At 39.5% G+C, this 72,089-nt stretch overlaps 1 protein-coding gene across 1 annotated transcript; it reads right to left on the bottom strand.

Annotated features, from left to right (window-relative positions):
• Positions 1–11,785: 11,785 nt before the first annotated feature.
• On the bottom strand, positions 11,786–37,483 carry Uprt (uracil phosphoribosyltransferase homolog). The gene is made up of 7 exons (XM_051141575.1): positions 36,976–37,483; positions 24,668–24,710; positions 20,565–20,634; positions 19,456–19,518; positions 16,985–17,146; positions 16,216–16,314; positions 11,786–12,032 (listed from the first exon to the last, which is right to left on the bottom strand). Exons 1-7 carry the CDS (start codon positions 37,386–37,388, stop codon positions 11,926–11,928), a joined length of 957 nt encoding a protein of 318 aa, XP_050997532.1. The 5' UTR covers positions 37,389–37,483; the 3' UTR covers positions 11,786–11,925.
• Between the last annotated feature and the right edge of the window lie 34,606 nt (positions 37,484–72,089).

The raw sequence follows: 72,089 nt of genomic DNA, 5'->3' as shown, positions 1-72,089 counted from the left end.
TAGGGCTGAGGCTGCAGCTCTGCGCTAAATCTCTGGCCGACTATGTGGCAAGGTCCTGGGTTCAATCCCTAGCCATCCATTGTGATAAAGAAGATACACAGAATCCGTGGCTATGGGACAATGTTGTAGAAGTTCCTCACATCTCAGAAAATCGGAAAAGAAGAAAGCAGCTGCAACTAGGAGCTAGTATATACATAATCTTGAAAGGCCTACCCCTAGCCTTTTACCACTAGCTAGACTCCACTTCCTAAAGTGTTGCTGTTCAAAGGAGCACCACCCCTGGAGAACAAGTGCTCAAAACACAAGCATGAAAAATCATGGATATATGACAGGAAGTAGAAGTGGAACTGTCTAACAGGAGGGTGGGGGGGGGCAAATGGAGGGTGAGCAACATGGGTGGGGATATATTCTCAACACATAGTATTTACTAGAATGAAAACTTTAAGAATAAATTTATTTTTTAAATTGACCTTATAAAGGACATTTCAGATTCAAACCATAACAGCTATGACGAAGCCCTACAAACCAGTGTGGTTTTCTTTTTTTTTCTTTTCTTTTTTTTTTTTTTAAGTCCTTCCATATTAAGTTTTTATTATTAGTTTCCATGAAGGCCAGTAATTTTCCATTTTCTTCTTAGGAAGAATCTCTAATGCACTCTCTCTCCCACACAAGCACTTTCACATGTACACCCATGTACATTTGTATTATTAGAGCTCCACATATGCACGCACTTACTCATAGGTGCACGCAAACATGCATGTCCCTCTGCCAAGGTGACACTATGACTTGTTGCTTGTTGGTGGCAGTCAGAGGTCTGTTCTGTAATTTCTGTAGTAAGCCTAAGGTTTCTAGATTCTTAGAGAAAATGTCTAGTTTATTTCCTAAAGTGGTTTTCTTCTTAAAATACAGGTAATGGAATAGGGCTATAGCTCAGTAGATGACTAGCCTTCCATATCATGAGGCCCTAAGCTTGATACCGCATACCACCAATGATTTTTTTTTCAGTTTACATCTACTACAAAGGTTATCATTTGGGAATAAACTTCCAGGAATTAATCCCTGTCTGGTCATCACACTAACTATGCAATATACAACTGAGAGACTGACTACTTTGATCACTTAGAAAGATTGTTAGCTATGATGAATGTAGTCACGGCATGTGATGCCAAAGTGTTCTGTGCATAAATACAAATTACTCTTGTTTCTGCAGATGTAAAGCTATTAAAACAGAGATGAGGACTAAAGAGCTGGCTCAGTGAATAAGAGCATGGACTGCTCTTGAAGGGAGCACAATTTCAGTTCCCAGCACAAACATGGGACAGCTCACTTCTGCCTCTTGCCAGCACCAGAGGATTTGAAGCCTTCTTCTGAACTCCATGGGCACACACACTCATGTGCACATATGCACACAAAACCACACACATATACGTAATTAAAATATGATGGCACTCAGAGGAAGGATAGCAGGCTACCAAGAAGAGACTTGATGCCCTATGAGCATATTCAGGGGGAGGAAGTCCCCCTCAGGAACAGTCATAGGGGAGGGGAATAAGGGGAAAATGGGAGAGAGGAAAGAATGGGAGGATACAAGGGATGGGATAACCATTGAGATGTAACAAGAATAAATTAACAAAAAATTTTTAAAAATGGATTAAAATACTAAATGGTGAAAAAATATGATAAATCCTTAAAAAGACAGAGAATGTGTTGGTGCTGAGACTAAGCAAAAGGTATTATTGCTGGGCTCAAATTCCCACACAGAATGGCTACCTTGAGTCAAGGAAGGTTAGGTGAAGTATTTTATGGCTTATGCAGAAGCCATACACTTTATTTTGACTGGATGTAAGGTTTACTACCGAATGTGATTTGTGTGGTACAGGAGATCACTGTGGAAGCTCTCAGGAATGCAGGGCTCTCCACCTGTAGAGGGGACCACGATTTGGGATATATTTGTCCCCACAGCCATCAGGAATGAGCTGCTTCTTAGCGACCATGTCTTCAAGTTCATCTGCATTAAACTTAGTGAAGCCCCACCCATTTCTTTGAGATGTGGATCTTCTGGCGGCCATGGGACTTGAACTCAGCTCTATGCAGAGCCTCAATCACATGCTCTTTATTCTGCAGCTTGGTGAGGATGGACATGATGACCTTGCCAATGTGAACCCTAGCCGCTGTGCCCTGGGGCTTCCCAAAGGCACCTCGCATACTAGTCTGGAGTCTGTCAGCCCCAGCAAAGGACATTTTGATTTGTATGACATGGAAAGCCATCCTTACCACAACTCTTTTTCTCTTTTTTTTAATTAAATATTTTTTTAATATATACATTTACATTATTACACATACACCCAATAAACTACATACAGCAGGAAGAACCATGAAACAATCAGGAATTATATAAGTGTTACCTTCTTAGTCTTTTGGCTATTTGTATTTGATAGCCTTGAAGAAAACATCTTTCCTATCTTGGTGCATCTAAAATTCTGAATGTAAATCAATCTCCATCACATCTTGTTATTACCAACTTAAAACATCTACCTAGACCTAAGAATGTCTTAACCCCTAAACAACTAAGCTTCATTATAAAACTAAGCTCCCTGGTCTTCAACTCCATCAGAGACTTGAGAAGGCATAAACTTGATTACCCGAGTATGATGGGAGTGCACGTTAGTAACTTTCCAAATAAGAAGGCGACAGAGACAGTTTGCTACCTGAATAGTCACCCAACACTCTCTATAATATTGAAGCGTCATCTTTAGCCTTCTGGCTCAACATATCTGACAGACATATTTGTGAGATAGGAACTATTGAAGACTTGCTTACCCTATCTTGGTAGAGTTTGGCCGTTGACTTTGCCTGCATCCAAGCTTGCCTTTTTAAGGCAGAATTCTGTCTGTAGTAGAAATGAGGACATTTTGCCCAGTGGCTCGTTTGCTACATTTGAAGCCATCTCCATAAGGAGGTTCTTTGATGCTCGTCATCTTCTTTGAGGTAGGCTGGGTGTTGCCAGGAGTTAACCTGTCTTATTGTCAGTGAATCTTTAAAACAATAAAAAACATTTTTAAATGCCATACTCTATATGTCTCTGAGGTTTTTGAAGACCTTATGCAACTATTTTACTTTATCTTTCTATACAATCATATCTATCTGTTGCACCTAAGATGTATATTCTTGTGATAAAATAGTCATTGATGTGACCATGACTTGATCAACTAATTTTTTTGGTTTTTCAAGACAAGATTTCTATGTGTAGGCCTGGCTGTCCTGGACTTTCTCTGTAGACCAGGCTGATCTCAAACTCATAGTGATTTGCCTGCGCCTGCCTCCCTGAATGCTGGGATTACAGGTGTATGCCACCATGCCCAGCTCCTTGCCACACTAAGTGGGAATTCATCAAGTATGCCTTCTTCTGTCCCAAGTCCAAGATGTAGATTTTGGCATTAGTGATGGCTTGGCAGAAGTGAAACTCTAAGTATTACTTGTTCTTACAATACCAGTAACACCAGGCTGGGTAGCAGTGGTCCATTATGACAAGAGAATCTTGGGTGATGTGTCAAAGAAAAGAGAGATTAAGTCATTTCTAAGCATAACTAACATCCACATAATCTTAGTAGGAAGACTTGACATCTTTTGGTACAAAACATGTTTTCAAATTGGGCCTAGGCAGTTACAATGGCAACATGCCATTTAACATTGATCCCCAGGACAAAAGAGATATGTGAAAAATAGGTTCTATTTTAGGCATCAAAAGACCAACAGCCAGGCTTGGTAGCTCATGCCAGTGAGCCTAGTACATGGAAGGCTCAGGTGGAAGGATGTTGAGTTTGAAGTCAGCCTAGGCTGGATAGTGAGTGCAAGGACAGTCTGGGCTCAAAGTAAGATCTTGTCTCAAAAAAAAAAAAAAAAAGAAAGAAAGAAAGAAAAAGAAAAAAAGAAAAGAAAGAAGACAACTTAGTTATTTTTCATCTATTTAAATTTATTTAAATGATCCACAAAAACAACATTTGTATGTATTAATGGGATACCATATGATATTTCAGTACATGTACACATTGTGTAATATTTGAATGTTTATCTCTTTCCTCATTATCACTTCTTCATAGTAAAAACTTAACAAAATATTTTCTTCTAAGGTTTATGTATAGGACATTAATGGTAATTACCGACACACTACTATGTAATAGTACAGCAGAACTTTCTTCTAAGTACCTATTACTTAGTAACCCTTGTTCAACCTTTTCCCATTCAGCCATCCTTCCCCAGCTTTTGATCACAAGTGCTCTACTCTCAACTTGTATGAGATCAGTTGTCACTAGATTCCACACAAGCAGAAATCATACAGCATATGTTTAGCTGTGGCTGGCTTGTTTCACTTACTTAACATAATCTCCAGTTCCATCCACTTTTGTTACATATGATAGGATTTCATTCCTTTACATGGCTGAATAGTATGCCACTGTATAAATGTACCATATTTTCTCTATACACTTATCATGTAATGTACATTTTGGCTGTTTCTATTTCTTAATTATTGATAATACTGCTTCAGTGAAAGTAGAAGTGCAGTCGTCTCTTCTACATGGTAATTTGACCCTCTCTGCTTACATACTCAGTAGTGTGACTGCTAAAGCAAAAGGAATTTTCTTTTAATGAATGGCATTCAGAAGAAAATTGCAAGTTAAGTAGATTAGACCAGTAGAAGGGTCACTTTTCCAGAAGACAGGAAAAGGAAAGGAATCAGCCTGGAAAGATAGTAAGGCTTTAGCAACCTGGGACAGACAGATTCCTTGAGTAAATCTGGACAGTGTTAGGAATCTCAGTTGAGTGAAGGCTTGTATCATGAACAAATAGGGTCCTTAAAACAGTTAGAGCCTGACTCATATATGAATCAATAGCCCTTAGGGATAGGCAATGACACATCAACACTTGTGGAATTCCTACAAACCTCTCAACTTACACATTCTCTGAAGGTAAAAACATTACATGATTGTGCACTGCCTGTCCTCACCCCAAGAACAGGGCAAAGGAAGTTGCACCTGATTTCACAGTAGACGTAGAAAGAATTCTAAACACTGCCCTTAGATTTGCCATAGGAAATCAGTCCTGTCAGGAGTGGTAGCTCACACCTTTATACCCAGCACTTGGGAGGCAGAGGCAAGTAGATCTCCATGAGTTTAAGGCCAGCTTGGTTTGCATAATGAACACAAGGCTAGCCAGGACTATATAGAGAAATGATATCACATAAAGAAAAAGTAATAATAATAAGGAAAAAAGCAGACCTTGCCACCTGACATGTATGGAAACAGTCTCAATAAGTGTGTGGATTGACAGAAGGGACTAGCTTGGTTGTTACAATCGTATCATTACAATTATGTGCTCCCTCAATCCACACTGAAGTGCTGACTCCCAATACCTCAGAATGTGACTATACTGGAGTGAGGGCTTTTAAGGAAATGAGTTCATTAAAACAAGGCCATTAAATGGGCCCTAATACAACCTGACTATGGTCATAGGAACAGAAAATCTGAACATTCAAAGGTACACCAAGGATGTACTTACAAGGGGAAGACCATGAGAAGCCTCTGAAAAATACAAACATATCAACACTTTGATCTTGGACCTATGACCTCCAGAATTATTTCTGTTGTTAAAACCACATGGTCTAAGTGGTGGTGCATGCCTTTAATCTCAGCACCAGGGAGGCAGGGGACAGGCAGATAGATATCTGTGAGTTTGAGGCCAGCCTGGTCAACAAAGGTCTTTTCTAGTTGGCTTATGATATCACCAGTAGTGATTATGAGCCCAAGTTTGCCTCTTAATAATATTAGCATTGTATTTTTAACTCTTGGATGACTTTCATGTTTTAGACCAAGCACAGATTTTCTACATACTGTTTTATGGGCTTGTTTTAACTTTAAGAGTTTATGTCTCTGTAACGATTCTGGTTTTAGAGGTCCTGTGGTCCATTTTGCTTTTTGTCAGAGTAGCATGATGGCCTTCAGCAAAGGGCACTACAGGGAAGGCCTCAGCATCACTGTCACTTTTGCCCGCTGTTTTGGCACTAACCCAGGCAATTCTTGGTATAAATGAAGCATAATTCCCCTTGGCAGAGACATAGATGAGTGTCCCGTCCAGTCCCGGGCTTGGCTCACAAGTGCCTGTACCCAAATCCCTTACACACCCTGGATACATTTCAGGTGTGGATTTTATGTCAAATGTCAGTGAGAGTATGGAAAGAAAATACTATCTGAATCAAACAAACAAACAAAAAACAGACAAATCAAACCAAACCAACCAAACAACAATAATTAAAAAACAAACAAAAAAAACCAAACAAACAAACAAAAAAAACGCTGTGGGCTTGGTGTGTGCTGTGTGCTGAGAGCACCCTAGGTCTCCGAGCTCTACTCCATGCTCCCTGCCTCCTAGCAGGCAGGGCCCTGAGAAACTCGCCTTTGAACAGAAGGTGGGAGAATGGCTGACTACTCAGAGTGGTGTGTGGAGAAGCCTGTAGCTACTAGTGCTCACAGTGACCCCAAGACAAAAGGAAGGAGAGTACAAGGAGGAAGAGTGGCTGAGTCTCAATAACTGCAATATGAGAAGAAAATGAAGCAGGTTCCTGTATCAGCCAAAGGAGACAAACCACTTGAGGGAAGGAAGGCCAGTGCAGTGCCTAGGAGCAAAGAAGACAACCAAGTGTTGGGGACGGGAGACCTGCAGTTCACCATGCTGGAAGGGCACAGCACAGCTCCACCCAACCTAGACCTTTCAGCCATCCGCTACAAAACCATATTTGAGAAAGCTGCCCAGCTAGACAGGACAACGGCAAAGAAAGCAGAGCCCACATCCTTTACCACCCATGAGAAAAAGAGAGCACTTTGCAAAAAGAAATGGATGGAGAAAAACCTGGCTCTGCTGGAGGAAAAGTCTTGATACCTGCAATATGAGAAGAAAACGAAGAAGGTTCCTGTATCAGCCAAAGGAGAAAAGCCACCTGAGGAAAGGAAGGCCAGAGCAGTATGTTCCTGTGACTTCAAGCTCTCTGGTCCAGAGCCCTACTTCGGGCTGGCGGGAAAGCTGTGGACAGCCTCGAGATTTACACACAAGGTAAGGTATCACAGTGTTAACAGAGAAGTTCTGAAGACACGCTTGTGCAGGGCTAGCCAGCCAGCTCAGAGGGTAAAGGCGCTGGCTGCCATACCTGACGACATGAATTCATCCCTGGACCCCCCCACACATGGGTGTCCTCAGATCTCCACACACACACATAGAATTAATAAATGCATACATAAATGGATGTAAAAAAAAAAAAAAAAAGCCAGGGCTGTTACACAGAGAAACTCTGTCTCGAAAAAGCCAAAAAACAAAAGCCCACCTAATCTGGTATTTTGTTACAACAGCTCAAATAAACTAATATACTGACTTGGAACCTTAACATAAACAAATCCTGCTCGATTGTGGTATCACCTTTCCCTAAGAATATCTGGCACATGGTCAAGAGCCAATTATTTGGGGGAAAGTATAATGGTTATCTTAGTGAAATATGGAATAAAACAACTATGCTGTTTCTGTGTGATACAGTGGAAGGCGAGCATTGCTAGGGAAATTCAAGTACATTAAACAGGTCACAGAATGCACTGATGATTATATGTACTGAGCATTTTAATTTAAGCTTCTTCGGGATGTGATATCAATGACAAATGACTGATATGAGGAGCTAGATGTAGTTAAGAAATTAATATGATAAGCAGTTTTATATAAACTTATAAATTTTTAATAATGGTAGACAAAGGGAAAATAATGAGACTGATATAAAAATATCGAGGTGTATATAATGGTTTTATAAGGTGGATTAATTGCTTCAAGTCTATATTTTGCATGGAATCCTCCAAATGTTGGACATACTCATGCTATTATTTCTACAATTTATTTGCCATGTCACTGGTTTATTAAATGTAAATGCTCAAAAAGTACAACACTCTTCCTTTAAGGGAGACCGGGCTGGCCAAATGTGGTGGTTCATGCCTTTAGTGCGAGGACTATGAGTTCAAGGACAGACTGGTCTACACAGTAAGTTTCAGGACAGCTAGAGCTACATAATAGAGAGACCCTATCTCAGAAAAAGAGAGGGGAAAGAACTGGGCCAAAGTCCTGGAGGATGGACTTAGTGGAAAGAGTCACAGACATCACCAAGACATAAAATAGAATCATAAATAATACTCAATCCAAAAGAAGGTAGAAATGAGGAAAAAAGTAATAAAGAACAAATAGAAGGCAAACAGCAAGAAGGTAGGTAGATATAAAAACCAATCATGTTGTTAATTACATGACATGAAAATTATCTAAACATCGCAGCAAAAAAACAGACACCGTTGAACTGTTTTTTTTTTTTAAAGCAAGACACAATCCTAAAGTTGCCTATAAGAAATTCACATTAAAATGTAAACATGTTAAAGGTAAAACTAGTCAAAAGAGATCTATGGCTGGTGTTATCAACAACTAAACCAGATTTCAGCACAAAGACTATTAACAGGTTCAAAATGGAGCATTCCAGAGTGGCCAAGGATCATGGCATCAAGACACTACAACAAACCCAGCAGTCTATGCACCTATCAAGAGTGCTTCAAATACACGAAATCAAACCTTCATAAAATTGAAAGAAGAAACAAATATAATGCTTTACTCTGAGCTTTCAACACCTGTCTGCTAATAATCAATAGATAAGTGGAAAGAAAAATCAGTTAAGAAGTAGAAGGCTGAAACAGCTTTATCAACCAACTTAACTTGAAATCCATAGCAAACAATACAGGACATGCATACATTCCAAGTAAGCATGTTGGTAGGAAGTAGACTTACCAAACGGCAATAGTTATAGACCGGAACCTATGTCAAAAACCTCATAAATTAAAAGGATTCAAACCATAGCAAGTATATTCTCTGACCATAATGGAATTAAATTAGGAAACAATGTCAAAGAGAAATATTGAAAATGGTATCAATATTAGTTGATGATTTTAAATGACCCTAGGTAGAAGAAATAAAAAAGGTGAGAAAATATTTTTACCTGAATTAAAATAAAAATGTACCAAAAATCAGCTAAATCTTTAGAGGAGGTTTTACATCATTAAATGCCTATATTATAAAAAGAAGCAATGTTGGGAATCAAGACACTGAATCAAAAACTACAGGGGTGGGGTTGAGCAGTCTGTAACCCTGTGGGTAATTCTGATGTATGTCATACTTTGAGAATCACTGCTATGTGCTATTTACATGTCATTTGCTCTAGCCTTTATTCTTCAATGAAGAACCTACACAATTTATCCAGCTCTGAAGTTCATGTCACTAAAGTCAATCTTACTTTCAGTAGTCTGTTAAGCCGATGTTGACTTTAGAAAATAGAGTCCTGCAAGTGATTAGCCCTACAAGTAAGAACTTGTTTGCTAAAACATTCCAAAATTCAGAAACGAGAGTCATATGTGCAGGAGTGTAGGGTACAAATATCAGTGGGGAATATGCCCTTATTGAATAATTCCTACTGTTTATACTAGGCTTCCCATGTGGGAATTAAATGTAGTTAACATTTAATCTTGTTCCTTCCTGAAAAGCAACAGACATTTGAATCTAAATAGTTAATGATATAAAAAGAATTTGGGGCATGCTGGTTGAAAGCCTTTCATCCCAGTACTCAAGGGAGGCAGTGAGATTGGGAGTTCAAGGTCAGAATTGACTACACAGCAAGTTCAAAGCCAGTCTAGGATACAGAAGACCATGTTTCAACATTTTAAAAAATTATTTGCTTGCAATATAGTTTTATACCTAGTATGAAATTATCTCATATTCTGGAAAGTCACTTCAAACAAAATACTGAAGCCCAAACAAGCACCCATTCAATTCCGTTGTAGCAATTCTTAGGTTGGCAGGTAAAAGTTTTTTTGAGACAAGATCTGGCTCACTTACTTCAGCTAGCCTCAAACTTGAAATTCCTATCACACTCAGATTAATGAACATTATCTTTCCAACTGATTTAATGCAATAATAATGTCAACAGACCTGGTCTATCTGAATTTGCTACTCATATCATTCCTAGGACACCCAACTAACACAATGTAAATATGAATTTCAGCACACCTGTAATCCCAGTATTCAAGAGGCAGGAGGTGTGAGTTCCAGGCCAGCCTGGTCCACACAGGGAATCCCAGGGCAAGTCTTTCTTTTGAGTAAGACCCTCTAACAACACAGCAAAAAAAAAAAAAATAGAATTTCAGTAAGAACTTGAAGGCAACATTCTGCCATAGAAGAACTGATAGATGACTTTTAATGTTATTATATTGATAGCCTTCAAAAATAAAGTAGTTGGGCATGGTGGCACACACCTTTAATCCCAGCTCTTGGGAGGCAGAGGTTGGTGGATCTCTAAGTGTGAGGCTAGCCTGGACTAGCATGTTCTAGGATATACAGGCCTACACAAATTAAAAGTACAGTAAGACTTGGTAGACTACAATCATCGGGTAAAACTCATTCCATGTACTCCATCCTTTCTAAGCACTGTGGGGGGTGCTTCATTTTTGAAGTTGGTACCACGTGTGAAGAAATGACCAAACCAACCAAACCAACCAAACCAACTAACCCCCAATATCTCTTGTTGCTACACCTACTTCCACTGTTAAAAAGACATTCCCAACACATTTCCTCCAGAATTTCTCAAACCAATTAGTAAAAAAAGAATAAGCCGTCACGTATCTTTTCAGTGTTAGTTATTTCTAAGAATTTCCCTTCTGCTCTTGCTTATGCTTTGGAACAGAGCTCCGCAGTAGCTGCCTGTGGGGCCGTGAGAGTGCAAGTAATCAAGCAATCATCTGGCCACCACAGTCAGCAGCTGTATAATGGGATCAGGATTTTATAAACACAGTTCAAAAGTACAAAGATTGAGTCTAAGATTGTTTCCCTCCCTTTCAAAAGCTTAAATATGAGCACATACAAACCTTAGGTATTTTTCCAGAACATACGTTTTCTCTACATTAATACAGGTATAGTTGTAAGACATGCAAAATAAGTAAGTTCCAAACCAAAGGCAACTAGTTGTAGCAACTACATTAAAAAGAACTGTGTTGATTTACTTATTGGCCATGAAATGCAGCAGAGCCTCCACTGTCCCTGACCCCATAGAAGAAGCCGCACTAATTCCTTTGTAGAGAGCTTAGTTCACTCCTTATGTCAGCATCAGGCCTCTGTGCTTCGGTCTCTGTAGATTCATGTTACAGATTCGGTTACTGAAAAGGCCCTGCAGTTCTTCCCCTGTATGCCACTTTGGCAGGCACCTTCTCTCAATTCCCAGTTGGGGAAATGAGCCATAACGAAACACATCAGCTTAGGTGAAGACTTAAGTAGACATCCTGGGTCTGTCAATTAAGCAAGGACATAAATGGCGATATAAAATTCCAGGATATACTCCTGTTCTCTCTTCTACAAGGTACCTGCATATATAGTATGAGGAAGTACAGAGTATGGAGGGCGACCACAGCCACATACGGGAAACCACTCTAAAGCTAAAAGCCCAGTAAAGAAAATGGAAACTGGAGGGTGCCAAAGAACTAACTGTCCTTTGGGTTTTCTCCGCAGCTGCAAGCAACCTCCAAACCAAGAGGGTCACGAGTTTGACAGTTTCCACGCACTGAGCGACAGTTCTGTGACTTCCATTAGTATACGATTACAATTTTCATCTTTTCTAAGCACTATGGGTGCACATGTGAAGAAATGACCAAATCAAACAAATAAACTTCCAATACTTCCTGGTGCTACATCTACTTCCAATGTTAAAAGGCATTCCTAACACATTTTCTCCAGTATTTGTCCAATCAGTAAAAACAAATATAAAATGCATTTACAACCATAATATTATGTAAGGTATTTCATTTTTCCTTTAATGACTCAGTCTGTTCCAAAATACTTCTGTCCAAAATGCGTAGGCGCAACAGGATGAACTTCAGTAGTTAAAATTGTGATCTCTGGAAATTCTTGAATGATTGATTTGGCACCTTCAAGAAAGTCAAAAATAATTGTTATTATTGCAATATTTTTGGTAACAACCATAGTTAGAATCTGCAAATTTTATAATCACTGTCTCCAGACCTAATACTGACACAAAACAGGCAACAACTACCTTTAGATGCTGAGTTAGGTAACATTTAATCCCTTTATATAATATCTGGTATCTGAAAATCTTGGCTAATAGTTCAGACCATGTTCCTTCCCACTCAATAATATGGTCTTAAAAATCACATTATTCAGTTACACCAGTTTTGGCTAGAATCAAGTAATATAGCACTTCCTAAAAGGAAAATCACATGAAATAAAAGTTTTCCAGCTGCAATAACATGAAACAATCAGGAAGGCATCTTTGGTGTATCAAAGAATGCTAGCTGTTTAGTGATAAGGATTCTAGCTTTAGATGAAGGGGCCAATCAGGGAATTTGGGCTGGCTGGGACCCCAAACAAAAAAAACACCTTGAAAACAGCTATACAATGTGGAGTTTTCACTTTTAATGCCAAACAATGGTATACTGTCCTAATTGATACAATTACAAGAGAGATTATTTTTCTTTTGCCAAAAGTGGATAATTACTGGATTAACAATGTTTTCAATGTCACCAGTGCTACACACAATGAACAATCAAGCAAATCACCACTTGTCCCCACTAGTATTTAAATATAGGTACATCTAGGCTACAAAAGAACAAATTAATTCAATAGGCCACAGTTACTAAACAGCAGCCTACTGAGAATAGCCTTTCTCACACGCACCCTGGGGCTTCTCCAGGATGGCCTGGGATAGTTGGAAATGAGGGAACAGCCCAACTAGAGAAGCCATCTATTTCTCTTTCAACTAGGAAACAAATATCAATTCATTGAGGACTGCTTAGAAAATGTTAAAAAAAAAAAAGGCTTAAAAATGAATGCCATGGCTGAGAAACACTTAAAGAAATGCTCAACCTCCTTAGTCATCAAGGAAATGCAAATCAAAACAACTCTGAGATTCCATCTTACACCCATCAGAATGGCTAAGATCAAAAACTCAAGCGACACCACATGCTGGCGAGGATGTGGGGAGAGAGGAACACTCCTTCATTGCTGGTGGAAATGCAAACTAGTACAGCCACTTTGGAAATCTATCTGGTGCTATCTCAGAAAAATGGGAATAGGGCTATCTCAAGACCCAGCTATTCCACTCCTTGGAATATACCCAGAAGATGCTCCAGCACACAACAAGAAAATTTGCTCAACCATGTTCATAGCAGCCTTATTCATAATAGCCAGAACATGGAAACAGTCTAAGTGTCCCTCAGTAGAAGAGTGGATAAAGAAACTGTGGTACATATACACTATGGAATACTACTCAGCTATTAAAAACAAGGAATTCCCGAAATTTGTGGATAAATGGATTGAGCTAGAAATGATCATAATGAGTGAGTTAACCCAGAAGCAGAAAGAATCAAATGGTATATACTCACTTATATCTGCATACTAGCCCAAGGGGCATGTCCCATGAAAGCCTTCACTTACCAGGAAACTGGGACAGAGGGGAGGGCATCCTATTGGGACTCTAAATGAGAGACGCATGGGAGAATAGCAAAATAAAAGGATCCAGAGGGTCCTAGAAATCTACAAGTAGAACAATATGATAGGCAGATTTGGGCCCAGGGGTCCCGCTCAAACTAAGGCACCAGCCAAGGACAATACAGGAGGTAAACTTTAAACCCCTTCCCAGATCTAGCCAATGGTCAGAACATTCTCCACAGTTGAGTGGAGAGTGTGATATGACTTTCTCACGTACTCTGGTGCCTCACATTTGACCATGTCCCCTGGAGGGGGAGACCTGGTGGCACTCAGAGGAAGGACAGCTGGTAGCCACGAAGAGACTTGATACCCTATGAGAATATACAGGGGGAGGTAATCACCCTCAGGAACAGTCATAGGGGAGGGGAATAATGGGAAAATGGGGGGGGGGAGGAATGGGAGGATACAAGGGATGGGATAAACATTGAGATGTAACAAGAATAAATTAATAAAAAAAAAGAAAAAAAATGAATGCCATTTAGAATTATACCCTAAAATAACCATTATTACTACTGTGTGTGCACTTTGAAAGCAAAAGTCAAATAGCATTGTGTGTCTTCCTGGCCACTCCTGTGGAGGTCGAATTAATTCAGTTTTAGGATAAAGCCAAGTCTGCTTTTGGTAGTTAATGTTATAACTTATCTAGCTCATCTCTAAACATAGTAATGGCATTTCATAATGTTTTTTGTATTTGTATTAATTCTCTGAGAATTTCCTACAATCTATTTTGATCCATTATTCCTCTCTGCTCTCCATCCACCCAACTTCATGTGTGTTTGTGTTGTCTCTATTCCTCCCCCAACCCTCAAACCATCAAGCCCAGTCCCTTTCACCCAACTCTGTCACCCAACACCTCTTGTGTGTTGACTTACCAGAGGTCAAACCATTCAAAACAACTGACTCCTCTTTTTCCAGCAACTATCAAATGCCAGTAGCTCTTCAGCTAGTGGTAAGACACTGTCCATCTGCCCTTCCTCCATGCTGGTATTTTATCTGGCCTGAGCGTGCAAATCTCTTATGTAGATTGTGACAACCTTTATGTGTTCATATGTGGAACTGTTGTCTCTGGAAAATGCTGTTTCCTTGAAATCATCCACTATCTCTGGCTCTTAAGATCTTCCCACTTCCTCCACAAAGGTCCTTGAGACTTTAGAGAAGGGATGCATTTCACAGTATGAGATTCTTATTTATGCTGCTTTTTCACACTTGCCATCTATATTTTTATAACACTAAGTATTTCTCAAAAACAATATTTGCAAGGTATGTAATATATCCTCTGAATGGATATTACTTATATATCCATTTTCTTATCAGTAATCTATATAATTCCTTTGTTGTTGGTTTTGAGCCAGAATCTATCTGTAGAGTTAAGTTCTCTGTGTAGGGCAGGCTGGCCTTGAACTTGCAGTGATCCTCTTATCTCTGCCTCCCAAGTGCTGGAATTACAAGCATGTGCTTGTTATCATTCCAAACAACCATTATGTCTTATACTTGAATTATCTTTTATACTAAATAACTCTATAATGAAGACTCTAGAAACTAAATTCTCGCATGTCTCTATAATTATTTTCTTACCATGTATTCCTAATTGTCCTAGATTGTTTCCTAAGGAAGCCAAAGTCTTAATTTAGGTAATGTTTTGCAGGAAGTAAAGAATATATGACTTCCTCATATGTCCTTAAAGCAGATGTTTAACTTAAAAAAAATATGATCTTCACTTCTCATTCCAAAGATTACTTTAATAATAACATAAGTCCTTTGCTATTTGACAGCTGTTCTCAGTCTCAGGTGGGAAACCAATCAGCCATTTAGGGGTCCTAACCAAACTGGCCAATTAAGAAAACAACTGCAGTTTTTTTTCAATGAAGTAATTCATATTTCCCATTTGAATTTAAACATCAGAATGAGTAGATAGGTAAATCACTAGTTAAGAGTACTGGCTGCTCTACCAAAGGACCTGGGTTCAAATTCCAACAACCACAGGGCAGCTCACAGCCATCTGTAATTCCAGTTCCAGGGAATCCAACATCTTTTTTGGCCTCTGAGGGCATTAGGCATGTACATGGTACATAGACATATACATGTAGGTAAAACACCATACATATAAAATAAAACAACGAAATAAAAAGTAAACATCAGAATAGTGTAAAACAAGCCAGGCATGTTGATATATGCCTGTGGTCTCAGTTGCTTTGGAAGATGAGATCACCTGAGTCTAGGAGTTCAAGACCAGAGTGCTACACCTTCTCTCAAAAAAATGATTATTAGTATCATCACTAAGCTTAGAGATGACAGACACAAGTCATATATACCAAAACTAGATTTAAATTTAACATGGACATACAGCTATACTTTTCCTTGGTATGAGAAGCTAGAGAGATACACACCTACTCATCTCATGACTATCTGGAGCTCAAGTTATAATTGCAGTTTAAACTCGCCATGGGATGCCATTAATCTCAGCACTTAAGAGGCAGAGGCAGGCGGATCTCTCTGAGTTCAAGGCCAGCCTGGTCTACAAAGTGAGTCCAGGACAGCCAAGGCTACACAGAGAGACCCTGTCTTGAAAAACCAAACCAAAACAAAACAAAAAAATCAGCTCACCATGGGGAGTAGAGAAGAGACTGAGTAGAATAATAACACTGGGTTGAACTCCATGTTCTATAAGAACCTTTACAGCTTCAATTACAGTGTTTCCAGTGCCTAAAACAAAAAAGGCAGCCACACCCATTAACAATGTTAGCAACTCTACTGAAGTGTTCTTGAATTCGGAGCAATACAGTAATCTTAACATAAGACAGGACTAATAAAAGCTTCATTTGAAAGTGTTTGTTCTTTGTCAGTGTTATTCTTAATGAGCAGGTTATCAACTGTACAACCAGCTCTAAACTCATTTATTGCTTGAGACACCAAATTTCACACCACCACCACCACCACCACCACTGCTGCTGTTGCCCACCTCCCTGGGGGACCATGATATGAAAAAGTACAGGGATAAGAACAGAATATCAGGAAAAAATTTCCTGTAGAGAGGATAAACCCTTGAGAAACTCTCTGCCATGCTCATTAAGGTAGAAACAGAACGTGGCTAATATATTTTGTGTTCTATATATTCTGCCTCATTAGGTCCTCGGCTTCAGTGTGTTCATTTCAAGACAGATGTTCTGTGGTGCTAACAAAGTTTGACTAATGTATATTCCCCTATTATACAATAAAAATTTCCCAGTGAACTGCCCAGGGCAACTCTAAATCCAACAGAGAAAACACATTTAGAAATGTTTTTTTGCCTTTTATATAAGAGTGTGTAGGAGGCAGGCACCAACTTGAATTTAAACTGTAACAAAAAATTACAAACGCAACTCAAGCCACTCACTGAGAATTGGATACATCAGAAGGACTTTTCTGCGGTAAATGTCTGGGGGGAACTTGGCATAATAAACTTTGGCCCTTTGTGTCTCCTCATCACTCTGAATCAGGATCTTCCCAATCCGTATGGACCGACAGCAGTCTCTTAGACCTTGTTCCATTGCCTCACCTTGAAGAAGGAAATGAAAAGAAATCAGGGACAACAGGGTTGGGGCAGATAGAGTGCAAATCCAAGATCAGGCCAAGGCAGAGGTTTTCATGGTTCCTATTACAAAAAGAACACTATCGAGACAGAAGCATTCCTCTTTCTCTTCTACTCTGTTCATATTTTATTCTTAGTAGGAACTCAATGAAAGCCGATGAATGGCTGGCCAATGAAAGCACAATACGCTAGGCTTATTGTTTGCTTATCGGCTATTGAGCTGTCATGCTTCTATGATTATGGAAATAAAGGCTTGACTGGGTTATTCCTTGAGCTTCTTCAGCATCGGAGATACGTTTCCTTTTATTATTATTATTATTTTTTAAAGAAGATCTTAAGCCACCTAAATTTGTCACTTTTGTCTGGGAAAAATACAACAGATTCACGAAAGAGTGGGGGCTGCTGGCCAAAAGCGTTCCCTTTAGATAAATGTGGCACCAGGATTCATCACTTAATTGGACAATAACTTCACTTACAAAAGTTTGGCTGCAAATAGTGAAAGAGTAGTATATGTTCTCTGTTTTCTATGAGCCAACCTGATCCCCCATCCCATTGGTTTCTAACTACAAGCTACATTTTTGTACGTGACCATGTCTGTGAGGTATGTAGACATGTTTGGACGTGTATGCGCACACATATGTATGCAGGTGCATGTGCTGTGGGCATGCCTGTGGAAGCTCAAGGTTGACTTCAAAAGTCTTCTTCAATCACTCCGTCTTTTTATTTGAGCCAAGATCCCCCAGGTTGAGCCCAGGGCTTTCTTCTGTGACTAATCTGGCTAGCCACTTTGCTCCAGAGATCCCCTGCCTGTGCCTTTTGAATACTGGAACTAGGCAGGCTGCCACACTTACTTCAACTGCATGCCTTACACTTGTGTGGCAGGTGATTTAATCACTGAGACATCTCCCCAGCCCTCAAACACAGGCCTATTTCTGAGTCTGAATTCCTTTGAAGAAGGATTTTCCAAAAGTAAATCGTGCTCATTCAGTCTTCAATATTTTACATTACTTTGAAAATCTATCAATACTGGTATTACTTAAATTAACTTTTCAGTTAAGTTTAAGAGGAAACTTTAGAGCATTAGTGTAAGCATGCAGCCAGTTTCTTCTAAAAAGTTATACCAAAAAAACAACACGTGGCTTTTAAGAATAAAAACTAAGTCAATGCTGTGGATAGAGTTTTATGGTAATAGTGTGTATATGACATACCCATGTTGTATACAAGATTCTGGATTCAAAATAAACCAGAGTACCAAAACCCAAAACATCAAAAGAAAAAAGCAAAGAAACCAACAAACAACACCCTCCTCACATTAGCCTTTATCTCTCTGAATCATCCAGTAGACAGCAGAGGTGCAAGGACCAAGCTGGTGCTCTCGATGAAGGAGCTAAGAAACCACACCCATGTGTTCAACAACACTATCCTGAGAATGCTGTCATTCCTTATGAACTATCTTCCTATCAAATCAGAGCTGAAAGTTCCTTTTGTAATTGAGGTGTTCAATTGTTCAGAAACACCACTAGAGCTAGAGAAAAAGGAATGTTTATCTGTTTTCAGAATCCATTGGTTTCCAATGCAAACTAGTGGGCTTCTAGCTCTCATACAAACGAACAAAAAAATCAGTTTGCTGAGGAGGAAACAGTCCTGTGTAACAGGTACATGGTCTTATCACAGGCATGCCACTTTGCTGCACAAAGGTTGGTATTTAGGATAATCAGCTGGACTCAAAGCAGAAATACAAAATGTATAAAACCAGCCAGTGGAACTATCTAGAGCTAATGACAGATGCTTTTGCCTACATAGTCACATATTCATAGACTATCAAATTTTAAATATTAAATAAGTCTTCAGTCCAGCTTTTGACAGTTTCCTGCAACATAGATTAAAACCAGAGAACATATTTTCTCCAGCCAGGTACCTAAATGTTCTTCAGAAAGAATGTAATTTATGCCACATTCCTTCGGTCTGCAAACCATTCTCCCCAAGACAACAGTATCCTCTCCTCCCTTCCTGCTATCCTCCCACCTCCTTTGAGTCTTTTAAAACGCTGGCTTGCTTGTGGGAGCAGACCACTAGGGAAGATGCCTGCAATTACAATTAGCCAACTTAGCAGCACAAAGGCCATGACTCCAAGGCACCATGAGGCTAGGCAACACAGGTGGCGAGATTTAAGCAAAGGCAGGTTGCAATTATGACAAGCCAGCTGCCTCTCTCCCGGGAAACAGCAACCGTTTCCATGCATGCAAAAAAACAAAATCATACACATCCAAACCTACCGCTTCTCATTATGCTGACCCCACAATTTCCTTTCTCAAATTTCACTCCTTCATACTTGTGCCCTGTTGGGAAATAAAATGAAAAAATAGATGCTTTATCATTGGAGCAATGTGAATATTCTATAAGGTGCTCATGGATTAAAGCAGATGAGTCCAAAACAACCCTTGTCAGGACACATTGTATAACACCTCGGGTTTCCTGTGTAAGTAATGAGTCAGGATTTTTCATAGTTATTTTCTAATTCCTTAGAAGAAAGCTCTAAGAATAATTGGGAGAGGAGGATTTCATCAAGTGGGAATAGGACTTATTATAGCACAATATTCACATACACGTCCTTCAAATTGAATTCAAAGGAGAATCACTGCAGTCCATGAATACTAGATACCCCATCAATTCACACCAGGTCCCACTGAGAGCCACAGCAGAAAGCCTCCTCATTCCAGCCCTTCTTATGAGCCTCTGTTTTGCCTAAAAAGCAGAAGAGGCTGAAATAGTTATCAGGCTACTCAAAACTTGGTCTCATTCTGCGTTGTGTCAATTATGATGCAACAAGGTCAGCCCTTTGAACAGAAGAGTTTTCCATCATTTGTAGAAAAAAAAAAAACCAAACCAAATCAGAAATTAACATCTCTGGGAGGGGGTTGTATGCTATTTTTATTAGAACGAAGTACCTTCTTCAAATCTTATCATGTTTAGTTTTCTTTTTCTTTTTCACATCTCATCTTCTTTCTAACCGGGAGTTTCTATGCCAAACCAGTCTCCTGCATTTGTTAGCACCAGCAGCTTCCCCACAGAGGTGAAGATAAGCTGCCAGCAATTCTTAACTCTGATCCCCATGGGCTGCCATCAGGAGCAACACCTGCATGCTGAAGAGTGGGTAATAACCTTTAACTTGAATTGACAAGCAAGCCATTAACAAAAAGTCACCTACATGGATTTCTTTACAAAGTCTCTTAGTTTTAAAAGATGCTTTTTTTAAAAATCAGCTATACATAAACTCCTCATTTTTCACACTGATTTTACCCAGAATGCTGGCCTTCCATTTTCCTCCCCTGACTCTAACTCAGAATTTTTATGAGGAAAAATTGAGCATATAAGCCCTGGTTACCTGTTGGAGTGGTCACCATGCATTCTTTATATGGCAGCTGATTCAGTCCCTCTTCTACAACAAGTCTGATCTAAAAAAATCAAAGAAATAATGCATTGAGGGTTTGCAGAGAATCCTATCTGTTAGCCTTAGGACCTAAGGGCTTAGCTTATGGAAGAGGTGGGGGCGGGGGGGGGGAGTCCTGTGGAGAAATGTCTTGAGTGGATGTAACAACTGTCAATAAAGTGCTGTTTAGCCAATCAGCTGGGTAGAAGGACAGGAAGTAGAAGGCGGAACTTCCTTGAGAGGGAGCAGATCCGGGAGTTGATAGTTAAGAGTGACATTTGCAGGGGAGAAGCACCCCAAGGACTATCAGATTGGCAAGTACTTGGGATATATGTTGGTTATAAGGATTAGAGTACTTTATTGTTGATTAGCAGCAGTTTAGATTCTGCCCAGCGTAGGGCTTGCAGCTTTGAATTACGTTTCAGTCTCTTTGAGTCAGTTATTAGCTTCCTAGGCCGAACAGACACATTTTATTGTAACAGGGGCTCTAACAAGTATCAATTGCAGGGACAGATCTAAATGCCAGGTTGCTTGTTGCCAAGTATCCAACCAACATTTGGCACATGGCTGTCACCAAAGGGTCCCACTGATTCAGTAAAGAACATGAGAGGTACAAAATTTCACCAAGAGTTGTGCCAAAACCACACTGGTTGTAATAAAGTTGTGGGTCACTGTGGGAAGTGTCCACCTGGACTTTCTCTGCCTTGCTTAGTATCTTTGAGATCTTGAAATTTAAAAATGAATTAATTGAAAAATTATTTTGGATTCATTCACTCTGTATGAAAAAATGAATAAGTAGAGGGGTTGAAGCAATTTAGTAGGTGTGAAGGAGGATCCAGTAGAATACCTTGGGATTTCTCAGTGAAAGAAAAGTACTATGAAGGCCAATTAGATGAGAGAGAACCAGGTAGAAGCATGGAACCAAATCCCAAATGTTGCAATAGGGCTTTTGCATGTATCCACAATGCTATGTGCGGTCGTGTGCACACACACATACATGCACACACAAGTAAATAAATATTTTTTAAAAATTTAAAGCTAAGCCTTTTGAGTAATTACAAATATGTGGTATAGACGAAAGAATCACTCAAAACTACTGGAGACGGCCTCTCATGGGGAGCCACCAGAGCCCACTACAGTAAAGGCAGTGCTGAGCCTGTAGTACACATTCTCTCCAATCAATACTCCATTAATGATTGGGAATCAGGAACAGCAGGGCAAGGTACGATGCTTCATTCTCTGTTATCACAACACATCAGCCTGCTGCCATTAAAAGGATCAATCGGAAATGGCCCATCACTCTGTCTGCCTGCAGTATCAGAGAATGGGCCCAGAAACCTTTTGAATGGTGTATGTAATGGTGGATGTAAGAGCACACTCAAAGACTCGCCACCACCTTCCTTGGTTATTTCTGTTTATTTAAGTGACAATTACAGGGAAGAATTTTTTTCTTTGAACAGCCTGTGTCTCAAAAGAGCCTTGTTTCCTTTCCCACCCTCTGAAACCCTAGGACAGAAGTGATCATGTCTGTAAGAGCCAGAGGTTGAAGAGGACTGCTGTGAAATATTGTTTTCTGGACATGGCAGGGCTGTTGTGCACTCATGGCTGTTATTACAGTCATGAGTTCACAGAAGCCGTGTTTGTTTGCACAAGACAGGGACAAGATCAAGCCAATCACCCCTAATTGAGAAGTTATTGGCAGTCAATTGGCTTTCTGAAGGAAGGAGAGCCTATTTTCATTAGAGGTGTGGCCCCTGAAAGGTTGGCCATACCCCAGTGGATGGCGTCACACCCAGGTATATAAATGAGACTCAGTAGGCTATGAAAACAAAAGATAAGAAGTTGGGTGGCAGAGTCTGAGGAGTTGGAGGGAGATATATAATCAAAATACACTGTATACATATATAAATTTTTCAAACAAAAAATAAAAAGAATGTAAACCCAGGTGTGGAGATTAGCATGTCTAAGCTAGAGGACAGCATAAAACTAGAAGCTGTCCCAGAAGGAATGCTTGAACCCAGAACTTTGAGACCCTTCTGGAAAAAGAGATTGTCTCCAAAAGGGAAAAAAAGCCAGGTGTGGTGGTGCATGCCTTTAATCCCAACACTCGGGAGGCAGAGGCAGATGGATCTCTGTGAGTTTGAAGCCAGCCTGGTCTACAATGCTAGTCCAAGGACAGCTAGGGCTACACAGAGAAACCCTGCCTCAAAAAGACAAAAGAAAAATAAAAAGAAAAGAAAGAAAGAGGGCACAGTGGAAACAAAAGATGAACATTTACACCAGTGAAGAGAAACTCCTATAAACGCCTATTCTCAGCCACTAAGGTAGAAGTTTGTAACTCCTCAAAAATGTTTGGGGGGGGGGGGCTTGATATTTGTTTCGTTGGTTTGTTGGTTGGCTTTGCTGAAAACATAAAAGAAGGCTGAATTGGTGGTAAGTACATGTCTTGTAAACATAAAGATCTAGGTTCAGTCTCTAGAACCCATATAAAAAAGACAAGTAGTAGCATATGCTTTATAGCCCTAGTGACGCGAGAGTTTCTGGAGGGCTTGATGACCAGCCAGCCTAGCCTAACTGGCGAGCTCCAGATCCCAGTGTGAGACCTTATCTGAAGAAGAAAAAAAAGATTAGGTAGATGGCTCCTGAGAAGCAAGCAAGACTGCTCTCTGGCCTCCACACCCAAGGCTGACCTCTGGTTTCTACATGCAAGCACCTCCACAAATACACACACACACACACACACACACACACACACACAGAGAGAGAGAGAGAGAGAGAGAGAGAGAGAGAGAGAGAGAGAGAGAGAGACAGACAGACAGACAGACAGACAGACAGACAGACAGACAGAGACAGAGACAGAGAAGCAGGCCCCAGGAATGTCAATCATATTTCACCTGCTCTTACCAACAGGTTCTTACTGTCCATGAAAGCCAAAATAAGTTGAAATCAAAGTGGGCCTCTTGACCAAGAATAATTAAAGGCAAAAGCAGCAGAGGAGTTGTCTACAGTATTTTAGAATACATGCTCCAGGGAAAGTCAAAATGAAAAGCTTGCTGCCTTTTTCTCACATTTTCTTTTCTGTTTTCTATGACCTAATAAGCTACATTTCTCACTTAAACTAAGTTAAAGTGTTAAGATTGTAAATTCAGCCAGGTGTGGTGGTGCACGCCCATAATTCCAGCACTTGGGAGGCAGAGACACAGGTGGATCCCTGTTAGTTCAAGGCCAGCCTGGTCTACAAAGTGAGTTCCAGGACAGCCAAGGCTACACAGAGAAACCCAGCCTTGAAAAGCCAAAAACCAAAAACCAAAACCAAACCAACCAAACAAACAAAAAAAACCTGTAAATTCCCTAAGAGCAATGGCCATATCTATATTCCTGTTTCATCTCCTCCCTCCCAAAATAGTCTAGTGCAGAACCTAATATGTGCCCAGTGTTTATTTTCATTAATGAAGAGTATTAGTCATAGCAACTATCAATTTCATTCCAAGAATGGAGCATACTTAGGTATCAACACAAGAATGAAAAGCTATAGCAAAGCAATCTGGCCTTAGATCATCTGAGATGACACTGATTATATAAAGATTGGGTTTGCTCAGGACTTAATAGGATGCCCTTGAAGAAGGGGTAGGCAGTCCAACTTAGAATTTAATATTGTGACTGTACCACAGGGCAGAAGCAAAACAAATACAAGTCATATTGTGAACCACAAAAAAATTACACTACTTCTTGTACATTAGCTGATACCACAAGGGTAAATGCTAGGTCTCAAAACATATTTAGTTTTCTTCTAATTTTATGAGTTTCGGAGAACCAGACTGCCAAGATCCATCTCAGAATGACAAGCGATGGATTCATAGGTAATGCTTTGGAGTAAACGGGAGTGAGGCAGTGCTTTAAGGCTATAGTAGAAAGAAGCATAGCAAGATGATGGTTACTAAGTGCAGTCTCTCTCAACCCCAGAGTGCTCTACAACAACAACAACAAAAAAACCCTGGCCTACTGGGAGTATATCAGTATGTATAACAATGAAATAAAAACGGAAAACCTTCACCTACCAAACGATCCGCAGAAAACATGAAGTCTCCTCTACTGGCTGTCCTAAAAAAAAAAGTACAAGGTTTAGTCTAAACTACAACTGCAAGGTAAAATATAACTTATTACACATAGTAACACTGATATTAAACCTGAAATGCTTATGTGTACAGACTATTACCGAGGCAATATATTTTTACTAAGATACAGACATCAAAATGAGATGACTTCATAACTATTATTGGAAATGCTTATGTGATTACTTGATGCCAACATTCGAGATAGCAACTGAAAAGATCAAGCAGTTGCCACTGAGCTGTCAGAGAACAAAGATCCCCTGGAAGATGACAGCAAGGCTACAAGCTCAAATTGAGAAGAAACTTCATAGCTTTCCCACCCTCTTCCCTTTAGTTCACCTTTAGGCACACAAAAGAGGCAAGTAATCCATCTACTTTGTCTCTAGTCCCTTTTGCAACTATAAGAGGTAAAATAAGTCCCCTGCTTTTGTCACTGCTTTTAAGAATGTGTAGCTTAATTTCTAAGCTCTCTTTCCCAAATGATTTATAATTTGTTCCTTTTGATTCCCTAGATTTTTCTGTCATTTTCTTATACATTTCCTTCTGACTAATACCATTCTATTGTGAGGTACTCAAAAAATAACAATGCAATCTCGCACGTACCCACAAGCTGTTAACCAGCCTCCCAAATGTTAAGAGACTGATGCTTTTCTATATGTAAAATTCTAATATTATTCCTCTCCCTTCATTCATATAAGTTAAACATTTTGATAGAATGGATTAGTTCCCAGCTTATGTACTTAAAGTTCCCTACCTGCCATCCAAAATATACTAACATATTCCTCATCACAGCATCAAAAAGGCAAATGCAAGTGCCCATTAGCTCAGCAGATCATTCATCACATTTTTCCATGTGCACACACTTTTTCAAACATAGGAAAGCAATAAAATATATGAGACACAAATAACATTGCATTTCTTAGAGTGATCACAGCTCTATCATATTGTAGATGCTAACTCCATAAACTATGGGCATAATTAAGCAATAGCAAGAATATGGGTTTGTAGTCTTTATATATTCTATTCTCTAGACCCAAAAAATTCTAAACACACACACACACACACACACACACACACACACACACAAACACACACACACACACCTATATACATAGAGAAGCCATTTAAAACAGGTTTTTTTACATGGACTACTGTTTTCTTTTTCCTTTTAATTTTATTAATTTATTCAGATTATAACTCAACTGTTATCCCATCACTTGTATCCTCCCATTCCTCCCTCCCTCCCTCTTTCCCCCTATCCCCCTCCCCTAGGTCTAAGACCGAGGGGGACCTCCTCCCCCACTGTATGGTCATAGGCTACCAAGTCTCATTTTGGTAGCCTGCTTATTCTTTCTTTGAGTGCCACCAGGCCTCCCCACCAAGGGAAGGTGGTCAAATATGGAGTACTGTTTTCAAAAGACACCACTCACCATTAAAACACACCTGTCAAGGAAGTAAGAAGCAGAGAACTATACTTTAAAAAAAATGCTGCTGTTGCTGCTAGACCTATGAAAACTTGTCTCACGAGCCAAAATACACCTTTTCAAAAGGGAAGAAAACTTTGAACTATATCTGTGCACCATGTACATATCTAATGCCCATGGGTGCTAGAAGGGGGCATCTGATGCCCTGGATTTAGAATTACAGGTTGCTGTGAACCGCCATGTGAATGCTAGGATCAGAGCCAGGTCCTCTGCAAGAAGAGCAAGTACTCTTAACCACTGAGCCATCTCCTGAGCCATCAAGTTTGAAGTTTTCTTAAAGTAATATCCTATGCTATATTTTGGCAACATGTTATTTTTTTTTTAACACTTCTCAACAGTTTACACATAAAGTTATTACACAGAGTAGTAGTATCAGGCAAAGGGATCAGAGATAGCACCATCTGTTATTTTAACATCTTTCTGATGCTCTCTCCCCCCAAATCAGCTTTAGCTTGTAACCTTTGCATAATAGGCACTTTACCTACATTCTACAAAAGGTATATACTGAGAATCTAGTAGGAAATGTCTTCTCTTGACAATTATTTGACCTATGATAAAATCACCCACTGTTCCAAGTTACTCCACTATAAACAGTAATTACTATCTTGGTTTCTGTTATTTTAGATAAACTTCAACTCATACTTTTTACTTTAAATCACTTTAAAAATAAAAGTAAATCTACAATACAATAAGATGATTACAATCTAAAAAATATTCTACAGTGGCCTTCAACATCGTGTTGAAATTCTTTTTTTTTTTTTTTTTTTTTTTTTTTTTGGTTTTGTTTTGTTTTTTTTTTTTTTTTAAGACAGGGTCTCTCTGTGTTAGCCCTGGCTGTCCTGGACTCACTTTGTAGACCAGGCTGGCCTTGAACTTACACCGATCCACCTGCCTCTGCCTTCCAAGTATATCGAATTTCTTAACTCTGCTGAAAACAATTTCATAAAAACAGAATCTCTTTATCATATAGATCAAGCTGCTTGAATTCTCTGAATTCTTCCTTTAAGCCCAATACTGGTATGAATCATCTATTTAAAAATATATTTTAATGGAAACTAGACTCCAGGTATTATTCACTCTATACATTGTGTTTCAAATCATAATTCTTCAATTTGTTCCAAAACCATTTTAAAAATGTTACCTACACAGAGAAACCCTGTCTCAAAAAATCTTGTCCCACAGAAACAAAGCTTTGTAAAATACCAACTATCTCCTAATAACAGGCTAAAATAATACAATGCAAAACTACCATAAGGCAAAATCACACAGATACACATCCCTAGAATATTCTCTCTCTCTTTTTAAATCCAGGTTCTATATTCCCCTAGCTGTCTTGGAACTTCCTATGTAGAACAGGCTGGCAACAAACTCACAGAGATCTCCCTGCCTCTGCCTTTAAGTGCTGGAATTAAGAGTGTGTACCACCACACCCAACTCCTAGAATATTCTAAAATATAAATAACCAAACATCAGATATTTAAATAAATATGAATATCCAGGCAATCAGAAGCCAAAGCATGGAACTGTAATTAATATGAAACTGAGATATTTTAAATTATACAAACTCCAAACAGTCCAACAATGGAGACATAACTACATGTAAGAATATTTACTTGTCTAGACATTGTCCCCTTAAATACATGTGCCATATATGGTAGCAACATGATGAAAAACAAAGGCAGTCATTTTAAAATGGAATTTTTATATGGAAACATGATTCATATCAGAAACCAAATCTTCATTTTAACATGGAATATCTAAACGTGAATTTTCCCTATTTGTTAAGTAAGACAGTCTAGCTAGCACTTTAAACACTTTAGAAAGCCTGTAATCCCAGCACTAAGAAGGCTGAAACAGGAAGCCTGAAATTTGAGTTCATCCTAAACTACACAGTACATTGGAGATAAGACTGTACTACATAAGAAAATCCTATCTCAAAAAGAAAATCTGGCTGCCAGCTGTCTCACTTACTGTTTTGTTGCAATGAAGAGTCACCACAAAGAAGGCAATTTCTAAACGAGAGCGTTTCACTGGAAGTTTGCTTATCATTTCAGAGGGTGACTCTACAGCCATCAAAGCTGGGCGCATGGGGGCAAGCACACAAGCATGGTGCTGGAGCAGGAGCTGAGAGCTTCCTCCTGATCCACAAGGAGCAGGCAGAGAGGGAGGGGGATACTGGGCCTGACGTGGACTTTTGAAAGATTAAATCCCACCCCCAGTGACGAACTTCCTCCAACAAGGCTGCACCATCACCAACACCTCACCTACTAATCCTTTCTAAACAGTATACAACTGGGAAGCAAACATTCAAGTCCTTAAACATAGGCAGCCCATCCTCACTTTGGCCACCACGCTAGGTGTAGTGACACATGCCTGTAAGTCTAACTACTTGGAAGATTAAGGCAGGAGGATGTTGTGTAGAAGTTTCCTCTGCAAATCTTCCATCTTGTTAAGACACGGGATATGAAAGGTATGGTGAAATAACAGTATGTTATTAAGGGAAACTAAAAATTCCATCCTGCAGGGAGGATGGTTAAGTTTAAAATTAAACAAACAACTCAGTAGCTTCAGGAATGCCTGAAATTGACCTGCTAAATTAGCCCCTCCCAGGCGGGTGTGGTAGTGTATGCCTTTAATCCTTCCACTCGGGAGGCAGAGGCAGGTGGATTTCCAGCCTGGTCTACAAAGCCAGTCCAGGACCGTCAAGGCTACACGGAGCTCTGTCTTGAAAAACAAAACAAAACAAAATTAGCCCCTTCCTTCCCAGGCATATATAAACTATAAGGACTGCTAAGACTCAGGCTCACACCAGCTGGGCTGCATAGAGGAGGCTCAGACAAATCTAACTACTGGAAAGGACACTCCTCAACCTACTGAACTGTCTGTAAACTAGGCAGTAGGTTCCCAGCTTTTGTGAGCTATCACCCAAGCTGGGGTAGGCTGTGGTGACGCAGCTGCCTTCGAGTCATCTCTGCTCCTGTAAGTAACACCAATAAAACATGTAGTTTGCTTTGGTGTGTCATTCGTTCCCTATCTGGAGCTAGTAGCTGTTTGTTCACCCAGAAATAGTGTCACATAATCGAGGATCAGTTAAACTCAGGAGTTTCAGGCCACTCAAGGCTACATAGCAAGACCCTATCCCAAAATAAAATACAAATGACAGATCAATAAAATGCTCTTTCTGAAGAGACAGATGATTGGATAATACAGCTTGTAAAGAGTAATCCATTAAGGTTACCACATGCAACACACCCTTTCCTGGGTGTGGTGGTGCAGACTGGTGATACCAGCACTCAGGAGGATGATAAGGCTTGTAGATCACAAAGTTCAAAGACAGCCTGGCATCCCTAACAAGCTCAAGGCCAGCCTGGGATACATAGCAAGGCTACACTTTGGGAGAAAAAAGCAATTGCAAGCAAACTCCTGAGTCATAGCAAGACTACATTTGGGGGGGGGGGGAAGCAATTGCAGGCAAACTCCTGAGTCATAACTTAAAACAATTTAACTAAAATCAAATCCTAGGCACAGAGAATTAGATGTAATTTCAACAGTTTAAATAATCACTCTTCTTCCTGGAAGATTATGCACATGGACTGTTTGTGACATTTGGAGAAGGCAAATAGGGATGAGCATTCAGCAAATAAAAATACAGGCTGTACAATTAAATTTGAATTTCAGAAATCCCATGCAATATTTAAGTTAGGCGTTTATTTTTTTTTTAAAGGTGTTCATTGTTCACTTGAATTCAAATTTAATTGGGCCTCCTGTGTTTTACCTGGTAAGAATAGGAATAATTTCATGGACTTTCAAAGTAAGAATATTACAACCAAGAGCGTGAGTAGTCAGATTTAATACTTTTGTTTGTTAACCCAGTGGATGGCAGGGAAGTGAAACACACAAGCAGTTCTGGAAGGTTCAAACAAAAGGAAGGTTTCATCGCAAGCTGTGGCTTAGTAAGCACTCTCAAAGGGTAAGTTCCACTTCTCTATTACATGACCATTAAAATCAAGAATAGCCCCAAGGCTTGCTGGAGCATGCAGATGGCTTACAATTGATCTTATTCTTCCTGTCACCTTCAAAAAACAAACCCCTAACAACATACTTAGAACAAATCTAACTCAATTGGATTTTTTAATAGCTTTTACAACCTACTAGGTACAAGTCAGCATAGTCAGTTTGTTAGTACCTTCTTAATAAGCTCATAAAATAGAGTGGCATTCCTTGTTCACCTGCATCCCCAAGCAGAGTTCAAATAAATGCCAAAAAGCAGGCAGAAAAACAAGAGTTATCATTTTCACCTGCTAGCGTCCAGTGAAACCTGTGAGACAGGACTAGGATAGCCCCAACAAGCACTGTAAAAAGAGATTTGTGTGCTTAAAGATGGGACTTCCTTCCTATTGCACTACAGCCAGTTAGAAAATTCAAATGAGAAATGTACAAAAGCAAAAAACAGATCCCTGCTTTAAACAATATGTAAATTATATTTTCCCTATGGTGAGCATTTTGGTTCCATATAAATTGAAATGACGATTCCTCTAATCTCAGGGTGATGCTAGGACAAGCTCTTTAAGCTACCTCTTTCTGTCTTGTGAATAGATCCCTGGCTTACTCTATACTGGGAGTCTGAAGCCAGGCCTCTCACACCAAACAGGGAGTCTGAGCATTCTCCCAGAGGCAGTGGTCTCACTTGAGCCCTGAAAATAATCATTTGTGGTGTTTGGAATGCTGCAAACAAGTTCCACCCAAGATTGCACAAACAACCTCTAAAGATGAGACCTGGAACTGGAAAAAAAAAAAAAAAAAAGACTTCACTATCAGTTCTAATGCACAGCGGTGGTTAAGAACATTACATTACTTAGATGACTCACATCACATCCGGCAACACTCATACTAGGGTTGTACAGGCCTTTCATCCATCCTGAGGTTAAGTGTCTCCTCTCTGTAAGACTGAGACCTCTACAGAGATCTCTAGTCTATTTCTGGAGTCCTTACTAAGAGACAGTCTGCTGTCGATGTAAATGCATAGGAATTTATTGAGCCGACGCGACGGCTCTGTCCCGCTCTTTCAAGCTGCAGACACCAAGAAACAGAGTCATGGGTCTTTTATAGGTTTTAGACAAAAGAATGAGTTTTACAGTATGTGATTGGTTGGCATTTGGGGCAGAAAAGCTGTAAGCAGTGAGTTACAAGCCTTGGCGTTTTGTGGTTGCGTAATGGATGGAGGGACAAGTTGACCTATGGAGAAGATTGGTTGAAGCAGTCACAGGGGGCGTTAGGAACTTTCTTAGTTGGGAGGGGTAAGTACACTTCTGGGAAAGTGGAAATTTTAAACACAAGCTGTAACACAAACTTGCTGTCCTTGAGTCAAGCTGGACACTCAGCACAGGCGGGCTGTCCTTGGGACAAACTGGACTCCTTAAGCAGATAAGATTTACAGACTTTGTCCTTAATGGGAGTCTTTAAGGGTGGACTGGGAAGGCCAGCTTTTACATTTTCCTAGACTTTGGCCTTAATGGAGGTCCTTAAGGAGGCGGGTTCCTTCATTTCCAGATGACTCAAAACTAGTCACAAGGCTGAATGAAGGTAGTAGTTCTTTGGTGTCATTTTATGGACTGAAAAACTCTTATGATAATTGCTCAGTTTCCATCCAAACAGCCTACAGAAGACATGCCAAAGCCTCTCCTAGGACAAGTACATAGACAGAATATACTCAAACTGCACACAGTACAGCTTTATTCTAATATTTCAGGAGACAAATCTGCCCCCCCCCCACATACATACACAAAATTGGGGCCTGGAGAATTATTTTTAAAATTCACTTCATTGCCGTACACATGAAGTCATAAGCTATGGTCAAGGGGGAAATACATTACACTCAGATTCTACTGGATTTATTATTCAGGAAGAGAATGATGTATAGTTTAATCCATTTCAACCGCAACAAGAAAGAATCCACAAGAAAATGAAGGAGTCATTTCTTTCTCGTCATTTGCCAGTGACCCATGTATGTGTAGCTGAGAAAATTATCCATTCCATTTGGTGTTTAGATTACCACACTCTCAAAGAGAGAAAAATCATTTCCTTGAAATTCAATAATACAGCCAACATAATACGTTTCAAATATTGTATACTTCAAAAAATAAAGTCATTTTAAATCAGTACAATGTTCTCAATCTTGCTTGTTTTATAGATATACAACTTGCAGTCCTGTTGAATCACCCCATTTCACCATGCTAGAGTCAATTCATAAAGCAATCCCTTTACTAGATAGATTCTAAAAACCAGGAACAATAAATGAAACAACATGTACTGCAAAGGCTTCTATTATCAGACACCTCCATTATATATATAAACAGAGAAAAGCATATTCCTCAAAGAGGACAGGCTATGACACCCAGTTGCCCCTTCCATACCTAGACCTACATGAATATAGCTCTGCTTACAACAGACACTGTCAGCTCCCAGAGTACCTGAACCGGCCCTTATTTGCATAAAGGCAAGACAATTTAAAAAGAAAGAAGAAAATGCATCTGTTAACAGATTATGCATATTAACAAAAACAAAACACTGAGAAACAGTGTCTCCAGCCTGAATAAGCACCACCTCACTAGGAGAAATTATAGGAGGTCTTTCTGTACTATGTCAAAGCTGGATACAAATTATGGAGGCTCTCTCAGGACTTTGGTTTATTTGTGTTGAGAGAAGGTCTTGCTAGGTAGTTCTGGCTGGCTTGTTCCTCCCTGATCACCACAGACTAACCTCAAATTGCCAGCAAGCTTTCTCACCTAGCCTCCTGAATGCTGGAATTAGCAGCATGAGCCACGAGATCTGGCTTTGCTATTGATTTTCAAATTAAGAATTTTAATTCTCTATACAAGCAGATCCCTTAAACTGTTTCAGTAAAAAGCATACATAATTTCCAACGTGAAGAACTTAAATGCTAGCCCAGTGTGGAGGTGCATGCCTGTAATCCCAGCACTCCGAAGGCAGAGGTAAACTGATCTCTGTGAGGTTAAAGCCAGCACAGTCTACAAAGTGAGTCCAGGACAGCCACGGCTACACAGAGAAACCCTGTCTCGAAAAATAAACAAGCAAACAAAAAGATTTAAGTGCTGTAAATATACAAAGCACTTCACAATGTATAACAGTGTTCATGGATAGAATCTTGTTTTAGCCTCTCAGGAAGATGTTCCATAAGGCTGTATCAACATCTTCATTTTATAAACGATAAAGCAAGAAAACAGAGATGTTAAACATGTTATCTAACATTCCCTCACGAGATTCTACTGTCTCCTCTTTCAAACTCAAAAGAAAAATTGCAAAGGATTCTACTTAGTCTCAGGTTGCTATATAATCCAAGCTTTTCTGAATAATCAAATATAATAAAGAATATACAGACTCCATCCTATATAATAAAAAACATACAGACTCTATCCTATATAAATGCTGAATGCCATAGTCTCTCCACTCTCTCCAAGCTCTGTATTAATGGTTAACCTTTCCATAACGACCCTTTATGAAGTCTAATGAAAACTGAAGAGCCTCATCCAGGTGCAAAGGCATATAAGCAATGTTCACAGCAGCCTTATTCATAATAACTAAAGAGTAGAAACTACCCAAATGTTCATTAGCCCTTGCATGTATAATCAAACCGCAACATATCTATACAATGAAGTACCATTCAGCCACAAAAAAGAATGAACCCTGAAAACACCATATGCAAAAGAAACTAGCCATATAAGCATAGTATAATATATGACTCCTTTCCTTTGAGCTATCCAAAACAGCAACACTCATATGTGAAGTCCTGAAAAATTAATCTCAGTGAATTTGACCATAAAATAGATTTTACTACTGGCTAGGGAGAAGAGGGGAAGAAAACGAGGTAGGAGGTTGACCAGGAGTGCAACTTCGAGTTAGATAGGAGCAAGAAGCTTTGTTGTACGATGCATAGTATGGTAACTCCTCGTAATAATGTACTGCACATTTCAAAAAGTGAGAATAAAGGACTTAGAAAGCGTTTATCGTCAGTGCTTGGAGAAAGAAACCTATTTAATCTGATTTAATCATGCAATACGCCATTGATGTGCAAAGTGTTTGTTTTTCCACTCATTAAATAAAGCTAAGGGCTAGGGAAATGGCTTAGTTAGGGAAGTGCTTGGACACAGGCATAAGGGCTTTTATTCAGATCCCCAGAACCCATGTAAAAGGCTGGGTTGATGTACACCTTTAATCCCAGCATTGGGGAGACAGAGATGGGAGGGCACTTGGAGCTTGCTGGCCAACCAGTCTTGTTGAATCGGTGAGCTCTAGGTTCAGTAGAGACCCTGTCTCAAAATAGAGGGTGCATAGTGATAGTGGGAGATACTAGATGTCTCCCTCTCTCTACACTCCATACATATTTGTACATACATGCATCCCTACACCCACACAAACACGGGCACACACACATACACCACACATGCACAAAGAAAAAGGATGCCCAGAATAGGCAAACTGGTAGAGATATCAAGAAAACTAAATGCTGCCTAGGGCTTGAAGGAATGTCAGGAAAATTTGGATCAGCTACCAGTAAGATCTCTTGTTGAGGGGATGACTATATTCTAAAACGTAATGTGGTGGGTGGCGATACATAGCCATGAACACGCAGAAAATCATGAAGTTACATGCTTTAAAATGCTTAAGCTGTACTGTATATGAATTGTGTCTCAACAAACATGCTCTTTTATTTGCAGTGTTTAGAATAAAATCCAAGGCCTAATGTTTGTAATGCAAGAGTTCTACCAGTGAGTTGTATTCTAGTCCTTCAATGAAGATATTATTTTTAAAACAACCATTACAATGGACAATTAAAAGTTACCAGAAATTTCCTAAGCCCCAAAACCTCATCTACACATGCAATGGGGTCCAAGAACCAAAGTTAATTCCAAGAATCATCAAATTGTCTTATTTCACAGATGTTTTAGCCTGTGCCTCATCTTTTTTAAGACCTCTATGCCATAGATCACATGAATCACGTGACCATAGGTTTTTGGTTTTGTTTTGGTTTTTTGAGACAGGGTCTCTCTGTGTAGCCTTGGCTGTCCTGGACTCACTTTGTAGACCAGGCTGTCCTTGCACTCACAGTGATCCGCCTGCCTCTGCCTCTCGAGTGCTGGGATTAATTAAAGGCATGCACCAACACCACCCTGCAATGACCATAGTTTTTAATACTTATTCTTTATAAATGAATAGTGCAGTTTCATAAATACAATTTTAAGAGGGTCCAAGCACTCAAGTATTCAGGAAGCTGAGGCAAAAGGATCAACTATTTCAAGCCAGACTGATCTGTATAGTCAAACTCTATCTTCACAAAAGGTAGAAACAATCTTAAATGTTTGAGCATCTATTACTGGCAAGGAATGTTTGTAATTCAAAACTGTAAAATAGATTTCTGTCATAAAGCATAATAAACCGAACAAGCAATGTAAGACCCGTGCACAAGCAGTAATATTTGAAATAGAAGGCAAATCTTCTGTTTAAAAAGGTCAGGGAAAATCAGCCAGGAAGAATTGTTTTAGCCTTGAAAAACAGGATCTGACCTTTCATTAAAAAGGCATATAGGGAATTCTAAATAAAAGCAGAGACAGGGTGTCTTAGAATAGTTCCTAGGAACCAAAAGAGGCGAAACATCCCCAACTTTGGTAGGTTCTAATAAGCCGATGAAGCCTATTTAGGTGACAGTCTTCAAATCAAGGCTGCTATGTTAAAAGGACAGCTATGGATGTATGCATTTAAAACACTCAGGACAACTGCAGTAAGCAAACACAGGAGCCTATAAGAGGATGAAGAAAAAGTTGCTAAAATCTGATTTATGTTAGGGAATATTTTAAATGGCAAGGCATGCCGGGAAGATAGTGGTCTTACATGCTGTAGCTACTCATTTAAAGCTGTCAGTGGGAGCTTGGTGTGGTCTCATGTCCTGTAGTTCCACCTAGTTGGCAGGGTGACTTGTGCTTTGGAGTTTGAGGCCAGAGTTTGGGCAGCAGCTTAGGGAAACCTTGTCTCAAAAAAGAAAAGAAAAAAGAATAAAAGAAGGAAGGATGGCCACTGTATTTCACTGTGGTGCATATTTTTTTCCGAGAAAACTCATATCCCGGAATATTTTAACATGAAGTTCTTGCTACACTCATTTGTGGGATTAGGAGGGTCCAACGTGTTCTTAGGCTGCCTTGCTGTTAACTACGTTCTGTAAGTTTTCAATAAGATAACCTTGACAAGAGTGAAGGATAAGCTTTCTGACAACCAGGTAAACCTGAACTCCCAAACAGTAAACAAAATGGCACACTGCAGGAGCAAATGCTGTGAGTCAGAGGGCAGGCGAGCCTGTGGAGCACAACATCGGTTCCCTTGAAATGGATTTTTCGGTAAGCCTGGGCTGTCGGGTGGTAATAACCATAGGCAGTAACCATTTCGGGGTTATACATTTACCACGTGTCAGGAAGTAAGCAGATGGCATAAGGATGTGTACCTGCCTGGCATAGTTAAGGTCTGGTAACGTTTAAGAGAGACAAAGAGGTCGGAAGAGGCTGAAGGCTACCTAAAAGATTTTCTTCCTAACTACAGGAACTGAGAGATAACTAGGGAAGAGTCTTACTGATTCCCTTGCGCACACTCCAAAGAAAGAGGCCTGCCTCTAATCCCCAAAGACCAGTTTGCCAAATCCAAACACAGGCTTTTTACTTTCACCTCAGCCCCTCCACTCCCTTCCCCCTTCCGCTCTGGGCTTACTTGTCCCGGATGATTGTCTGCAGCTCCCGGATCTGATCATTCATAGGAAGCAGCTTAAGCTGTGCCCCAATCTGTCGGGAGAGTTCACAGTCCCCTAGGAGGGACTCACCAACTGGGGCGTCGTAGTTGCCACACTCCCTACTGTCAGAGTGGTTCTCCGAGTTAAGATTAGTGCTGCTGCAGGCCTGAGAGTCCCGCTCCGAGAGCACGCAGGCCTGAGAGTCCCGCTCCGAGAGCCCGTTAGAATGGGAGTGCCCAGGGAGGAGAGTCAGCTTAGCCATAGCAGCATTATTTCCCTCTGCATGATCCAGTATCGGGTCGTCTGCTAACAGATGGTCGGGACTTGGGCTAGTAGAGTTTACTTGCCGGTTGTGACAGGGCATGGAGTCCGGATGCTGTAACTCCGTGGCCATACAAAGGGCACGGGGCTAACCCCGCTGCTATCAAACCCTAAGGATAAAGGGATAAAAGGGCAGGAAGAAAGGGATGCCGGCGTACTTCCTTGGGGGCCCCCGCCTCCTCTAAGTCTCTAACCCCGGCTACCCTCTCACCCTTAGGTCTCCCTGGTTCTTTTGCATGCTTTGTCCCATACCCGCCCACACCAGACGAACTGGCTGCCAGCTTAGACATCTTATTGGCCAGTCTCGCTGCCAGTCTGCAGCACGCTAGCTTGTTAACTCTTTTGCGTCTTCCCTGACTGGTGGATTCTGACACGTAGACTGGCAGATTCCTGGTTGCTGCGGGAGTCCTTGAGAAACCCCTAGACTTCTTACAATCAGAACTTGGGTACAGCCAAGAGAAGGTATGGGTTGATTATACACGCAAGACACGTGTTTTCAGACTTTCTGACTTGGCAAAGAAAATGGATTTAAGGAGTTAGTTGCATCTTCAAGCTAACGGTTTATCTGTGTAACAGGGAAGTAAGAAGAGCCTGGCCTTTCCACACACTAGTCTACAAGCTCCAGTTTCATAAGTGTGCTTCATCACTAAATTTTTTTCTTACTAGCATTGGTTGGGCCCTGCATTGCACACGTTACCAATGGGGATTTTGGTGTCATTTTCATTATACTGTCACTTTGTTCTTTCAAACATTTCTTGGAAGGATGCCTTTTTAAAATGTTATAGGTACTCAGCATAAAGAGATGAATTAGAACGCCTAGGAGACAAAATATTTTGAAGATATTGAAAGATCAATTCTCAAGTTCATATGGAGAAATAAAAAACCCAGAATAGCAAAAACAATCCTATACAACAAAAGATCCTCCAGAGGAATCTCCATACCTGATCTCAAGCTGTACTACAGAGCAACAGTAATTAAAACAGCATGGTACTGGCAAAGCAATAGACTGGTGGATCAATGGAATCGAATTGAAGACCCAGAGATGAATCCACACACATTTGCTCACTTGATTTTTGACAAAGAAGCCAAATCTATTCAATGGAAAAAGGATAGCATCTTCAACAAATGGTGCTGGTCTAACTGGATGTCTACATGTAGAAAAATGCAATTAGACCCTTATTTGTCACCATGCACAAAACTCAAGTCCAAGTGGATTAAAGACCTCAACTTAAAACCAGAGACATTAATTCAGTTAGAGGAAAGAGTGGGGAAGAGCCTGGGACACATAGGCACAGGAAACAACTTCCTGAACAGTACACCAACAGCCCAGGCCTTAATGTCAACAATTAATAAATGGGACCTCATGAGGCTGAGAAGCTTCTGTAAGGCAGGAGACACTGTCAAGAGAACAAAGTGGCAGCCTACAGACTGGGAAAAGATCTTCATCAACCCTTCATCTGACAAAGGTTTAATATCCAAAATATATAAAGAACTCAAGAAATTAAACACCACAAAACCAAACAACCCAATTGGGAAATGGGGCTTGGAACTTAACAGAGAATTCTCAACAGAGGAATATCAAATGGCCAAGAAACACTTAAAGAAATGCTCGTCCTCGTTAGTCATCAGAGAAATGCAAATCAAAACGACATTGAGATTCCATCTTATACCCATCAGAATGGCTAAGATCAAAAACTCAAATGACACCACATGTTGGCGAGGATGTGGAGAGAGAGGAACACTCCTTCATTGCTGGTGGGAATGCAAACTAGTACAACCACTTTGGAAAGCTATCTGGCGCTTTCTCAGAAAAATGGGAATAGGGCCTCCTCAAGACCCAGCTATCCCACTCCTCGGAATATACCCAGAAAATGTCCTGCCACACAACAGGGACATATGCTCAACCATGTTCATAGCTGCGTTATACATAATAGCCAGAACATGGAAATAGCCTAAGTGTCCCTCAGTAGAAGAATGGGCTAAGAAACTGTGGTACATTTACACTATGGAATACTACTCAGCTATTAAAAACAAGGAATTCCCGAAATTTGTGGACAAATGGATTGCTCTAGAAATTATCATAATGAGTGAGTTCACCCAGAAGCAAAAAGAGACAAACGGTATATACTCACTTATATCAAAACACTAGTCCAAGGGATACATACCATGAAAATCTTTACTTACCAAGAAAGTGGGTCAGAGGAGAGGACATCCAATTGAGACTTTAGGCAAGAGTAGCATGGAAGAAAGGGGAAATAGTAGGGCCCACAGGGTCCTGGAAACCTACAAGAAGAACTTTATGACAGGCAGATCTGGATCCTGGGGTCCTCCTCAAACTAAGGCACCAGCCAAGGAGAATATAGGCAGTAAGCTTCAAACCCCTACCAAGACCTAGCAGACGAACAGGATATTCTCCACCATTGAGTGGAGAGTGAGATCTGATTCTCACATGAACTCTGGTGCCCCTTTTCTGACCACGTCCCCTGGATGGGGAGACCTGGTGGCATTCAGAGGAAGGATAGCAAGTTACCAAGAAGAGACTTGATATTCTAAGAGCATATATATGGGGAGGAGGTCTCCCTCAGTCACAGACATAGGTGAGGGGAGAAGGAGAGAAATGGGAGGGAGGGAAGAATGGGAGGAAACAGGGGAAGGGCTAACAATCTAGATGTAATATGAATAAATTAATAAAATTAAAGAATGGAAGAAAAAAAAAAGAACGCCTAGGAGAGTAATTGTCAGACTTCCACATGTATCAGAACAAGGGTGGAGCTTGTTAAATGGCAGAGTTTTGACTGGGCATGAAGGTACACATCTGAAATTCCAGCACTCTGAAAGCTGAAAGCTGATACGGAAAGATCAAGAGTTCGAAGCCACCATGAGTTATATAGCAAGTGCTAGTCTCAAAAACAACAAACCAAGCAGCTTCTTATAGCTTACCTTTGAGGTGCTAATTCTGTGGTCATGAAATAGGATGGAAGAAGCTTTGTTTCTAACAAGTAACTCTATGCTTTTGTTTTGCTTGTTTGCTTGCTTCAACTTGATAGGTTCTTTGACATCATTTCCATACATACTTTATTTGGGTTGACCCTTCTCCCCCACACCACACCCTCATCCTCTATTTCCCCTCTTTCACCCCCACTAGTTCATTCTCTACTTTCATGGCATATATTATTCTCTCCACTGACCTTTATTAAAACTTCCTTTTCCTACCTGTGATAGCCTTTGTATTTTTATTACCCACACTCATACAGACAAAAAAAATTACAGAAATATGAGTAACAGATAGAGTAAGGATTCAAGGATTCAGGCTTTTGGCAGAATTTGACCCTTGATCTAGCTGTCTGTTTTATGTTTTAGTCACTCATTTGGTGTTTTGGTGTTGGGATTACTGATGTTCCCCTCTTTGTCTTTGTGTCCCATTTCTAACTCTGTACATTACTGTCTATAGTTATGATGTAGATAGTTTAAATTTCATTATATGATAAAACTACAATCTAGAATGCAACCCCGTACACTTTTGAAAGCTTGTATGTCTTTTCATCTATCACGTAATGCAAATGAAAGGGTGTCTTGGTTTAAAACCTGCATCTGATAACTTGAAGTAGGCCAGAACAAATGCCTGTTTTGTCAATGAATCCTCTCAGGGAATTCACTGAAGCCCAGTATTGTATCATGAACAATGATATCCCAGCTCCAAAATTGCACTAGAGTTTGTCCATTGTTTCATCAATCCTGTGACCCTATTTTCAATGCCATAGAATAATGAATTAGAACAATACAATTGCCAGTCAGTCTTCTATGTTCACTTTCATACTAAACATGCATACTTGCTTATATTAACCAATAAGCACTTTCAGGTCTATGCTTGTGGTTCTGAAAAGATAAAATTTACTAATGATTAATCATAATAGTGCAATGAGTTTTATGTTTCATAATTTACAAAGCATTTATATGCATTCTTTTATTTGAAAACTCAAGGGGGGAAAGTCAGGTAGGGTGGCACATGCCTATAATCCCAGTACTCTGGGTAATGTGGTAGGAGGATCACCAATTCAAGGCCAGCCTGGGATACACACACACACACACACACACACACACACACACACACACACACACACACACGGTGAAGGAGAAAGAGGGGGACACAAAAAGAGAGAGCACACACATAAACCCTGTCCTGCAAAAATCAAATAATTGTCCAAGATTCATCTCTCATCCAAAAAGGAATGGAGCTAACATAGGAACCCCAGTCTTTCAATCCTAAATTCAATCTTTACCTACACCTAGAGATACATGAAGTAATTCAGTTAGTGAAACACTGGTTTCATCTTTACTACTTGCTAGGCAGTTTACTGGGTGTCAAAATAGATGCAAAATAAAATAAGTGAATGTCTTAAAATTTTCAAATGGTGATGGACAGCCTGGATCATTGAAAAGCAAGGATAACATTACTTGGCACCAAAACTTTTGTCATAGAGAAGAGCAGCAGCAGTAGCTAATTTCAGCCTGGCTTTCTTGTTTACCACTTTCCGAGGTAAGTAGAAAGCCATATAAAATAAAAGCTGGAAGATTCCCCTGCAGTAATTGATACACCTTCATTTTGGGTAGTTTGATGTTTGTTTTAAAATCAGTTTAATAGTTTTTTTTTTCTTTGTTGCAAAGATATGTTTAAGAGACAACACAATTTTAAAAAGCAGCTAATATGAGAGTAATTTTGGCTTGGCAAGCCAATGAATGCTGTGTGTTTCTTAACCTGTGATGGACTGAAGTCCGGGCACTAAATTAGTTAGACTGTTCAATGTAGAGACTCGAGCTCTCAACTTAATATGATTCTTAAAAGGTTTGAGAAACTACAAATTATGTGTATTAACAGGAATCCTTCATATGCAGCTAGATAGTGTCTCTTCAGAACACGTTCCTATCTCATTTGACATGGTAAAACAGTTAGGCCCAGTATCATTCTTGTTTTACAGTTAAGAGAATTCAGACTTAGGGTAGCAACCAAATAATAGAAAAGTTAAAAGAAAACTTATAACAAACTATTTTCTATTCTTTATAGCCAGGCAGTGGTGGTACATGCCTTTAATCTCAGCACTCAATATGCAGAGGCTAGCCTGGTCTACAAAGAGAGTTCCAGGACAGCCAAAGCTACACAGAGAAACCCTGACAAGAGAAAGAAAAAAAAAAAAAAAAAAGAAAAGAAAAGAAAAGAAAAGAAAGAAAGAAAAAAAGAAAACAAAGACTTAGATCAACTCACTTAACACTATCATGCAGGCCCCAAATGCAGAAGCAGGCATTGAAAACTAAATTTGAGAAACTCAACGTGTTTCTGCAAACCATGTCCTCATATTAGTCCTGGCTATATTCTTCTACAGTGGACCACACTTGAAAGTGTGCTAGCTAGTATCTCACCTGTAATACTATATACATATACATAAACATACATGCAAAACTTGTGTTACATAACTGAATTACAGAATCTGGCTATAATCTTGTATTACTACTTATGCCTAGCTGATCATAGTGGAACACATCTGTAATTCTTTTATTTGGTAGAAAGAGATAAGAGGATCTAGAGTTCAAGGCCAGCCTGTGTTACATGACACCTAAGTTACATGACAGCCTGTCTGCAAGAGCAACACGTGCTCTTAACTGCTGAGCCATCTCCCCAGCTGCCACCTGCTTCTCGCTTTAAAAAATTTTTTTAATTTTTATTTTATGTGCATTGGTGTTTTGCTTGCATGTATGTCTGTGTAACTTCCCTGGAACTGGCATTACAGACAGTTGTGAGCTGTCATGTGGGTGCTGGGAATTGAACTCAGATCCTCTGGAAGAGCAACCAGTGTGCTTAGCTGCTGAGCCATCTCTCAGCCCGCCTCTCGCTTTTGAACGCAACCCAGGTTCACCTGCCCAGGGGTGGCATTGCCCAAAGTGGGTCAGGCCCTCCCATATCAATCATTAATTAAGAAAATGCCCCTACAGAATTCCTCAAGACATTTAAAAAAACACTAAATGTTAATCTTTTCTATCGAACACTAAAAAAAAAAAACTTGTGTTTATGATAAGGACTTCAAATCTTTCAATCTCCCACCTTGTAAGACTTTCATGCAAATGTTTTACTCCAACCCCACCTGGTAAATTCTTTGTTTGCACAAAGGGGCAGCTGCATTCCAGGAACCTGGTGATCCAGAGCAGTAACCCCTTTCCCTTCATTTCATTTGTGGATTCTTCTACAACTAGCTAATCTTGAAAGGCTGGGAGGTCAGCCCCATGCCCAATGAATGGGGGAAAGGCACAACTAAGTCAGATAAAAAGCCAAGTGCACTTCTGTCTTTGTGTCCACTGTGCCAAGCACACGCTTTTGATCAAGAGTAAAGTTTACCTTATTCAGACACTTCAACTGGAGTGGCAGTCTCTTTTTGTGCAGAGTCAAACTTGTTTCTAACTGATGTGTCCCTCTTTCTAGATGGTGCTAGCTTATGTCAAGTTAAAAAAAAAAACTACCAGGCACATGCTTTGAGCAGTCTCACATACTACCAGCCCCAGCAATCTCCGTTGTACTCTCTGATGGATTTTTTTTTTTTAGTTTAGCACACACAGAAGTTTGCCTGGTATGTGTCTTTCTGTGTCTTCACCATTCCGTTTACCATAATATCCTCCAACCTAACTGATATTATCAAAACTGTAATGACTTTTAAAATACTTATTGCTTAGTATTGCTTAGTCTTTGAGGGTTAGCACTCGTTCAGTACAAAGCCTTTCCCAGAGATAGCTCCTAAACAGTCCCTGGTGTGTGTGGGCTGGGGGTGGGGGGCAGTACAGGCATTATAATCTAGAAAAGAAAACTTGTAAAATTGACACACTCAGAACTGAGGTGTTATCATTCCAAGTTTATAGCTTCTGGTTAGCTCTCTCACTTCCTGCTACCTCAATCATTTATAGAGTGTTTATTTAAAAGTCAAAGAGAAAACAATTCTTTTGAACCCTGTGAGAGGCTATATAGTGAAAAATAGGGCATGGAATGAATGAAAGTATTTGAATCTGTAAATGGGGGGAGGTGGTATGCAAAGAAAGAAAAGTGGGATAGATACTGCCACTTGCATCTTCCATGAAGAGCTTTAATGCTAATCCTTTTGTTGCCTGGAATGCTACATTACAAGATTTGCAAGTAATTCCCTCCCAAAGAATTATCCTAGGTTAAGTCTGAGAGGCCTGTTCTAGTCAAATTCCACACACTGTTTTCTTCCACAAGGCCAACTGCATCCTGTGTGAATACAAAAATTAATAGTGTCTTTCTGTGATGGTCATTTTTAGCTGTCAACCTGGTTAGATTAACAAACAGAACGTTAATGAGACCGGTGTCTACAAGAGCTTTTCCAGAAAGGATTAACTGAGGCGGTGAAGACCTATCCTGAAATGTGAACAGGTACTGTCCCCAGGGGTGTGCTTTAGACAGAATATATAAAGAAAAGAAGGAAGACAGCCTACTGGCATTGCCCCCTGTCTCTGTTTCCTGACCTGCTGAAATGTAAGCAAACAACTTCCCAAGGCACACACACAGGAGCTGCTCTGCCTTCTCCACCATGATGTGTGAGATTCCCTGAACCAGGAGGCAAAAGAAATCTTTGTTTACAGAATTTTCTTCTAGGCAGATATTTAGTTGCAGCAACAACAACAACAACAAGCAAGGCACTAATTTGAAGTGCACCTGAAGGGCCAGGTCAACCCCCCAGAACTACTTCTCATTTGGTTTTTGAATCCTTTCTTGCAGCTTTCATCCTTTCTCTCTCTTTCTCTCTCTCTCTCTCTCTCTCTCTCTCTCTCTCTCTCCTCACTCCTCTCTCTCCTCCCCTCTTTCTCTCTCTCTCTCTCTCTCTCTCTCTCTCTCTCTCTCTCTCTCTCTCTCTCTCTCTCTCTCTCTCTTTCTCTGTTGTTCGTTTTGTTATTTCTTTCTGAAACAAAGTTTCTTTATGTAACCCTGGCTGTCCCTCACTATATGGACCAGGCTGGCCTCAAACTCAGAGATCTCCCTGCCTCTGCCTCCTGGCCTCCTGATTGACTGCTAGGATTAAAGGCCTGCACCACCAAGCTGAGCTCAGTTGTACTTCTTTTATTCCATGGCAGCTATTCTCAAGAACACTTCCCCCAACAAATTTCCTTCATTCAAACCTCTACTTTTGAGCCTGCTTCTGAGGTATCCAATCTGTGGCAGAAAGAAACGTAATTCCAGGTCACCTCATTATCAAAGAGCACGCATGAACTTAATTCAAGCTCTCAAAAGAAAATCAAAAGAGATCATGCTGCAGTTGATTGAGTTTCTACTTTGGAAATTGCAGTATCAGACCCGTTGATCAATTGATTGGTGAGTTGGATTGACTCGATTAATTAAATGTGTTCTAGCTTTGATTTGTTAAAATGCAGTTACAAGACTATGAACTAATAAGAACCTGTTTACACATAGACCTTAATTTTTCTGAGATGAAATGCCCTTGTTAAGTATAGCATCATGTGTTATACAGTAGTTCTGCCTTATTCACAGTTTTAGACTTCCCAATTTTACTTTCTCCCAATAAACCACAAGATCTTTGGAAAGAGAGAGTTAACGATCTCTTCCTATGTATACTTGTAAGTCAACCTTTTCATATGATGTCTATGAAAAGATTTGTGTGAGTATATAGTGAGTGTGTGTGACCTTCAGTTAACCAGCATTCACTGGTCTTGGGACATATTTGCTGCAGGTAACAATGGCCCCCTCATACTATATTAGGCTTATAATGTTTTTACTTATCTTAGGAGTTCTCTTTAGTTGGGGTACCCCATATAAAACTTCAGACTAAAAGAAAAAAGCAAAGATTTCAATTTTTCCCTTTTGATCTCTGTAGCGACTAATCAAGTTTCTTCTGCTCTGTGGTACTCATGCTCTTCAGTCATGAACTGTAGAAATGTTGCTTCAGGGTCCCCTTCAGACATCAGACCTTACTCTGTTTTTAAGATATCTATACAACTGATTGAATTCTGTGGAAGACTCTCTAAATGAGAGACTGAAATTTTGAGTAAAAGAATGAATGAAACTAATAACACTCTATATCCAAGCCCACAACATTTATATTCCAAACACACTATTCACACATCAATCACTCTCCTTTCCTGAAGACCATGCATATATAAGCATCCAAAGTCCTGACTATACCAGTTGGCAGAGTACTGCGGGAATTTTAACCAACCCCCACCCCCTCCCAATTTATATCAACTTGATTAGAAGAGGCCTCTATGCCTGGATATTGGGACACTCTTTCATGACAAATGATTTCTAGATCAATTACCTAGTGACTAGATTGGATGATGGGGTTGAGCTGTATTAGACACTCGAAAGCTCATTTCCCTATGCACCCAATTTGTAACTAGGAAAAACTCAAGTATTTTGCTTTTATACTCTATTCTCCCACCCCAGAAAATACCTAAATGCTCCCCAATTCACTTGAAACCTATTAATTCATCCATTTAACAGATATTGATAACCAACTTTGTGCATGACGAGTCTTCTTAGATGTAGGATGGTAATAAAGCAAAAGATCTTTATTCTTGGCAGTACTATAGTCAATCGGCAGAGACACACAAAAGGAGTAAGTAAAATGTCCATTATTTTAAAGGGTAGCAAGCAAGGAAGGGAAATAGGGAATGTATTAGTTACTTTCATGTCACAGTGACCCAAATACATGACTTAACAACTTAAGGGAAGAAAGATTGATTTAGACTTCAGTTTCAAGAGTTTCCGTTCATCATTTCAAGAAGGCAGGAGAAAGTCACCATGAGTGTCTGCGGGAGTGGGGGGAGGTGCTGCTCACATGTGCACAAACCAAGAATCTGTGAGCGCAGGTCAGAGCCAGTGGCATGTTCTAGTGACCTACTTCCACAATGTAGGTACAAAGGCTTCAAATCAGTGCTACAGCTGCAAAGAAAGCACTCAAAATACAAACCTGCAGGGACATTTCAGATTCAAAAACAAAACAGTGAGAGCAGAGATGGGAGGCTTGTTCAAAGTGTGCTGTAGGAAGAAGGAGCTTGCGACAAGGACTAGATCTCAGTATGCACTTCTCTAACATGTGTAAAGCTCCACAGTCCATCCCCAGCAAGAACAAAGGCATGAAGAAAGGAAGGAAGGAAGAACACTAGAATACCATTTACCAAAACAGAAGGAAGCATTTCCCTGGCAGACTGAATAAGAAGTACAAAGGAACCAACACAAGGCCATGTGTAAAGGGGCAGTGAAAATAAGAATCTGCAGAGTGAGTGTGAGCGCCAATGGTGATGACTTGAGGTCAGACAGTAAACTGGGCAGGGAGAAGAAAGCTGCTGTGGACTCACTGAGAGCATTTTTCTCTGATGCCACATAGTTGTTAAGAAGAGGAGTTCCATAATACAATTTCACTTTTAACTGGATCATACTGGCCTATCAGGCAATACAAAGAAGACTGCCAAAGATAGGCAGAACATCAATTAGAGAGCTAGTGCAGTTTTCCAGAGAAGAGGCAATGGTACCTTAGACCTGGTCAAATGTCTGTGTGTGTGTGTGTGTGTGTGTGATAGATAAAGCCATTGGCTATAGGATAAGATTAAGAAAACGTATGTAGACAATAACAAAAAGAGATTTAAACACAGACCTTGGTTTAAGAAAGAGACTTCTGGCCTGACAGGGTGATTAGCTCTGCTAACCTGCTCCTCAATACAACTAGTGAACTAAGTGAACTAGTGCTTCAAAACCACAGCATTGAACACCTCTGGGAATGGTCATAAAAGCCAATAGAAAATGGAAAAAATTCTATTAGCGTTTGTAACTTGTGAACCTTATTGTTCTCTCTTCTGCCTTCCCTGTTCCAGCTCAGTGATATACAAACTGATGCAGGCACACATGTAGCTAACTCCTAACAAGCTGGAGGGCACTCTTTTCATAGGTACTGGAGAACCCTATTGTCAGCTTAAAGCCGGGGCAGTGTGCTAAGTGGAACTTCTATCCTGTGCATTATCTATTTGTGAAATAGAACCTCTAACTTGAATAGCTTATGAGACCCTGGTTCCATATCAGGAGAGGGAAGTGAGGAAGCACTCTGACCACTGTAGCCCCTTCACTGAATGCTCAGCTCCCATTATGGTGTTTGCTTGCTTCACACATGGGCATGGGATGCTTGCCATTGTCTCCACTTCCAGCTCAGAGCCTTGGCTAACAGATTCTTCCTGAGGATGAGGGGTGGCAATGGGAGGGGGGCGGGGTGGTGGTGGTGGTGGTAGGGATAATCAGGTTATAAAATGGATTGTTCCCCAACTCTTCTCAAAGGAACGGGATTCATTCGCAACTGTGTTAGAGCTGTTTTAAGCTTAAGAGCCCTCACAAGGGAAGGAGGTTATAATGAAGGGATTTGGGAGGAGATTACCAGATCTAATGACAACCGAGCCTAGAGTATCGACAGCAAACATGCAGGAGACAATGAGCGAATGAAACAGATCGAAAGAGCCTGCTAGGGTTCAAAACAAATATCAAATACCGACTAAAATATTCCTTAGGAGGCACAATTTGATTAGTGCAGTAGCTTGAATGAGAAATGGCCCATCTGTACTCAGGCATTTGAAGGCTTGGTTCCCAGTTGGTAGTGTTGTTTGTGGAGGCTTAGGAGGTGTGGCCTTGCTGGAAGAAGTATATTACTAGGGGTAGGCGTTGGGATTGAGAGCCTCACCCTACTTCCAGTTTACTCTCTCTGCTTCCATGCTTGCATTTTTAAGATATAATCTCTCAGTTCGTTGCCCTCCCATCATGCTGTGACTTGCTGCCTTGCCTTTGCCTCATCATGATGACTCTCATCCCCCTGGAAGTGTCAGCTAAAATACACTGTCTTTAGGTTGCTTTTGGTGTTTTATCATAGCAACAGAAAAGTAACTAATACAATTAATACAATTAAATTATAGTAGTTCTCCAATATCCATGAGTCATACATTCCAAGATATCCAGTAGATTCTTAAAACCTTAGGCAATGACAAAAATATATACGTGTATGTGCATGCACATATGAACATGTGTAAATATATGTGTGTGTGCATATACTACTATGCATAGAGTTTCTCCCTGTCACATGCACCTGTCAGAGGTAACAAGGGTAGAAACACAGATCCATGTTACCACCCGCAGTAGCCTTAGGAATTCCCTTGCTTCTTAAGGATCTCCACCTAAGTTGGGACAATCCAATAAAAAGTAGAGTTAGGGTTTGTTAAAAGATATTTTTAACATAAGACCTTAAACATGGGGCTAATATAAAGAGAGGCTCTCTGGGAATGAATAAGGAATAGCTGATAGCATGGGTGTGTACTTTTTCTTACAATAACGTGTGTGTGTGTGTGTGTGTGTGTGTGTGAGAGAGAGAGAGAGAGAGAGAGAGAGAGAGAGAGAGAGAGAGAGAGAAGGAGTGAGGGAGAGAGGGAGAGAGGGAGGGAGGGAGGGAGGGAGGGAGGGAGGGAGAAAGCTTGTGGGTTGTTTAGTTACATTGCTCAGGGTATAGTTTACAATAAAGTTAAAAGATTAGGTAAGCTTAAATTTTAAATAAATCTTAAAATGAAATAAAATATATGGGTTTGTTTGCTTATTTCTCCTAAAGAATTTTATTTTGTAAACAAAATTGCTGGCTGTTTTTATGAGGTGTGCAGTTTAGATTTATGGAGGTTAGAAGAGTATTGATGGTAAAAACTCAACATTATAAACATTCCAAACCTAAGTAGGCATAGTTCACTTATTATTCTTTATATTCTTGTTTGGGATATGTTTTGGAAAACATTCATTGTTTCTGCAGACAATTTTGTCTTTACTAGTGGTATTGAAGTCTCTTGATTGTGCCAGAAGGAAAGTAAAACTGTATCCCTTAATTTTCTTTTTGTCCTGCCTCACACCTATGATAAAGTTTAATTTGTAAATAAAAAAAACAGAAAGAGATTGATTAAAAAAGCAACAACAACAACAAAAACCTAGAACAACATACTGGTAATCAAGTTGAGTTTGGAAGATTAGAGAGATGGCTCAATGGCTAAAAGCATTTACTGCTTTTCCAGGGGACCAGGTTTGATTCCCAGCACTCATGTGGTTTTCCACAACTATGTTTAACTATAGTTCCAGAGGACCTAGTCTCCATGGGCACCAGAAATCCATACATATAAAGTAAAAGTCAAAATTAAATTAAAAAAATTCTGCTTTTAGTCTTTCTATTTCTTGCAAAACATTGTCCTATACTCGCCCTATTCTTTTTTAGTTGATGTGATGTGATAGCAATGCCTATGAAAGAAAGTGAGATGAATGATGTAGGCAATTATGACACAGTGTTGGGCTGCTACTTGAATGTCAGAACTGCAACACCCAACAGTTAACCTGATTTTCTTGCTTTTTTGGACTTTATTTATTTATTTAATTTATTCAGACTACAACTCAATTGTTATTCCATCACTTGTATCCTTCTGTTCCTCCCTCCCTCCCTCCTGCTTTCACCTTATTCCCTTCCCCTGGCTAAAATGTCTACTAACAAGTGGAAAGTGTGGAAATGTTAGACAAAAGGCTGATTAATTCCCTGGGAGGGTTGAAGAGAAATTTCAAGGTACTGATCAGAATGTATACATTTTACATTAAGAATTATCTGTTTATGAAACTTTGTATTTGATGTTTTCTGATCACAGAATACTGAAGCCATCCAACACTTGGCTACAGACAAGGGAAGACAATTTTGAAATGGAACACATGCCGCAAAGGCAATCCTGGAAGTATAGGACCTTAATGGCTAGATGTGGTTAGGGAAAGGATGAAAGAGAATAGCAGTATCACTATTGTCCCTAGGTATCTTGCATACCCAAAGCTGTATGTGTGTGAGGAACAACATTAGATACTTACCACTGTGGCATAATCTAAAGAGAAATAACAGATAAAATTCATTAAAATAATTCAATCACTCTAGAAGCAAATAAGTGTGATTTGGAAAGTAATACCCTGAGTTAGTACACTATGTAATCTAATGTCCAGTTTCCAACAGGAACAACAACAAAATGTGAGCCACTCAAAGAAATAGGAAAGCATGACTGGAAACAGATCAGCAGCACAATCTGTCTCCAAGAGTGACCAGGTACAAGATTTCACAGAAAAGAATAGTCGTTACATAATGCATCCCCATGGTACTAAAGGAAACCTTGATTTAGAAAGTGAACAAAGATAAAATATCATTGTGGCACCAAACAGAGAATATCAGGAAGCATGAGTTATTTAGAACTAAATGAAAGTTCAGGGTTTGAAAAGTTAGTAATTGTGGCACACGCCTGTAATCTCAGCACTCAGGAGACAGAGGCTGGTGAATCACTGTGAGTTCAAGGCCAGCCTGCTGTACAAAGCAAGTCTAGGACAGCCAGGGCTATACAGAGAAACTCTGTCTCAAAACAAACAAAAAACAAAAGGAGGAAGAGGAGGAAGAGGAGGAAAGGAAGGAAGGAAGCAAGAGAGAGAGAGAGAGAGAGAGATAGATGGAGAGAGAGAGAGAGAGAGGAGGAGAGGGGAGGAGAGGAGAGAGAGGGAGAGAGAGAGAGGCAGGGAGAGAGAGAGAGAGAGAGAGAGAGAGAGAGAGAGAGAGAGAGAGAGAGAGAGAGAGATTAGTGATTGGTAACATGTGTGTAATCCCAGTACTTAGGAAACAGACGTGGTAGGATCAAAAGATGTAAACCAGCCTGGAATACATAGTGAATGAATTCCTGTCCCCCCCCCCAAAAAAAGAGGAGAGTAGAATAATAACCAAAATGCAAAAGCAAAGAAAAACACTACAAGGGCCCAACACTAGATTTGAACTAATAGGGAAAAAATTAATGGCCTTGGAAAGATATTGGAAGATAAAAGGTTTGCTGACCAGAAAAGAAAAAATGAACACAAATAAACAGCCACAAAGAAATGGGAGAACTAGGAATTACACAAATTTGTCTAATGACTACTAAAAAGAAATGAAGAAAAAAGGAAACAGGGCAAGAAAGGTATTTACATAAATTATAGATAAAACTCTCTAATTTTATTGACAATAACTTGTACATCCAAGAGGCAAATAAAACACAACTAAGATAAACATCAATAACCCATAAATAGATACAGTATAGTAAAAATGATGGAAGTCAAAGGGGAGGAGAAAAATATAAAAGCGGCAAGAGAAAATCTGTGTCACTTGTAAGAGATCTTCATTTAGATTAACCGTTGGCTTTATAGCAGAAACAATGTAGCTCAGAAGATAGTAGAAGAACATATTCAAAATATTCTAAGAACAAACTGTCAGCCAATCATCATGTGTTTAACAAAGCTATTGTTAGTGGTCACAGTCCCTGAGTTCTCAGGTTCACTGTAGCTCTATTCAGAATACTCAAGTTATGAAGTCAGTCCAAGGGCCCATCAACGTATGAATAAATAATAAAAATGTGGTCTTCATACATAAAGGAGTTGTTTAGCCATAGTGAAGAAAATATTATTCATAGGAAAATGAATGGGACTGGAGATAACATGCTAAACAAATAAGCCAGACTCAGGGAGACAACTATCAAATATGTGCTCTCTCATCTGAAGAAACTTATACTTACAAAAAATGGCAGATGTGAAAATAGGAGGCCTATTTAAGAAAAAGAAATGGTACCAGTGGCAGTGAGAAGGAAAAAAAGATAAAACAAGAGGCTCAAAGTACATTACATACATGTATGAAAATGTCATAAAATAAATCCATTATTTTATACAAGACTTAACATGCTAATTTTTTAAAGTTGAGGTTTGAGGACTGGAGAGATAGTTTGGTATTTAAGAGCACTTGCTGCTCTTTCAGAGGACTTGGGCTCAATTTCTAGCACTCATATGGTGGCTTACAACCATATTTAACTTCATTTCCAAGTGTTCTAAGGCCCTCCTCTAGCCTCCATGGCTACTGCGTACATATGGTGCACAGACATACATTCAAACAACACATAATTTACAAATAAGTAATTATAGCATTTTTAGTAAATAAAAGTTGAGAGTTTACAAATTCATTTTCATATACTGTGATGGTTTGATGAGAATGATCCCCATTGGCTCATATATTTAACTATTTTGTTCTAAGTTTGGGAAAGATTGGAAGGTGTGGCCTTGTTGGAGCAGGTGCCTTACTGGGACTTTTGAAGTCTCAAAAGCTGACACTGTTCTCAGCTCTCTGTGCCTTATGATTATGTCTCAAGATATGAACTCTCAGTTGCTACTCCAGCACCATGCCTGCCTGCCTGCTGCTATGCACCTTGCAATGATGGTCATGGACTCATCGTCTGAAACAGTTAGCCCCAAATAAACTCTTTCTTCCATAACTTGTCTTGGTCATGGTGTCTTATCATAGTAATAGAAAAGTAGCTAAACCATAGGCTTTCTAAGAAAAACAAAAATTGGGGTAATTTATTGTTATTATACCTATCATATAAGAAAAACTAATGAAGCAGGGTGTGATGGTGATGCTTGTAATCACAGAACTCTGAGAGGCAGAGCCAGGCTGATTGATCTCTGTAGCCTGGTCTACAAAGTGGGTTCAGGACAGCCAAAGCTACACAGTGAAACCCTGTCTCGAAAAGCAAAACAACAAAAGAAGAAGAAGAAGAAGAAGAAGAAGAAGAAGAAGAAGAAGAAGAAGAAGAAGAAGAAGAAGAAGAAGGAGAAGGAGGAGGAGGAGAGGAGGAGGAGGGGAGAGGAGGAGGAGGGGAGGAGGAGGAGGAGGAGGAGGAGGAGGAGGAGGAGGAGAAGAAGAAACCATTATAAACATGCGCATCCAATAACAGCACTAGAATACATAAAGCAAAAACTGACAGAAATGAGGGGAGACAGAAACAGTTTCAAAATGGTAGCTGGAGACTTCAAATCCCTATGTTGTGAAATGTATTCTGAGTATGTGAATGCAAAGTGACTTAGAGAACACAGTGACCAGAAAACCAAAGTAACTGATGATATCTGGAACCTTATTGGGCTAGAGAGGGAATGAAAGAAAGACAAACACATATACACAAAAGGAAAGTTGGGTTCCAATAGTCTGGGTTCTCAGCTGGAGATACAACAGCCCGAAAGCTCAGTGCATTTATTACATAGAGTTCAACAGAAAGATGGGGTTATTACATACAGATAAATAAAGATGCTCTCTCTGTAGGGGAGCTGGCTTCAGGCTGTAAATGTTCAGGGGAGATAAAGCTATAATGGACATTTTGTGCACACACTGTCAACACTTGCACCCAGTCACCAATAGAAGGTTTTGTCATGCCTCTGAACCTCACTCCAGGGTGAAGGCTTTACCATAAACCTTCATGAATCAAAAAAAAAAAAAAAAAAAAAAAAAAAAAAAAAGAAAAGAAAAGAAAAAAGAAAAAAGAAAAAAAAACCTTCATGAATCTGAGGATCTCAGATCTTTGACATGGCTTGCTCATGTTCACACACAACACCTCAGGACTTCACTCACTCTGGGATTTCTCCACTCCCTATACTCATTTTCAAGATAGGCTAGACTGTAGGGCATCCTAATTATCTTGTTAAGCATAGAGGAAATAAGTACATGGCTTAGTACAGCGCCAGTAACTGTATCCTTTTCACAGTTTACAGAGATGTGGGTGTGAGGACTGATGTGACAAGTTTTCTGCGCCTCTTTTTACTTCATGTCTTGGACTAGGTTTGAGAGAGGTTGACAATCTAGAAATATCAATGGGCGCAAATCAAACAAGCCCTGATGAAACTTCTCTCTAGATTCACTTACATAGCAGCTAAGAGCAAAGAAATATTTTCTCAACGAGGTAGAAAACATGGATGATTACCCGAGGTTTTCTTCTGACCACACTCACATTCACATACTGACACACAAACACTCACACACTCACACACACACACACACACACACACAGAGAGAGAGAGAGAGAGAGAGAGAGAGAGAGAGAGAGAGAGAGAGAGAGAGAGAGAGAGAGAGCTCAAATAGATAATCTAAGATTCTAATTTTTTAAAATGTGGAAAAAGAAAATAAATCCAAAAATCAAAAGGAAAGAACTAACAAAGAACAGAAATGAATGCAATTGAAAACTGAAAAATAATCAAGTAATAGAGGGGGAGGGGAAGAAGCTGCTGCTTTGAGAAAGCAGATCCTGTAAACAACTGGAATGTAGGAGTGGAATTCCCCTGAGACCCTTTAGCTGCAACACCGGTGCGTTCAGGCTGCCCCACCCTTTGAAAGGCAGGCTCATTTCAGACTATTTGCAGCATACTCTGATTTGCTCCCAGGCTGCCTGGCCTCTAACACCATGACTCATATTTCCATTCATAGCCTCACAATTTGGCAGAGGAGAGATCAATGAGCTCTGTAGTTAGAGCTGGATTTTGTTTCCTTATGCGTTCCAAATTGTGAAGCCAAAATAATTGCCTTGAGGCTCCTTTTCCTCCTGAGGATATTGAAAAGCATGTGATTCCCCCTCTCTCACAGGTGTAGCATGAGAATGAAACAAAATTGGCATGTACATTGCTAACAAACGAAGAACACTTGTAAATGTGAATTCTCCCTTCCCTTGTCACAGTTGTGCTTTGGACGTGCCAGAAGAACTCATAAAGGCAATGGTGTCTGAAAGCAATGATTAAAAGGAAACTGGTCAGTATAACTTCCTGGATTTCTCCAAATGTTGCCCATGATAGTCTACTGAATTACAGATAGTAAAACAGCTCAAAGCTTGCTGATGTGCCAGTACTTTAACAGACTGTGTCCCTCAAGGACAAGATCATATTTTTCACATTATGTCTTTGGGGCTTATCCATAATGCATGGTGCATTTGAATGTGTACAGTGGTGTATATGCTAGATCAGTGCCTCAGATGAAGAAGACTGGGAACTGCTTTATCATTTGGACTTACTATTAATGAATCACTCCCAAATTATCTTCATATGAATAAAATCATTCAGGTCATCTTGTTAGATAACCTAATACAAAATTTTCACTCAAATCCGTGAAAAATCACCAAAGCCACAAGGTTTAAATCAGTATTTGTTTGATATTTGTAAGTAACAAGTTGGAGGCATCTATTGCTTTACCAACCAGTAAAGATACAGGGAACATCTTTTATTATTAAAGCATTCTTTATCTGGAAGAGGAAAATGTTACAGGACTATCTATCTATCTATCTATCTATCTCTCTCTCTATCTATCTATCTATCTATCTATATTTGTTATAGTCTGGAGTAAGTTATTCTACAGTTTAGGTATAAAGGATTAAATTTAAGTGTAGGTATTAAGTGCTGGATTAAAACAATCCAACACGATGGCTACTCTGGCGAGGAATCACATCTACAGACCTAGGTCTGGGTGGTCTAGCTGGACTACAGACACATTCTTTGTATACATTTTTAATCCCTCTGGCTGGAATACAGATATGCCTTTAGTACATACCTTTAATCTCAAACAATGATATTTAATTTAGGGACAGACAAAGTGATAAACCAGAGAATGAATTGGAGATAGGATATGCCCAACTCCCATGAGGACAGAAAACAGACAGGGAAAAAAGCTACTTAAGAGCAATGGGGTCAGGGGAGGGTTCGTGGAGACAGTTCAGTAGATTTCAAGAGTACAATATAGTTTGGTGCAGTTCCATTGAGTGCAGTTGAGTTCGTGGAGTACAGAGGCAGTTTTTCCAAATAGAGCATTTCAATGAAAACTGAGAGATGCCAGTTTGAATCAGTGATCTTGGAGAGGTGTTTTAAGCTACAGCAGCTAAGTTGAACCAGCCAGCCAGAGTTCAGAAAGGCCAAGAAAGGATGAGTTTATTCATCAATACGTTTCAGAAGCTGAAAACATTCTAGACCTAGGTTAGCCGACAGAGGCTGGAAGCTGAAGCCTTCAGGGTTCAGACTTGCAGAAGATTAGACTGTATTGAGGCTAAAAGCTTCCAGGCCTAGGCTTAGGGATAGTTAGATAGAAATGCTCTGGCCTCAGCCCAAGCCATGTATTCATAAAGCTTGGATATGAGTCTCATCTCATCTCATCTGAGGAAATAAAAACAACATTTACGTTTAAAACTAAAGTCATAAAAAAAACCTTTTGAAAATCACTTAATACCATCTATCTTTTACTTAAACAAAGCAAGAGTTTTGCTTTCCTCATCAAAGAAAGATAGCATCAGGACATTTGCACATGTACAACTATTTTTCAGTTTCTGTGCTATTTCCAAAATAGGGCCCAAATATTATTGCATCTTCTTTTATTGCATGCAAGGGAAACATAAATACACACACACTGTCATGAAGCCTCTAGCTTCAGTTACTTCAGTTGGAAAACGTTTATGACTTCTTATTGGTCATTAATTATATTGGACTCTATTCAAAGGCAAATGAATGGGAAATATCAGAGAGGATTCAATTAACAGGTCCTTTATAACCCTGCAAGGCTTTAACTATCTGTGCAGCAATGTCCAAGATTTTCTATCATGAACTCCTTCTGTGTTAGCAATAAATTCTTTCATGCTGATTCATACATTAACGAAATCATCTAACTTTAAACAAACAAATAACAACAAAAAACTTGTTCTTGTATAAGTGAAAATTTCTTAACCTAGGGAGATTATTTTCAGGTGGATGGTCAAACAGAATATACTCAAAACAGGTGTCCATAGTAATCTTCCACTAAAATTATGAATGCCATCCTTTTCAATGCATTTGTCTCTAAAAAATATAATACCTCTGTGCAATGCAAAGCATACCATTCCATATAGTTATCACTTTGTCCTTGGTATGTTTGTTTCCTGCCACTAGCAACAGAACCCTCATGACGACTTCAAAGAATTACTCAGCTAAAATTGGTTTTTCACCTATTATACTCACTCACACTCTTGAATCAAGAGTAGAAATATGTATGGCTCAGGATACTCAGAATTCCTATATCAACACAGCTATTTCAATGACTGTGTGCTGTGCAACAAAAATGGCCTGAAGTAAGGCTCTGGAAATTGCTGTTTACATTTCCCATCTCAGAGCCATTTTTTCACCAGTAAGTAGCCTACCTCTTAATCTTCACTGGGGAAGTCACCAGAGCAACACTACAAGGAAAAACTAAGAAGCCAGGTATGGTGGTGCACATCTTTAATTTTAGTACTCAGGAGGCAAAGGCAGGAGGATCTCTGTGAGCTTGAGGCCAACCTGGTCTATATAGTGAGTTCCAAGACAACCAGAGCTATATAGAGAGACCTTGTCTAAAATAAAACAAAGGAAGGAAGGAAGGAAGGGAAGGGAAGGAGGGAGAGAGGGAGAGAGGAAGGGAGGAAATGAAGAGAGAGAGAGAGAAAAGAAGAAGAAGAAGAAGAAGAAGAAGAAGAAGAGGAAGAAGAAGAAGAAGAAGAAGAAGAAGAAGAAGAAGAAGAAGAAGAAGAAGAAGAAGAAGAAGAAGAAGAAGAAAGGAAGACAGACAGACAGAAGGTGTGGTTCTTGATAGGTTAACCACACTCTCTAATGGATGGCCACACATACAAAAGTATGTGCAAAACACATTTTTTTAAATGTGGATACAAAGGTGGATAGATATGGAATGAAGGACAGATCTGGGAGGAGTTGGAGAATGAGGGAAAATGAACAAAATACATTGTTTAAAATTCTCAAAGAATTCATTGAAAAGGATGATGTTCATAATTTTAGTGGGGGATTACTGTGGATGCTTGTTTTGAGAATATTCTATTTGACCATCCACCTGTTAATAATCTGTCTTGGATTAAGAAACTTTTACCTATAAAATAATTTGAACTCAAGTCCTTCTGCTTCCATAGAAAATTCCAGAGGTTTTTAGTTTAATCAGTTTTCAGGGATCAAAGGAGAGGCTAACAATGAATAAATCAGACCTCATAAAACTAAAAAGTTTCTGTACAACAAAGGAAGCAATCAATCAAGTGAAGAGGCAGCCTACAGAATGGGAGAAAATCCTTGCCAGTGTTCATTGAACAGAAGATTAATATCCATAATATACAAAGAAATCAAAAATCAAAACACAACTCAGTTAAAATGGGCTTTAGATTTGAACAGAAAGTTCTCAAAAGAAGAAATAAAAGTGGCTATGACTTCCTTTCTACTCAAGTAATTAATTTTATTCCGTCTCAAGTCTCTGACAAGGTTGAAGACAAGATAGTTTAGGTTTACAATTAAGCTTAGTTCCTTAGGGGTTAAGATATTTTTATGTCTAGATAGATGTTTTAAGTTGATAATGATGAGATATGATAGATATTGATTTACATTCAGAATTTTAGACTCACCAAGGTAGGAAAGATGTTCTCTTCAAGGCTGCCAAATACAAATAGCCAGAACATTATGAATGTAATATTAATATAATTCCTGATCTTTTCATGGTTCTTCTTGCTGTGGGTATTTATTGTGTATATTTGTGATAATATGAATGTATACTTAAAAAATAAAAAAAAAACATATTTTTAAAAAGTGTTCAGCATCCTTAGCCATCAGGGAAATGTAAATTGAAAGTAATTTGAGATTTCATCTCACCCTAGTCAGAATGGCCAAGATTAAGAAAGACAATAGCAACAAATGCTGGCAAGGATTTGGGAGAAAATGAATCTTTTACTGCTTGTGGGAATGCAGCCACTGTGGGGGAAAAAGAGATTCCTTAGAAAGCTAAACACAGATCTATCATAGGGCCTAGCTACACTGCACCTGTGCATCTACCTAAAAAAATTCAACATCCTACAGAGATACTGGCTCAACCTTATTCCTTGCCATTCTATTCACAATAACTTGGAAATGAAATCAGCCCATCAACTGATGAATAGATAATGGAAGTATTGTACATACATACAATGGAATTCTATTCAGATGTAAAGAAAAAATAAATCATAAAATCTGCAGGTAAAAGGATAGAAATGGAAATTATTATACTGAGTGAGGTAACCCAGGCCCAGAAAGATAAACACTGCATGTTCTCTCTTTTATGCAAATCCTAATGTAATCTTAGGGTTTGAATGTATAATTTGGAGTAACTGTTGAAGCCAGGAAAATAGAAAGGAACCATTTGGGGAATGGAGGGTGAAAAAGCTCTAAAGAGGAGCACAAAACACACTGCTATGAGGGAGAAAGTGGGAAAGAGGGAAAAGAGGGAGGGGGAGAGTGAAGTAGAGAAGGATGAGAGGGTAAAGTAGAACGAGAGCAGGAAGGAAGGATAAATACATTATGGCTGTTTGACAAAGCTATAGGAAACCTATTATTTTATAAGTGTTCTTAAAGTATACATCATACATATTTTGTATTTATAAAACATTTAGCACATGTCATTAAAATATATTTATGTTTTATAAAAATATTCTACTTGGAGTTACCTCAACACAGGGATATAATGCTCCCCAGAAGACAGAAACTAACAAAAACTCTAGTGCAAAAGAAGGGGGGGCCTCCCTTCATGTCATTGTTGGAGGGGGTCAGAGGGCTACCAAAACAAAACAGAATACTACCATTGCTATTGGCTGCCTGACAGAACTAGAGGGCAAGATCCTATTGCTCAAAACACCACATACTTCCGTTACAAAATATGGAGAAATCAAACTCATATTGTTTTAGACGTCTCCCCCTACCCCCACCGAAAGCTTTCAAAGTTGAGTAGTGAGTGCCAAGAGAACAAGGTTAGACTGCCAACTACAATAATGACTGGCCCTTCAAGATCTATGCAACAGTGCAATCGTGGCACTAACATCTTGAGGTCAACCAACAGCTATCTGATTAAACTTCAGGTCCAGTCAACAGAAGAGAATTCATGCCATGTTCTGTCAACCTAGCCAAGAACCCAAGCTTGGAGAGGTCATGGACCCTAGTGGAGAACCTATTGCTACCATTTTACTAATTTAAGATATACTCCAAGTAACTGCCATCTAAGTGCTTATCCTTATACTCCTAGATAAGTGAAGCTCTCACTCTCATCAAAGAAGCTTTTTTTTTTGCAGAAGATAGAGACTATTAGAGAGATTTGCAATTAATCAAAATGCAGCGAATAAGTGACTATAGAGTCCCCATTCTTAAATGCGTCATTTGTCATCTGTAATGTAACTCCTAAACCCCAGGGAACATTGAGGAAGAGGAAGCACAAAGATTGTAAAAATCAGAGGACTGGGAGACTTATTGGGCGATAATGTCTTCTGGACAGCACAAGGCTGTTGCTATTGTAAATGAATTCCTGAATAACCTTTATGTCCCTCAATATCTCTTTGATTCATTTTTCTTTGATTGCCCTGTCTATTACACAGTATTTGGGGAGTTAGAGATAAGATATATGAAGGAATTATTGTACATTAACCTTTCTCTAGCACAGACATTCCCTCTCAGTATGACTGCTAAGCAGAAGGAAAATCTCTTGAAAATAATTCTAACTTTTTATTTGGAGATAATTTTAGACTTCCTGAAAAAATTTTAAAATAGTACAGGGAATACACACATATCCTCCATAGGTTCTCTCATGTCAATAATTTACATATATAAACCACTATAATAAAACGACATACATAATAGTTTATTTGATATTAACACTAAATTTGCATGACAATATTATTGATGCTGTTTCAATATCAGCCATATTTCTTTGAAAGTCTGGCTTTTTTTCTAATATTTAATTCAAAGTCTCACCTTGCATTACTTGCTTATACTCCCTAGTCTACTTCAATCTGTGACAGTTCCTCAGTCTTCCATAGCTTAACACTTTTGAAGAATACTTAGCAATTATTTTGTATGAGGACATGTGGTATTTTTTTTATTTGATTTTTGGCAAGAATATTACAGAAGCGATTTCTTATATTGTCAATATCCACAAAAACATGGAATGTTTTACTGTTAAGGATGTTATCTTTGATCACTTGATAAAAGTATTTCCCACTGAGTTTCTACTTTGAAAAGAATTTTTTCTTTATAGTTAATAAAAATAGCAGAAACATTGAGATTATGTGTTTATTCTTGTTTTCTCAAAATTTCTGCCAGTTTTAAGGTATACCAATGGACTTTTTTTTTGACATGGTTTCTCTGTGTCACCTTGGCTGCCCTGGAACTCACTCTGTAGACCAGCCTGGTCTCACAGATCCACCTGCTTCTGCCTCCAGAGTGCTGGGACTAAAGGTATGCACCAGCACATCCAGGACATCAATGAAACTTGTATGTAACAATTATTCTAGGATATTTGACCAATTGTGATTTTCTATTTGTTGACTTTTAAAGTTAATATATTGAATACCAAGTTGCCAAGTTTCTCCAGTCCAACAAATCTATTTTCAATAAAAGAAAAAACATCATCTAAAAGTTAGAAAATAGTTTGAAACCAACATGTTGGTTTCCTCCTTTTGTGAGCTGTGAAGAAGAATCTGGCAATCTTTAGTTTATAGATGCTTCACTCCAATCTCTGCCTTGGTCTTTACCTACCTCTCTCCTTTCACATCATCTGCCTTCTGTGTATGTTTGTCTTGGTGTCCAATTTTTCCCTTTTTATAAGGACCTAAGTTAAACTGGATTGGGGACCATATGCTCAAATCGATAGACTATGGAGAACATATGTCATCCAAACTACCACAGTACCTGGTCCATTGGCTTCATTTTAACTTGATTATTCCTATTTCCAAGAAAAAGTGCGTTATAAAGTACTTATAATCCCATACAGATTAACAAATTTTTATTGGAAAACATATTTTAGCCCACTTAACACTCACAGTGTTTTCTTTCTCACCTGCTTCAGTTATACTATAGTTATATAGTACATTTGTAATCCAGTCATGTGTATTTCCTACTCTCTGTACTCCATTTTAGGCCATTCCTGTATCTCTACCTCCAAGACGACTCCAAACTCCTGTATTATTGAGTGTTAATGTTATAGAAAATGCATACTCAGACTGGGGTTACTCCCCTCTCATGCTGCATATTCTGATTTTCCCATTCTACAGATTCCTTCCACAATGGAACCATATGTGTTGCAATCACTTTTTTGTTTTATTCTATTCTTTTGGTACTTTTTTAATGCAAGTCACATACTGAAGTTCTAATATGTCCTTTACTTCTATAAAGGGGAATGCTCTATATGCTGTGTTCTTAATTTAACAGTATGTACTAGAAATTATGCCAGGACAGTAACTAGCTTCTTCATTCTTTTGGACAGCTACATTGTGCTTGTAACAGTCAGATTCTAAGGTTGTGCTATGATCTCTGCCTCCTAAGGTTCATACCATTGTGTAATTCCCTTCCCCTGACTGTGGGCATGATCTGTATATTTCCTCTACTTAATATAATATAACATAAAATATGAAAAAGTTAATGAGATGTCACTACTATGATTATTCTGGATAATATTATTTTATCTGCTAGCTGCCCAGATTGAATTTTTGTTTTGTTTTTGTTTTTGCTAGCTTTGATGATGAATATGAACAAATGGAAAGCCACATGCCAGGGAACTATGAGAAACCTCCCTTTGCTGACTACAGATTACATATGACCTATTCCATTCCTCAGGATCCCCCAGGATAAGGTTCAAGATTCATATACACGGTGTCAAGGGTTCTAAGTAACCTCACTGGGTGAAAGGCTTATGCAAATGAAATTGATAGTTCCTTACCTTCAACACTCTGCAGATTTTGGTTGTTGGTCAGAGTGAAATGATATGAGAATAATTTCTTTCGGGAGTAGACTAGGGCTGGGAGCAGCATAATAGCGGAAGAAATAAGTTTTGCAATTAATATCTGAGTCTGAGCCTTCTTACTAAGAAGATGAATTTTCTGAAACTCTCTTGGGCTTATTTTTCATCCATAAAAATATCAATAATAAAGCCTTTTTTTCTTTTTTTGGTTTTTCAAGACAGAATTTCTCTGTGCAGCCTTGGTGCCTTGGTTGGCCTGGACTCAATTTGTAGACCAGGCTGGCCTCGAACTCACAGAGATCCACCTGGCTAGAGTCGATTTTCTAATGGTTGCTGGGAGGAATAAATTAAGAACTCTCCCCCCTCCACGTGTGTGTGTGGGTGTGTGTGTGTGCGTGCGTGAGCGCACGCGCGCGTGTGTGTGCATGTGTGTACTTTTTATGAATGGAAATTTTATCTCCTCCTTTCCTTTTACTCATCTCACTGATGAAGAAAATAGTTGAAAAAAATAATTATAGAAATAAGTACTAAAACCAAGTGTAGTGATGCATGCCTTTAAACCCAGCACTTCGGAGGCAGAGGCAGGAGGAGTAATGTGAATTGGAGGCCAGCCTGATCTACAGAGTGAGTTCCAGGACAGCCAGAGCTACATACTGAGACTCTGTCTTGCAAAAAGAAAGAAGTAATAGAAGAATTACTCATATTCTGAGCTTTTGGAGTTTCAGAGTTTATTCTAACACTTAAACATAGAAATTAAATTCTTGGTTGAAATATGTCCCTCTCACTCTCTACCTCACCATACCTTATTTTATCTAAATGTATTCAATCTTTGTAGCTATGCCACAAGCTAAAATACTTAGTCTTTGTTCGTTTGTTTTGTTTTGTTTCATGACAGGGTTTCTCTGTATAGCCTTGGCTGTCCTGGAACTCATTCTGTAGACCAGACTGGCCTCAAACTCACAGAGATCCACCTACCTCTGCCTCCTGAGTGCTGGAATTAAAGGAGTGCACCACCTTCACCAGCTTACTTACTAATTTTTACACATTTGTTCACATAAGAATGTATTCAGCACAGGCTGCTCTGTGGGAGGCTTTAGCACAATCACACCATACAATGTCACAGCACTTAAAAAGTTTGGATGTCACCTTGTTCGATCTTATCGTTTGGGCAAATTAAAGGAAATAAGAAAAAAAAAAGGAATTCATATGCCCAATATTCCATAGTAAATTAACAGCAGATTCATAAAAACCTAGGATCTCTAACATTTGAGCCAATAGAGAACTTCACAATTTATTGTGGGAATCTTCTGATGTTTTCTAAATAGTCTGACTGGCTTTATGTGTTAACTTGACACAAACTAGAGTCATCAGAGAGGAAGGAGCCTCAGTTAAGGACATGCCTCCATAAGATCCAGCTTTAAGGCATTATCTCATTTAGTGACCTATGGGGAAGGGCCCACTCAATGTGAATGGTGTCATCTCTGGCCTGATGGTCCTGGGGTCTATAAGAAAGCGGGCTGACAAGACAGCTCAGTGGTTAAAAGCACTACCTGTTCATCCAAAGGACCAGAGTTCAATTCCCAGCAGCTCTCAAATTACAGTTCCAAGGGATCTGACACCTACATACCAATGCACATAAAATAAAACTTTAGAAAACAAACACACAAACAAAGCAGGCTGAGCAAACCATAGGGAGCAAGCCAGTGAGCAGCACCCTCCATGGCCTCTGCATCAGCTCCTGCCTTCAGGTTTCAGCCCTGCTTGAGTTCCTGTCCTGATTCCTTCAATGATGGACTATGATCTGGAAGTGTAAGCCAAATAAACCTTTTCTACCCCAACTTGCTTTTTGGTCATAATGTCTCTTCCCAGCAATAGAAACCCTAAGACAACATGTGAACCTTTTTTGAGAAGAACAACAAAAAATTTAAAATTACTAAGTAGTTAGCAGTGGAGTGGCTGCCCAGGGCAACAAACTGCCTGGTAGACAATGAGATTTCAACAAATTATCTCTTGATCCCTCTGTAAAGTGCAGTAAATGGATAAAGGAATTAATCTTTTGTCCCTATTCTGACAAGTTTGCTGCTACTATTTCTGGCTTGCCTACAGTTGGGTTTTAGAATAGAGAAGACATATGGGTCTGAGACTTGGCTTCTTCACTGGCCTCCACATCAGTGGCAGATAGATCTCTGAGGCCAGCTTGATCTACATAGTAAGTTCCAGGACACCCAGAGCTATATATATCTAGAAACAAAGAAAGAAAGAAAGAAAGGGCAAAGGAAAGAAACAAATTCTCCAATGAAAAGGTTTGTTTATTTATTTATTTTTTTATTGTCTCTTTATTCAGAGACTGGGGGAACGGTTGGATAAGCCCACGTTGTCTGCTATCCTTTGCAGGGCAGATCTTAGAGATCTCCCCGTCACTAAGAGTGAAAAGTTTGCTTATAACCAGACTGTATCCTAGGTCCTGTAGCTGTAGAAAGTGGCAATGAAGGATAAACCCTGGTCATCCTCAAGTCTAAGAATTAAATCCTCTTCCGAAGAGTATGTCCAATGTTCCATTGTACACAGCAGTCACTGTACCATTGTCTTTGTCATCAAGGCACCTAAAATCTACTTATGTTCACTGCTGCGAGAACAAATCTTTATGATAGAGGAGTTTTGGAAGAAGAAGCCCAGATAGTCTGCTGTGGGAACAGAAAAGTAGAAATAATTACCAACAATTACTTTCCAGTGAAGCACATAAAATTGGCTTCAGAGAAAGATGGCATTTGAGTCAGGCTGTTAAAAGTAAGGATTTTGTTGATTACAGAACAAGTACAAGGACACTTTACACTTAAGGACTGCAGAAGACAGAAACTTGGGGGTGGTGAAAGAACTGACTTTGCTCCAAACAGTAATTATAGACATGTAGGTTAGGTGGAGACGTCTTGTAGGTGACTTTGGCAAGATTAGGCCATGAAAAATTTGAAAGCCATGTACATTAAACGTTTGGGCTAGTTGTATGGAGGGAGCGTAGGACCAGGAAGAGATGAGGGAGGGGGCTATAATCGAGATGTAAAGTGAATAAATTAAAAATATAAAATTTTAAATGTTTGGCCTAATATATATATACATACATACATACATATATATGTTGTTATTCAAATACTACTTTAAAAGAATACTTCTGGGCTGTGTATGTGGTTCCTGGTATAGGTAAGGTCCTGGGTTTTACCCCCAGTACTCCAAATATTCTTAATCTTTTATTCTTAATAGTGGTGTACTCCTATAATTACAGCACTCAAAGAGACAGAAGAAGGTGAGAGAAATATAGGAGATGAGGAAATAGAAGGACCCAGAGGGTCCTAGAAGCCTACAAGAAGAACATCATGATGGGTGGATTGGGCCCAGGTGGGTCTGCTCAAACTATTGCACTAACCAAGGACAATACAAGTAGTAAACATCGAAACCCTATCTGATCTACCCAATGGACAGGACATTCTCCACAGTTATGTGGAGAGTGGGGACTGACTTTGACATGAACTCTGGTGCTCCATATTTGACCATCTCCCCTTGGTGGGGAGGCCTGGTGGCACTCAAAGAAAGAATAAGCAGGCTACCGAGATGAGACTTGATAGCCTATGACCATATAGTAGGGGAGGAGGCCCCCCTCGGTCTTAGACCTAGGGGAGGGGAATAGGGAGAAAGCGGGAAGGAGGGAGGAATGGGAGGATACAAGTGATGGGATAACAATTGAGTTGTAATCTGAATAAGTTAATAAAATTAAAAACTTTAAAAAAGAGACAGAAGGTTTGCAAATTTAAGGCCAGCCTATGCTATATGTGGAAACCTTGTCAAAAAACAAAAAACAACAACAAAAAAAACAACAACAAAAAAACAAAACAAAAATGGAATTACTTTGACAGCTATGTCGGGTTTGTAGCACAGCATATCAAGTCTAGAAGCAAAAAGAAGCTACTACAAGAGTCCAATAGGTGAGGATAAGTGCAATGGGAATGGAAGGAAACAGATTACAGTCCAGAAATTGAAGGCATGAAGTAGACATATTGCTCTTGCTGCTAGGGAAAGGAAGAGCCAAAGAATTTCACCTGAATGACGAATTACATCACCATTAGCCAAAGTAGGGACTAAGAAAATGAAGCACATTGGGGAGACGGGAAGATGATAGACAATGTTAAAATTCCAAATTTTGTGGCTGTTTTGTGACTATAAAGGTATAAAGTTCAGAAAATAAAGTTGCAATTCAAGACGAGAGTCATAGGCTGGTAATATGGCTCATCAAGTAAAGGAGCTTGCTGCCAAACCTGATAACCTGAGTTCAATCCCTGGGAGCAGGTGGTAGGCGAGAATCCACTCCCACAACTTGTCTTCTGACCCGCACACACATTCTGTGGCATACCCCCACCATACACTAAAATGTAATATGTTTTTATTTGTTTCATTTGTTTTTTTTTTTTTTTTTTTTTTTTTTTTTTGAGACAGGGACTCTCTGCATAGCCCTGGGTGTCTTAGGACTCACTCTGTAGACCAGGCTGGCCTAGAACTCACCTGCCTCTGCCTTCTGAGTGCTAGGATTAAAGCATGTGCCATCACCCCCCGGCTGTATTATATTTCTAAAATGATTTGATAGTTCTTAAAGCATAGTTGAGGCTGGAGGATTAGGAATATCTGGTCAGTCTGAAATATCCATCAAAATGCTATCTCAAAATAAAGAGCCCACACCTAAAGTCATTGCATTTATCACCTGGAAAGAAATAGGACAGCATTCTTCAATGGTCATGAAAAACTGGAAAAGATATGCAAATGAAGATCGGTGAAAACTGAATAATGGAACTTTTGCTTTTTCCTTTCTGAAATTATTTACTGCTTAACCTTTTTTGTCATAAGCATTCATTACTTTAAAAATGAAATAAAAGCATTGTGTCAAAGGAACACATAAAATTTCAGAAAAATACTTATATCCACACTATATTGATATTGCTTTCTATTTTTAACGTTTCTTTCCAGTCTTTATCAATATATTTATAAAAATGTGCTTATATGGCTGCAACTGAAAATTGCATGCTATTTTCTCCTTTATTTAATTTATATTTTCATTTTAATTCATTTTTCTTTTATCTGGTTTTCATAAGCTATGGAATTCCATCAGTTTGATGTACCATAATTTAGTTAGCTATTTTCCTATTGTGCCAAATATTTAAAAATTATTAGTAACAACTTGACTGACACTTTCCATTCTCTCCTCGGAACAATGACAAGGAAGCAGGGGGACACAGATCTAAAATGTTTAGGACTACTAATTGGCAAGTCTTTTCAGGGTATAAAAGGCAATATAATCATGAGTCCCAGGTACAACGTTTGCATTCTATCTTTGCCTGCAAGTAAAAATATTCCTTCTTCAAGTGTTTGCAGTTCAAGCATAAGGCCAAACCTTTATGTCTCTGTAATTTTGCAATTTATTTACTGTTTATAAAACCAATCGCCAATTCATGCCACTCTTCTTCTGTTACAGAACTTCAGGTTAAGCCATGGAACTTAAAAACTACAATTGCTTCCCCCACCTGCAGCTTCTGACATATGCCCCTGTGCTGGCTAGTTGTATGTCAGTTTGACACAAGCTACAGTCATTAGAGGGCAGGGAGCTCCAACTGAGCAAATGCATCCTAAGATCTGACTGTAGGCAAGCCTGGAGGGTGTTTTCTTAATTTGTGATTGATGGAGGAGGGCCCAGCCCACAGTGGGTGGTGTCATCCCTGGGCTGGTGCTCCTGGTTCCTATAAGAAAGCAGGCTGACTGTTCACTCAACTGTGGAGACTGTTCTGTCCATTGGCTAGATCTGGGTAGGGGTTTAGAGTTTACCGCTTGTATTGTCCTTGGCTGGTGCCTTAGTTTGAGCGGGACGCCTGGGCCCAAATCTGCCTATCATAATGTTCTACTTGTAGGTTTCTAGGACCCTCTGGATCCTTCTACTTTGCTATTCTCCCATGCTTCTCTCATTTAGAGTCCCAATAGGATGTCCTCCTCTCTGTCCCAGTTTCCTGGTAAGTGAAGGCTTTCATGGGACATGCCCCTTGGGCTAGTATGCAGATATAAGATATAAGTGAGTACCATTTGAGTCTTTCTGCTTCTGGGTTAACTCACTCATTATAATCATTTCTAGCTCAATCCATTTGTCCACAAATTTTGGGCATTCCTTGTTTTTAATAGCTGAGTAGTATTCCATAGTGTATATGTACCACAGTTTCTTTATCCATTCTTCTACTGATGGACACTTAGGCTGTTTCCATGTTCTGGCTAGTCACACGAACTCTGGTGCCTCATATTTGACCATGTTCCCTGGAGGGGGAGACCTGGTGGCACTCAGAGGAAGGATAGCAGGCTACCAAGAAAAAACTTGATACCTTATGAGCATATACAGGGGGAGGAAATCCCCCTCAGGAACAGTCATAGGGGAGGGGAATAAGGGGAAAATGGGAGGGAGGGAGGAATGGGAGGATACAAGGGATGTGTTAACCATTGAGATGTAACAAGAATAAATTAATAAAAAATATTAAAAAAAAAAAAAGAAAGAAAGCAGGCTGAGCAAGCCATGGGGAGTAAGCTAGTAAGCAGCACTCAGTCCATGGCCTCTGCATCAACTCCTGCCTCCAGGTCCTGCACTGCTTGAGGTCCTGTCCTAGCTTCCTTCAATGATGGACTACAATATAGAAGTGTAAGCTCCACAGGCACAACTTGCTTTTTGATCATGATGTTTCATCATGACAGTGGTAATGCTAAGACAGCACCCAATACAATTCTAAAACTCCCTCCTCCCAAGCTCATATAGCTCTTAGCCTCAGTTCCAGCGTTTTCCCTTTATCTCTTACAATGATTTCAACCCATGGTTTCATCCCTACATTTCTTCTCTTCTCTTCCCTCCTCAGACTCACTCCTTGGCTTTGGATCCATCCGGTTGGTCTCAGAGTTACCCAAGGATGACCCCAGCATTCCTGAGTGCTGAAGGAGCAGGTGCTGAAAACATATCTTCTTCACTTCTCCATAAATCAGCCTTTTCTCCAAACACCACTTTCATTTGAATTTTATTCCTTTGTATTATCCGACTCTGGGGAATAATTTAGAATGTTAGAGTGACAATGACTGCTCTTCAATGACTGTAGATTCACAGTCAAATCTAATAGATAATACTTTCAGGTTTCAGTACAAGATATAAAATCTAAATGTGAATTTTTATTGTAGCTATAATTGCATAATTATAAAACAATAAAAATGGATGACTTTAACAGACACAACCAATTCTGATTGTGTATCTGGAAAGATATGATTCCAGACTGCCCAAACAAATTCATTTGTTTGTCCATTTTAAAAATGACATTTTAGGTTGAGAGTGTACTTCAATTCCCAAAACTAATTCTTGAAGAAAAGTCACGTGTGTGTGTGTGTGTGTGTGTGTGTGTGTGTGTGTGTACTCAGGTGCATGCGTACGTGAGCTCACATATGTCACAGCCTGCAAGCAGAGACCAGAGATTAACTTGTGGCAGTTAGCTCTTTCCTTCCACCCTGTGGTTGCCACGAATTGAACTCAGGTTGTCAGGCCTAGCAACAGTGCCTTTACCCATTGAGCCAGCTCACAAACCCCAAACTCCTGAGCATGACCTTGTGGGTATGTCACTCATACTGAGTCCTTTCTAATCTTATCTGTTGTTACTCACCTTCATGAACTTAATAAAAACTCTTGTTTATAGTTTATATTTGGAATGCCATTTCTTTTGTTTGTTTGTTTCTTTTGTTGTTTTGCTTTGTGTTTTGAGACAGGGTCTCTCTGTGTAGCCTTGGCTGTCCTGGACTGACTTTGTAGACCAGGCTGGCCTCAAATTCACAGAGATCCACCTGCCTCTGCTTCCCTGAGTGCTGGGATTGATTAAATGCGTGTGCTATCACACAGGCTGGAATGCCATTTCTAAATCAGTCGCTTTGGGGTATTTTCCTGGGCTAAGCATTTTACATTCATCAAATCTCAAATAATCTCCATCAGTGTTTGCTAGGTGTCATATAATTGCCTATCCTTTGCCCTGCCTTACAGAAGAAGAAGCTGTTGCTGAAAGAGATGAACTGACTCA

The sequence above is a fragment of the Acomys russatus genome, chromosome X (assembly GCF_903995435.1).
Source record: "Acomys russatus chromosome X, mAcoRus1.1, whole genome shotgun sequence".
In the NCBI taxonomy this organism is placed as follows: domain Eukaryota; kingdom Metazoa; phylum Chordata; class Mammalia; order Rodentia; family Muridae; genus Acomys; species Acomys russatus.
Note: the sequence above shows the minus strand (reverse complement) of the source record. Positions and strands in the feature narration are given on the sequence as shown.

Bases quoted from the DNA above. Each gene is read 5' to 3' on its own strand.
- Uprt (XM_051141575.1), bottom strand. From the start codon at position 37,388: ATGGCCACGGAGTTACAGCATCCGGACTCCATGCCCTGTCACAACCGG. The intron at 17,147-19,455 runs GTAGGTTTGGAT...TCCTTCTTCAAG, and splicing joins GGTCAGCATAATGAGAAGCG to GTGAGGCAATGGAACAAGGT. The intron at 16,315-16,984 runs GTGAGTGGCTTG...TTTTTGTTTTAG, and splicing joins TCTGATGTATCCAATTCTCA to GCACTGGAAACACTGTAATT.